The sequence below is a fragment of the Crocuta crocuta genome, unplaced genomic scaffold (assembly GCF_008692635.1).
Source record: "Crocuta crocuta isolate KB4526 unplaced genomic scaffold, BGI_CrCroc_1.0 scaffold78, whole genome shotgun sequence".
Lineage (NCBI taxonomy): Eukaryota > Metazoa > Chordata > Mammalia > Carnivora > Hyaenidae > Crocuta > Crocuta crocuta.
The window spans coordinates 3,514,230-3,586,318 of NW_027532617.1; positions in this window are offsets into that span (position 1 = coordinate 3,514,230).

The following is a 72,089-nucleotide window of genomic DNA, read 5'->3' on the forward strand; positions in this document are numbered from 1 at the left end:
TATATACACATTCATACTTTCAGATTTTTCCCCTTTGAGATTGTTTGTAAAACTCCTAGAGGTACCTATTTTCAGACATCTAATCTGTCTTTAATTAAGATATGTATGCTTCCTGCTTATGCAATCCTGCATAATCACTGTCCGTACGTCTCCCTAAGGGTGAGGCAAATTCTAGGGATAATAAATGTATGTGGTATAATAAATTATAATCTTTCTCAGAGACACAAAGTTAATCTTATTACTCTAAGGATGGGTTGGGATATTCAGTTTCACGAACTTTATTATTTTCTCATTGATCATTAGGGCTTAAAATGCACAATTTCTCATGGAAAAGGCTGACCTGCCACCCATCCAGAGGCTTTCTTGCACACTGGTTGCTGTTCTAAAGAGTATTTTAATCACTCTGTAGAACACATTTTGAGGGTAATTACTTTAAGATGCTAAAATTCCACAGCACAGAAATTCAGCCAGATCATGATACAAACTGAGAAAAACTGTGCAGCTTAGAGGAGGCCAAAAGTATTTGTTCAGAATATTCCCTGACCTCATCCAAACTATTCCAGGAGGTACCCTGGATACTGTGTGTGTGTGTGTGTGTGTGTGTGTGTGTGTGTGTGTGTGTCTTTTAATATGTAAATATACATATATGCGTGTAACATTTTCTTTATCCAGTCATCCACTGAAGGACATTTAGGTTGTTTCCAAATCTTAGCTATTGTGAGTAATGCTACATCAAACATGGGAGTGCAGATAACTCTTGAAGATGGAGATCTCAACTCCTTCAGATATATACCCTGGAGTGGGATTACTAGATCATATGTAGTTCAATTTTTAATATTTTTGAGGAACCGCCATACTGTTTTTCATAATGGCTATACCAATTTACATCCCTCCTTCCAATGGTCCATAAGAATTCCCTTTTCTCTACATCCACACCATCACTTGTTTTCTTGTCTTTTTAATAATAGCCATCCTTACTGGTGTGAGCAATATCTCACTGTGGTTTTCATTTGTATTTTTCTGATGATTATTGGCCATCTGTATATCTTCTTTGGGAAAATCTCTATTCAGGTACTTGGCTTGGTTTTCAATTGGATTATTTATTTTTTGTTTTGTTTTGTTGCTATTGAGTTGTATGAGTTCCTTATATATTTTGGATATTAACCTCTTCCCAGATACATGGTTTGTGAATATTTTTCCCCGTTCTGTAGGTTACCTTTTCAATTTATTGTTTCCTTTGCTGTGTAAAAGTTCTTTGGTTTAATGTGCCCCCCCCTTTTTTATTTTCATTTTTGTAGCCTGTGCTTTTAGTGTCTTATCGAAGAAATGATAGCCAAGACCAACCTCAGGGATCTTTTTTCCTTCTAGAAGTTTTACAATTTTAGGTCTTATGCTTAAGTCTTTGATATATTTGGAAGGGTTTTTTTTTCTGAGTGGTATATAAGACAATGTTCAAGTTTCATTCTTTCACATGTGTATATTCAGTTTTCCCAGCACCTTTTGGGAAACATTACACAACCTATTTCTATTCCAGATACAGTACAAAGTTGTAGGAATCAGAACTGTTTGGCAGAGACATAAAAACAGGTTCATAGACCCATGAAGCAGATAGAGAGCCCAGAGATAAATCCATGCATACACAATCAACTAATTTTTGACAAGGGCTAAAGAACACACACTGTGGAAAGGACCGCTTCTTTAATAAACACTAGTGGAGAATCTAGTATCACCTTCTTCATGAAGCCTTTCTAAATCATCACAATTCACATGTATTTATGCAATCAGTCATGAGTGGCATGAAAGAACATTGTTTACCCGGCACTAATTGTTTGTCAGGGAATAAGATACACATATAAATAAAAGTTACAGACCTTGTCCCATAGTCTAGTGAGCAAAACAGACAGGTAGAGAAGTCTACATGTAACACAGTAGAGAAAATAAAGTGCTCTTGATGGAAGAAAGCATAGAATGCTTTAGGAACACAGAGACATATCCAACCCAGTCTAGTGAGAAAGGAGAAAAAGTAGTAGTCGGGATTCTAGAAGGAATATCTGAATCCAGTTGTAAAAGATGAGTAAGTCAATCAGGCAAAGAAGAGTGTAGTCTTCTAGGCAGGGGACACCAAGAAAACATACATTCACTGTACTCCTGACTTGCATAGCTCTCTAATTTGTGTTTCTAAAGATTCCTTGGTGACTGAGTCAAAGCCAGAAGCAGAGAACCACATGGAGGCTATTTGCAGTAATCTGTGTGAAAGAAGATTATGGCCTACACCATGGTCACAGTGGAAATAAAAAGACTAGGAGGGATTTGTGATATATTTTAGAAGAAGAAATAGCATAAATAGGTGATGGGTTATTTGCTGGGAAGTGAAGGAAACATCGGAACAAAAAAACTATTCTCAGCAACCAGATGAACAGTGGTTTTTTACTGAGAAAAGACATTTTGGTGAACAACATGTTAGGCATGAGGGAGATAATTAATAACATAGTATTTTCATATATGTCATATCTCTAATAAGTAAACCAGAATCCTAAGAGTCCTAAATATGGTATATTGTTAAAAGAGTAACTCTTTTAGGGTTTAGGGAATAGTACTAAAAAATTTAATTGCATTTAGGTTATGTAACTTTAGTATCAGTTATGTAGTTAAGTATAGAGGGAATTCATGGTCATAAATAATTCAGGAGTACAGACACAATTTCAACCAGGGTATATGGTTTTGCCTAAAACATGGCCTTATGACATTGGAATGGTGAAGGCAGAGGTTGAGAGAAGGGAATGAGGACATCCATGCCTCTGCTTCCAGAAAGAGCCATAAGCCTGCTTGAAACCCATTGAATGGCTTTTCTTTGCTCTTAATGGAAGCTGCAAATTTCTCTCAAACCTCACACTGCACCCCAGCCATATTGATCCTTTTTCTGTTCCTTGAACACGCCCCTCTTCATGACTTTGCAAATGCTATTTCCCCTGCCTTGAGCGTTCCTCATCCAGCTCTTGGCTGATTTGGCTCAGTCAAGAAGTAGATTTCAACACAGATGCTAACTCTTCAGATCAGATTTTCTTCAGCATTCTAGCCAACCTTGGCAAGTTGTTTCTGCATATCGTGGTGCTATCACAGTCTACGTGTTCATTTTTCATTGTTCGCAGAATGTAAACTCCATGAAGGTAAACTTTGGCTATCTTCTTCACTGTAATTCAAGGCCAGGTATAAAAGGTGATGAATAAGCATTTATTATTTGTCTGAAAAATAAATAATAAATATTACAAAGCAAATCAGAGGTACAGTTAATATATCCTTTAATGACTTCTTCTGCCTAGAGAGCTCTTCCCATTCTTCTTCGCATTGTTTCTCTCATTGTGAAACAATTTACATTGTTTCTCACAATTGAATTCAGATATTACTTCTAAAAATCTCCAACTGGTCACTTTTTCCCCCCTCTTGTTAGACCAGATTATGTGCCCCTTTGTGTCCCAGGAGCATTCCATGTTCTCTCTTTCAAAACCCCTTGATTTATTTTATTGTGTTGCATTCTGTGGATTTGTCAGGATTAAATAATCTGTATATAAACACACTGTGAAATATATCATCTTAAAATAATTTTAAATCCCTCTTTTAACACCACATTTACTTCAGTGGTTACCCTAGTGTTTCCTTTCCTTTATAATAGAGTTTATTTTTGAATGCTTTTATTTATTTTTGAGAGACAGAGCACAAACAGGGATGGGGCAGAGAGAGAGGGAGACACAGACTCAGAAGCAGGCTTCAGGCTCTGAGCTGTCAGCACAGAGCCCAAATCAGGTCTCAATTCATGAACTGTGAGATCGTGACCTGAGCCACAGTCAGATGCTTAATCCACTGAGCCACCCAGGTGCCCCTATTTTTAAAAAAATTTTAATGTCTCTTTATTTTTAATAAAGAGAGAGAGAAAGAAAGTGTGAGCAGGGAAGGGGCAGAGAGAGAGAGACAGAGGATCTGAAGCAGGCTCTGCACTGACAGCAAAGAGCCTGATATGAGCTTGAACTAAAAAGTTATGAGATCATGACCTGAACTGAAGTTGGATGCTCAATGGGAAGAGTAACCCAGGTGCCCCAACAGTAGAGATTTTTTTTTAAGTTTATTTATTTATTTTGAGAGAGAGAAAGAGAGGGGGTGTGAGCAGGGGAGGAGCAGAGAGAGATGAAGAGAGAGAACCCCAAGCAGGCTCCACACTCTCAGGGCAGACCCAACGCAGGACTCCATCTCAAGAACCATTAGATTATGACCTGAGCCAAAATCAATAGTCAGTTGTTTAACCGACTGAGCCACCCCGACACCCCTACAATAGAGTTTTTTTTAATGGTTGCCTGTACTTCCTGTCTACCTTCTCTCTTCGTATTTATTCTTTTCATCTATATCAATCAAGTTTTTCTCAAAAATAAATTAAATTAAAAAGAAAATAACTCCCCAGACACTGCTCTTGTCAAGGCCACTAATTAGACCCCTGCATTTCTAATCCTAGAATCAATTTTCAGACTTCACGTTTATCAATATATCAGTAGCATTTTCAACCAGGGATTACCTCATTCTTAAAACACTTGAAGGCTCATGGCCTCCAAACCACACTACTCATTAATTCCCCTACTTCATAAATGCCAGTTTCTTTTTGTCTTTCTTAAGTCTAAATGTTGAAGACCTTATTCACTCCCTAATGAGAAAATTATTTCCAAATTCATATCTTTAACCTTAGTCTCTAATGCCATTAATTTTCTAATTAATGTTACTAATCCTTAATTTCCACTTAACTTACCCCAAACTGAAGTCTTTCTGCTCCTACAAACCTGCTCCATCTCCCATCTTCTTTATCTGAGTAAATAGAATCCCCTCTCTTCCTGTTGTTCAGGCCAAAGTCGTTGGAGTTATATTAAACTGTTCTCTTTTTCTCACCATAGCATTCAATCCATCAACCAACCCCTTAGATTATATCTATAATTAGACTTCTTTTCTCCACTCCATCAGTGTCATTCTCGATGATGCAACCTTCATCAATAGCCTGGAGCACTGCACTACAATAACCCCCTAAATTACACTGTCAGCTTCTTTGCCTGTTTGGAGTCTATTTTCCACTCAGCAACCATAATGGAATAATCCTCATAAAGAGAAGTCTGATCAATTTCTCCTCAACTCAGAAGCCTGTAAAACATTTGATATCTGTCATAAAATACCCCCTGATTAAAAAAATATGTTCCAGAGCCAGACATGTGGATCTAAATCAGGGCTATCCCATTGTCTTCCCCTACAATTTTGGTTACTTAACTCTTCTTTGTCTCAAATTTCCCATGTGTAAAATGATAATAATGCACCAAATTTGTAACATTACTGAGAGGATTAACTGACTTAAAACTAGCAACGCTCTTGGGATGATGTTGGTGCAAAGTGCTGTGTAAGTGTTGTTATTGTTGTCTGGTGGCCCTACCTGATGTGCCCCCCCAACCCCCGCCACCATATGATCTTCTCTCATTCTCTCTCTTGTTCCTTTGCTCCAGTCTTGATGATCTCTTGCCATTTGCCAAGCATGCCAGCAAAATCCACTTGCAAATCTCTCCACCTATAAGATTTTTTACTCATGTATTTACATGGCAAACTATTGTAAATTCCTTGGCTTTCTGCTCAGATATTTTGTGAAAGGCTCCTTTGCTAATTCTCTTACATAGAAGAGCATACCTTGTCACATTCCATCTTCATGTGCCACTTTTTATATTGTATAGTATCTTTTCACAAAGCATGTTTTCCATTATTTGTCTGCACATTATCTAACTTCTGTGTTGGAGTTAACTTTCATGAAGACAGAAACTCTGTTTGTTTAGTGCTCTATGCCACAAGCCTAGAAATATGTGTGGCACATAAGAAGGGATCAACAAATATTTGTTAAACTTGTCCTTCAATAACCATAAGCATTTATAATTCATGATGAGGTGTCCAGGTGACAATTAACATGTAAAAAGACACCTTATTAACAGGTTATAAAAACAAAGTGTAAACATAATTAACCAGCATTTATTTATTTTTTCAGATTTCACAAAATAACTAATTTGGCCATAAACTGGTGAATTAGGTACTTTTCTTTAAAGAACTTAATTTCCTGGATCCTTATTGTGATTAGTACCTATTCAGGTTAGAGTCCTACAATAAGTATAATTATAGCAATTTTGAGAAAAATCACAATTATAATGGCCATATATCCGTAAGTAAGTTATTATTTAAAATATACATTATGTTTAGGAGACTCCACATAAGAAGTTAGAAGTGTGGTTCTAAAGTACACCTTCCCTGCCAGCTAGAAAAAGCCATCAACTAGAATATCGCTGTTAACAAATCACATCATTCTCCATTTTAGTTTGTGGGTTGTTTGTAGAGAAGAAATAGAATATATTTAGTATTATAGCTCTTTAGAAAGAACATTTACCACTAAGAATCTTAAAAGACTTTTTAAAATCACAAACCTACGGTCCCATTGCAATTAGGCGGTGTCCCACTCTAAACTTCATGCAGCAAAGAACAATTTTGACGAGGCAGTTTTAATTCAGTGATGCCACAAGACCTCCTCTGAACTTGTCTTGCATCTTGCCCTCTTCCTACCATCATGTGGACAGAATGGAAGAAGGGGACAGAATTTTTTTTCAAGTTTTTTAAGTTTTATTTATTTATTTTTAGATGAAGAGCATGTGCACATGAGCACGGGAAGGGCAGAGAGAGAGGGAGAGAATTCTAAGCAAGCTCCGCACTTATCAGGTGCAGAGCCTGACATGGGGCCTGAACTCAAAAACTATGAGATTAGGACCTGAGCTGAGATCAAAAGTTGGATGCTTAATTGACAGAGCCACCCAGGTGCCCCAGAAGTGGACAGAATTCTCAAGAAATCTTGTTAAGAAACTTGTTATCTCAGGATAAACCGAACAATCAATAAAATTAGCATTGTGCTTCAAACTTCCAAGTCATGTACATTTTTCTTTTCAGCACTCCTCATTCCTGTCAGATACTGTTTGACATGACACTGGCAGGACTTTAAAGACAACAGGAAAAATAAAGAGAAAACTAAGGAAGCAGCTTTAGTGGAGGCTCAGTTCAGGAAATACGCACCATTTTAGGTGGTTTAAGCAGCATGGACTTTAACACAAAAGAATAGTGCTCATAAATGCTTTGGAAGGACTAGCTAAAGATTCTGGGAAGCACACCAAGAACTTTATAGAACTTGTGCTCCAGTGAAGTTACTACCTCTGACACAGTCAGTACCAGGGCAGTCAGGAAGCCACCACTGGACATATTAAGGTTAAGAATAAACCATAGTGGATAAAATCAGCTCATTAGTGGATAGAATCCAAATTAGTGTGCTGTTGAATGTGTGACAACCAGCTGGGGTTGTTCCCCATCTCCTTCTGGTTTAACATATTTGCCAGTAACTGTGGTAGATCATTCCTTCCATGGCCTATTATAAGCACCAAGGTGAAATTACTAAACGTGAAGTTGTGAATAGATGAGTAATAGTGACACACCATTGTAGTCTTTCCATAATAGATACAATAGTGGTAAATAAGTTCAAGAGCATAGCATAGAGTAAGATGCAATAATTAGAGAGTGATGAGTTTTAAGTATATATTACTTTGATTTTTAATATAATGCATTTAATTGTAAATTTATATATTTTTAAAATTTTTTTAAGTTTATTTCTTTAATTTTGAGAGAGAGAGAGAGAGAGAGATAATATCCCAAACTGGCTCCATGCTGTCAGCACAGAGACTGACGTGGGGCTCAACCACAAGCCAGGAGATTATGACCTGAGCTGAAACTAAAAGTCAGACACTTAACCGACTAAGACACCCAGGTGCCCTGTAAAGGTATATAACTTAAATTTTAATAATCATTTTGTTTAAAAACCAGATTTACAGAGAAGGGACTAGTTTTGGTATGTGTTTGGGGCAAAAATTGGTAAGGCAAAAAAATACTTTCCCTGATAGAGATTACAGTGTAGTAGGGGCACTAAAACACAAAGAAGGAAGGAAGGAAGGAGGGAGGGAGGGAGGGAGGGAAGGAAGGAAGGAAGGAAGGAAGGAAGGAAGGAAGGAAGGAAGGAAGGAAGGAAGGAAGGAAAATATATGTAAAAACAAAGCATAATTTGATATTGTAAAACAAGCACACTGAATCAAGAATTCAGACAAAGGATCATCCACATTTCAGTTTGCAAATGAAGAAAGCCCTCAAGGAAGATATGGCTTTTGATGTGGACCTTAAAGGATTATAAGAATTTGCGAAATTGAAGAGTATGAGCCATGATTCCTGATTTAAAACCACATAAAAAGGTGTAAGCAAAAAAGTAAATATATTACAAAGTTATTGAGAACTGAGGTAATTAATAGTTGGCTGAAAGACCCAGCTCAGAAAACAGGGAAGAAAAAGGGCAGTTTAGAAAACTGGCAAGATCCTTTCTAGGCAGCAAGAAAAATCTAGCCAGAAACCACCTGCTATACGATTAATCCATCACCATATAACAACAACAACAAAAATGTGACTTATAAATGCTTTTTAATATCTCTATCAATCACCAGAGTCAGTATCCTAGGCAGGAATAATCTAGAAGCATCCATTCAGCTAGCCTAGGTCATGGACTAGCAGCCTGGAGTCAGGAATTCAGAAGTAAAGGAGTGAGCAAAAGGAGAAATCTGCTTTATGATATCATAAGTAAGAGAGTGAATATTGCCTCTAGTGCTTTTGGATACCAAATTTTAGAAATTTGTATTATGGAATAGTGTGCTATGTATGTGTACTAAAATATTGATTTTTTTTTAGTTTAAACTGAGTTTTCAGTATTTTTTAAAACATGAACCTTAAATAATTTACATTTTGGATCCTAACCAGAGAGATATAGTTGGCATTGATATTTTGAATAAAAAAATACTCATTGGAAAGTCATCCTTGATTGCCTCCATAATGCTCAGCAGAAGCAGAAAATTGCTATTGACAATGTACAGTTTCTCTAAAAGAATGATGCTTAATCCAAGCCCAAAGATTTTCTGAGCAAGTAGAAGATAAAAGTAAAATACTGAAAATTATGCCCATACCTCTGCACTGTAATCTCCAGGTTTCCATGATTAAACTGAAGGACAAAGATGAACTGGAAATATTATCTCTGAAGTGAACTATAGCTCACTATCCATAAGAAAGTGGTTTTTTAAAAATATACCTTTAAGGTTCTAAAACAACAGTTTATTTTCTTGTTAAATAGAGTAAAAGTCTAGTTAGCTAACAACTATCTCTTTACCATTTTCTTGACTAGAGTAGAATCAGAAAGCCTGTGGATCAACTGAAAAGTATTATACAAAGACATTCTACAGATTCAACATGATGGATACTGACACATTTTGCTACTTGTACCTTTTTAAAATGCTCAAATCATATAATTTCAAATGATATTTTTATTCATAGTTTAAACTCTTCAGTTGATTTAAGTTTTCCATGTATACAGTTTTATTGTAAGGATATTGGCCAGAATATATAAATTTTGTTAACCTAATTTTGTTTAGTACATTTTTGTTTTTCATATGCATGAAATTTTTAGTTTATTGATTTAAAATTCTGAGCCTTTTAAAAATAATAATTCTCAGGACATCTGGACAGCTCAACGGGTTAACTGTCAAACTCTTAATTTTGTCTCAAGGTCATGAGATCAAGCCTCAGGTCAGGCACTACACTGGGCATAGAGCCTGCTTGCAATTCTCTCTCTTTCCCTCTACTGCCCATTGTCTCTCTCAATCTCTCTCTCTCTTTTTTTCTCAAAAGAATAAAATTATAAAATAAAAAAAAATTATTACAAATAAATACCCAAATATTACTAATGTCATTTCATTGCAGTCTTGTCAACAACCATGTTATGATAGCATTTCCCACAATGGAAGAATTTCCCAAATAAAAATGGCTGTATGAAGTAGAATAGGAGAAAAATTCCCTGAGATATAACAAGAGCAAGATCAGAGGAAAAGAAACATACTGGGGAATGGTGAGTTATTTAGCAGGGAGTTCAATTGTAGATAGTAAACCTTATTTTCTTTGTCATATCTGTATGTTAGCCATGGAAAGCCATATTCTGGAAAAATCTGAAGTATATTATAGACATTTTTTACTGGAATTCAGATGACTTATTTGATAAAAAAAAGAAAAGAAAAAAAGCTTAGGAATGGGGCAGATGTCATTTCTGAATACTCTAGCTAACTAGATCACATGTTTTCATCTTTATTGAAAGCAAGTGGACAGACACAACATGGGCCATCCAACCAAGCTCTGTACAGACTAATTGCATCAGAGTCCCGTTAAGAAAGCAGTTTATGATCCACATCATGAAATGTTTAATTATGCTGAAACCTTTCCAGGAAAGTGAAAGTTATCAGAGGATCATACAAGGTAAAAGGGTATGTTTCAAATACAAAACAAAGCAAGTGATTAAATGTATTAATTCTTCAGGCAAGTGGAAGGAAATGATTTAATGACCACTCAGGAATGAATAAGAAAATATTTTTTAACGTGATCTCATGCCAAGTCATCAGTTTTCCATAAGAAGGCTAACTAGTAATCCAAAATAATAATATCTTAATAACAATAATAATACTCAGAAGGTTGCTATTCACTGAATAGTAATTTTATTACAGTCTCAATTTAGCATTACAATATGCAGTCTGCTAGCAACACATAAAGGCCATTGTCTGTAGATGAAATACACAATCACCTTGTGGAGGAAAACTCCTTTCAGGTGAAAATTCTACTCATTTTTACAGATCATAATGTGCATATAGTAATTCCTTCATGGAGGCTTTTTAACAGTCCATTGCAACAGCATAAAGTCATTTTTCTCAAGCAATCAAGCACATTCAGCTAAATGAGACAGAGAATGTTGTTCAACTCAGAATTTGAGCTGGAAAAGAATTAGTAATCTTACTTCACATAAAATTACCAACTTTTAAGACCATTTATAGCTAAAACCTTGGTTTTAAATCCAAATGAAGGGCCATGGCTCCTTGATACCATTCTTTACCTTGATACAATACTTTAAGTTTCCTGAATGAGAGGAGAGAATATGGTCCAATGATATTTGAAACTACTTAGAGGATTCCTATTCAATAGGGAAGTGGCAACAGCTGAAGACTGACAGTGCTAGAGCAGCAGCATCTGATTTCAGAGACAGAATTAATCCATTTGAAGAGCAAAACTAGGAAGAAGTGATATTTGTCTGTCACATTAGAACCGTTTATCTTCTTTAAAAAACTACTTGAGTAACTTTGCAACATTTAACCATACTTGCTGCCAACATTTCCCATCAGCAAAATAGCACCTCATTTACATAATAAGAATGACATCAAGAAATGAGTGAAATATTACCTTAGAAAACAGGTGACTTGGAATCAGATCTCCCTTTTAGTACCTACAATTACGTGACCAAATCTCACCAAATATTTGCAGGTCTCAGTGACTTCATATACCAACTAGAAGTAATAATACTCCTGTCCCTGAGTATAGATTGGACTGGAAATTATAATAACTTCTGTACCTGAATATAAATTGAACTGAGTGTCAGAGTTCTTGGAGTTCTTTCACTGATGAGATTCTTGATTCTGTGATTCATTATGTCCATGCTCCCATAGAAATGAAAGAAAATTAAATTATTTTTCACCCTCTTACCTGCAACACCAATGAATTTAATACTATCATTTTAATTATAATAAAACTACCATTTTGAGCATTCACAGTATGCCAAGCACTGTGTTAGGCAGCATCAATTAATTTAATCCTTGGTACATTGCTGAGAGATTGCTGTTAATTTCCCCATTTCACAGATGATGAACTGAACATTAAAAGGATTCAGAAATGTGTTGGAGGTTACATATGTTCTGAGTAATAAACTGATTTAAATCTGGGTGTCTCAGGTGCCAAAGTTCTACCTTTCCTCTTTGTGGTAGTTTCTCATGCTTATTACCACAGAAAGACTTGAGCTGCTGCAACAAGACAATATACATTTTGGCTTCAATGAGTTATGAGGATTCCACTTTTGCCCTCATCTTACAACAGATTATCTGCTTAGAAAAATTAAAACAGGCTGGTGTGGTGCTTTTAACATTTCCAAAACAATGCCACATGTATGTTACTATCCTGGAAACTATTTTTTGCCAGATATCACAACTGTCCCATTTGTCATAACAAAATTACAAGGACAATAGAGAAAGGAGAAATGACTTTTCCAGAGTCAGGGTATGATGACGGTATGGTAGAACAAGATCTGCACAGTGCCAGTTACCTTCCAGGTGTCTTCCCAGTGCTTCATCAATTTTTATTCCATGGCCTTCTGCAGATCTTGGCCTTTGCTGAGTATCCCACTCAGTGATAACAGCAACAGCAAGCCTTCAAGTGATAGTATGTGGCACATAAGTTCACCAAAAACCATATTCCAGTGCATTGTACTAGCCAATGAAGACACCTCCAAATTCGTGATAGACATCCAGAAGAAAAGTAAGTGGAGTTGAATATCATATAGAAGCTGGGAGTGATAAAGCATCTGATAATGTGTGTGTGTGTGTGTGTGTGTGTGTGTGCGCGCTCGTATCTGGTAACATTTCTAAGCAGGAATCCAACTCATTTTGCAAGCTGAAAATTAATGTATCTGAAATAAAAACAAAAATAAAAAGATGGGAAAGCAACCTGTTCAAAGAGATGTTGCAGACAAGAAGACAGTGCCTGGGTAATGGCAACCAGCTGAGTCTCCATGAGGCTGCTGATGAGGTTGAGGGTCCAGGTGTCCTGTGCAGAGACAGCATAGCCTGAGAGAGGAAATCCATTGCACTCACTACATAGCTCAGCATTTGATTATCTTCTTGCCCCTTTAAATAATGCACCTAACCTGTAATTTTCTCTGGTTTCAAACATTGGGTTAAAATATGGCATGATGGCCAAGATGATCACTCACTGTCATGTATAAGAACATTAAGTCCTCATAAAATCTAGTGAATTATTATTAGTAAAAAATCTAAGAGTTAATGATAATACCAACATCTATGGAGACCTACTATTTGCCAGGGATCATATTTAATGTTTTAGGTGATTACTGCCTGAAAACAGTATTTTGTAGGAAAATAAAATGAGTTATATGGGCATTAGGTCTTTGCCTACAGTCACACAGCTGATACTGAGAAGAACCAGGATATGAACTATAAGCTGGGCTCTAGAGTCTGAACTCCACTACTACGCTAAAAGCAGCTTCTTCTCACAGAGCATTTCCTATGTGTCAGGAACTAGGCCAACCACATTATAGTAGTTTATCCTTGTATTTATTAGCATTCCTGTTTTCCCACTGAGGAAAGAGACTTCAAGAAATGACATGAATTATTCATTTATCTCAGCTGATTAGTAGTGGAGCCCAGATAAAATCTATTTTTGTTTTGCTTTTGTTTACTTGTCCATTGCCGTATCCATCTAAACACACATGCACTCTGCCATATTGTCTCTTGTTGGAGGGTAGCACTACAAAGTAACAGAGAAGAAAATATCTATTCTTTCTCCTTCTTTGTTCACCTAGAAGCTAGGCTCAAAATGAATAGGGATTAACTCAAGATCATACAACTATTCACTGCAAAGCAGTGACAAAGTCTTTCAGTTTATCCAGACATCATCCAAATAGATGATCTTTCCTTTCTTAAAGTATCCTCTCTTACCTTTTCTCATTAGGTTATGTCTATTATGAAACATTCAACTTAGAATTCTATTGTACTACCAATGGTTATTATTATTTGGTGTTTAAAGAGAAAATTTCTCTCTGAGGAGCAATTTTCACCTATATTATTTTTTAACCACCTGAAAACAATTAAAAATCTGTGAAGGGATCTTCCACAAATGGAAGGCAGTGTTCATTTTTTTTCTCACACCTAAATTCTGTTTCTACATCTAATTTTAAAAGCTAGACTGTCAACTTAATTACCCATCTAATCAAACCAATAGATTCTTGGAAAATGTTTGGACAGACTTATATATAATGAGGCTCATCCCAAAGATTGAATGCCCCAGCAAGCTTTGTTTCATATGAGAATATCTAATATTTGTAGGGCATATTTAGGCATATTTATAGTATCTTTAGTTGAAAGCACTGGAAGGTAAAAATCTACCCCTCAAGTATACTCTTACTTCCATAGAGTAGTTTTGTTTGCAAAACCACAGGACAAGTTTGTGGCAGAGTCAAATTATCTGTGTTTTTAATGTTCTTTAACCATCAGGGAATTAAACCTGCACAAGGTTGGATGGCAGGTAGGGGTTCCTGACCCAAGGATGCTGTGGAAATGGTTAATAGCGAAGTGTTCCTAGAATAAGGGATAAAGACGGCCAAAATACATACTGCTTGATTTATACAATAAAAGAGATCAAGGATGGATAATATGGAGACTGTGGATAGCTGCCTCAATAATGATGTCTTGCACAGTTTCTTGATGTGAGTCAGTTCATAGACTGGGAATGCACCAACTGAAAAAGAGGCTAGCTATCCAGAAGAAATCACCACTTCTGCAATTATATCCAGTAATGTTTTCCCCATGCCTTCTCAAAAGGGATATTTAGCTATTTAGTCAGATGTTCATACTATGGGATAAAATGAATACTCCAATAATCCCAAGACTATTAGACACAGGGAATCAAGAGCCAGAAAGCACCATCACAGCTTGTGTTAGAGAAGGGATATATGCAGGCAGGTAATAAATGAAATTCTGGCTCCAAACCAGCTCACAGTGGGTCAGCAGGGTTCTCAAATTCATCTGTTCATCATTTTCCCAATCAGTGAATAAATAATTTGAACTGATATAATTGTAGTTAGCAAAGTCCTCATATTCATTCCTTGACAGATGGAGGCCACTTGGAAGCTCTGAAAATTTATCATTCCTTCAAGATAGTACATTACAAGCAACACTGCATTCTCATGGGAATAACAGTCATTGATGTCACCTTAAAATAATTAAAAGATACAAGAGTGGTGGTCTCCATCATATTACCATATAATCCACCAGTTTAGCACCAGATGACAGTGGATGACTACAAATTTTTCCAAGTGGTAGTCCCATTGAATTTGCTGTACTGGACACACTATATCTGTTAAGAGAAAATTAGCACAGCATCTAACAAGTGGCACTGAGACATTGACTTGGCGATTACATTCTTTTCTATCAGGCTCTGTTCTGCATAGGAGAGGATATGAACCACATCCATGGGTTCCCATAACCAATGATATCCTTTTTTGGTTTAGCCATTGAGAATCTCTATGAAAGGTCAGAAGGATGATTGGATGCCTGCCGGTAAAGTCACCTTGAGCAGGTTGTATTCTTTGATTAAAGATTACTGATCTAGGCAACTCTGTGTCACCAGGTTCCTATATCTCCCACCTTGTTTCATTCCTTTATGCTTAAAGATGTTAATAGCCTGACTACCACTAAGCTCCAGGTTGTAGTTATCCTGTAATCCTACACATTTGTAATAGCTTTGTAATAAACAATGATTTTTAATTATTTTAAATGTTCCCTCCGTTTCCTTTGGGACTCTATTTGATATAATGGGCTATCACATCCCCCTGAGATATTCAGAAGGAAAAGACAGAGAAATTCAGAAATAGAAAGATAAAAATTAAACAGAATGATTTGTTACTTAATTTTATTCTCAATGACTCATGGACATATTTTAAGAATTTCACCAACATCTAATGAATGATTTGATAAGCCATTGCATTAAGATGATGATTCTCAATATGTGGACTCCACATTCGTGGCATCAATAATACTTGGAAACTTGTTAGAAATGCAATTTCTTGGGATCCATCCCAGACCTACTAAATCAGAGACCTACTAAATATAAAAAATCATTTTAGGTGTTTCTGATGTCCTCTAGGTGATTCTGATGCATGCTACAGTTTGAGAACCGTTATATTAAGATGGATCATAACCCCACGTTTCTAATACATTACACAGAGAAATAATAATTTAGATATAACCAAACACATTGGAGACTCTTATTAGGTAGATATATTAAATCAAGATGTGAATAGATAATGAAATATTTACATGATTATATCTATAGCTTTTCCCCCTGCCTTTTTTTAAATTAGAAAGTACCTAGAAAGTTTAACTCTCCTGTGTCTAGTTTCTCATAATTTTCAGTTCTAGAAACATATAAGCCATAAAGAGGTGTCTAGGGAGCAAATATAATTACTTAGGTTAGAATTTTTTTAATAAATGCTTTCTGCAACACTGCCATGCCACGAACTATTTTTTTGATATAGAAATACAATTTTATTTTTGAATATTGATCTTCTCTGTAGTGATCATGCTAAATTCACTTATTAATTCTAAAACTATTAATTATTTTGGATTTTCTTTGTAAATGATAACAATGTCTATAAATAGACTTTTTTTTATTTTTAATGTTTATTCTTTGAGAGAAAGTGAGAGAGTGAGCGAGCAGAGTGAGGCAATAGAGAGAGGGAGATACAGAATCCAAAGCAGGCTCCAGGCTCTGAGCTGTCAGCACAGAGCCCGACACAGTGCTTGAACTCACAAACTACAAGGTCATGACCTGAGCCAGTCAGACACTTAACCAACTGAGCCATCCAGGCACCCCAAGACTTTTATTTTTTATCTCAGAGTAAAGGCCTTTGGTATTTTACTATTAAACAAGATATATGCTGTAGGCTTTTTAAAATTTTTTTTTAGTGTTTATTTATTTTTGACAGAGAGACAGAGTGCAAGCCAGGGAGACACAGAATCTGAAATAAGAGAGGGAGACACAGAATCCAAAGCAGACTCCAGGCTGTGAGCTGTCAGCAGAAAACCCGATGTGGGACTCAGACCCACAGACTGTGAGATCATGACCTGAGTGGAAGTCAGATGCTTAACCCACTGACCTACCCAGGTGCCCCAATGCTGTAGGCTTTTTATAAACACTTTTTTTTTGTCATAAACTGTTAATAATAAGTATTGGGAATTTGGAAGTGATGGACCTCAGGTCAAATAATTTGAGTAAACTTTTAATTCAACAGCATTAAATATACTTATTTATAGTAAGTACCCCAAGTTATAAATATGCAGTTATGCATGAAAATTTTCCATGAAACCATAGAGCATGTTACATCTACTAGAGTGTCATAGATACATATTTTGAGAAATCTCAGCCCAAGAAATGACATAATTAGTAAAACAGCTATATCACAGGAAACCAAATGCAGATATAAACCAAAAATTAGAGAATTGAAGTTACATGGACCATGGTGATGAGGGTTCCTGATTGTCAGAATGGGAGATGAGAATTATTCTCTACAATGGTAAAATTTTACCGCAGGATTTGGGAAAGCAGAGGAATAATAGGATCACCATGAAGGAGGGAGAGCAGAGGGTAGCTTTGTCATCTCATGACAACTTGGTAGTGTGGCCGAGGTGTAAGGAATAAGCTTAAAACAGGTACAACTAAACTAAAATTTTATGAGCTAAAGGCAGTATTTCACTTTAAGTAAAAGTAAAGAGAGACAGTGATTAACCCATTATTTTATGTGGTCTCAATTGAGGAGTCCAACAGAACTGACCATTAAGGGCATGTCTGAAAATTCAAGTATACTGTGGAGTATAATTGAAAATATATGGATAAGATCCCTCTCCCATTCTCTTTCTCTCCATTTACAGTGGGCAAGAGGAAACTCGGTGTCCCCAACATGTTCCAAAATAAAATTTCTTTCCCTGGCTTTCACACCACCATTGGCTGCATGAAGGCGAAGCCCCAGAACTCTTTGTTCTTCTGTCATGACTTCCACCTTTTCCTCCTTCATAAAATGTGGCCTCTTGCCACCATTAACTCTGCCTGGAAAATTTCGTTAGAACATTAATCCCTGTAACAGTCAGCAAAGGAAGCCTAGAGCATCCCTCTTCCCCAGACTAATCATAAGGTGTCATGGGCAGTGAAACAACTCACCTTAGGGTAAGCACTGCCTTTCATCCTTCCCTGATTTATTTTCTGTTCAGCACTTAATCCCATCTAATATAATTTATATTTTACCTACTTAGTGATCTCTCTGTCTCTGTCTCTCTCTCTTTCTCCTCTACAATAAAGTCTCCTTGAGGGCAAGGAATTGTGGTTTTTTCCAATTTTTTCTGTATCTCTTAAGTTTAAACAGTTTCTAACACATAAGGACCACACATATTTAATGAATAAGCAAATGAATGATCTTCTACCCTCCATATTATTAACTAACATGAAGCTTGACTGAAGAGGATTCATGGATTCTTCTAAGTATTATTGCTCTATATTTCCTCTGTATTCTAAAAATACTATATGAAAATTCTGTATGTCTTACACTTATTTGTCTTTTACAAATAATGTTTCCAGAAAAGAAAAAAAAAAAAAAACTCCTTGGGTAGAAGGATGGTGTTAATCTCTGTATCTCCAGGATCTTTGACAGAGTCTGTCATATATTTCTTAAACTGGTGAATGAGTTTATAAAAATAAATGAGGAAAATGACATCTGAGTTAATAGAAAAAAGTTTCCTTCCATTTTTAATAGTAATATAATGATCTGGAAAACAAAAACAACATTACTTGCCATTAAAGAAATCTAGTATCTTTAAAGTCTCTACTCCTTTGTCAGTGTTCCCAGATCTTCTTTATAACCAGCTATTCATGAAAGCGGTACAGGCCACTTCCACTTTTGTGAACTTGTGGTATCAAAAAGGGGGAGGGCATGGGGGGAATGATCAAAATGGGTGAAGGGGTGTGGGAGGTAGAGCCTTCAGTAATGGAATTAATAAGTCATGGGTAGAACAGGTACAGCATAAGGAAAAGAGTCAGTGGTAATGTAATAGCGTTGTATGCTGACAGATTGTAGTTAGACTTGAGTTGAGTCTAGTATGAAATACAAACTTTATGAATCACCATGTTGTATATCTGAAAATAATTTAACATTGTGTATTAACTCTACTTAAATTAAAAAATAATTAGAAAGGAGAATATGCCACACAGGGTATAAAAATTTTAGATATTTATACTCAGTGCATTAATATATTTAAAATAAAATACAATAGAATATATAGAATGTATAAAAATATGAAGACAAAAATATAATATACACATGGACAAGAAAAAGAAGATAACTTGAAAAACACATTTGTTTTCAGGATGATCCACTCAAAAATGTTTCTTCTTGGAGAAATGCATAGTGAGTTTAACAAATACAGGTGAAATTTTAAATAAAAAATTTAATAAATTAAAAACTATGTTACAGATACCATGGTAAATTTTACATATAATAAATAAATTCTTTAAGTTAACATGTACAATATAAATTAACCAGGCTTTGCACAAGAAAATTAGAGAATTTGTGAAAATATGAATTCACAGTAAATATAAAGTGTTATTCCAGACTAACACATACATATGAGTATATACAATGAAAACATTATGTTATTTGGTAAGTATATATCTCTGGCTCAATATGTAATTCCCTTGGAAAGAGCATTAATAATCCACATTTTAGGCCTGTTATTGTCATTGTCATGGTTTAATGTCCTGACCATAAGGCAAGAATAAGCCACAAGACATGCAGAATCAAGGTAGAAGTAATATTAATATTCCTAAGATTTATGGCCCTGCCAGATAGGAATTATTTGGGAGTAATTCAGAATGAAATAAGGAGTTAAAAAAAAAAAAGAAAGAAACTTGAATCCATTCTGTAAGTAAAGTAATCTAGGATAGTTTGAGACTCAAGAAGGATTTGTGAGGTATCTATTAATGAACATAAATCCAAGGAATCTAAGCTAACAACCCTAGTATTTAGAGAGTATGGAGCTGGACTTGATGCATAGGAATTATAAATGAGGTCTCTATGTGCTTCTTACTGTCCTGAGCAAAGCCATCCAGATGTCAGGTCTCCTCCCAAATATCTGGATGATGTATAACCCCAGCTAAATTGGGCATATAATCCAAAATCCCTTGGGAGAATAAACTTAAATTGCCTGAAGTGATATTAATGTGTCCTTGATGGGAAAATACATTTCCTTCATGGGCAAATCCATTTAATTTTTACTAAATTATAAAAATTTTAAAGTTCTTGTGTTAAGCTTAAGAACAATTTGTGAGTCTGTATGTACACATACGTAAAGTTGTATACTATTATTAATAGAAAATTACACATTAAAATGCCTAATAGTATAACTTTATGATGATAATTAAAATATTTAAGTAAATGATGAAACTTTATTTTAATGTGAAAGGTTAAAAAATTACTAAATTTGATAACAGTATTGAGTATAAAAATTAGTACACTTATTACTTTTTTTTGAGAGAGAGTATGTGCAGAGAAGGGGCAGAGGGAGAGAACCTTCAGCAGGCTCCATGCCTTGCACAAATCCCATTTCGGGGCTCCATTTCACAATCATGAGATCACAACCGGAGCCAAAAACAAAAGTCAAACACTTAATTGACAGAGGCACCCAGACGCCCCAGCACACTTAGGACTTTAATCTTTGGATTTATAAGACTCATTTAAGTATTTGGAGAGGTTTTATTTGCTAAGTAGTTGAAGTACTAAAAGAACATTGATTAAAGGTGATTGTTAAAATTTGATAGCTTCATTAAATAGAATGATAACACTTATAAGTGCAAACTAAAAGCTTAAGGGTTAATACGTTCTAAAATTTTTTTTAATGTTTTATTTATTTCTGAGAGAGAGAGAGAGACAGCGTGAACAGGAGAGGGTCAGAGAGAGAGGGAGACACAGAATCTGAAACAGGCTCCGGGCTCTGAGCTAGCTGTCAGCACAGAGCCCGATGTGGGGCTCAAACCCACAAACCGTGAGATCATGACCTGAGCCGAAGTCGGACGGTTAACTGACTGAGCCACCCAGGCGCCCCATTCTAGAATTTTAATATAAGGCAAGTATTAATTTCAAATGCTAGAATAGCTACAAATTTTATTTTCTGTGCACAAAAGCCACCCTCAAGGACACCAAAAATATTTCCCAATGACAGTAAGAAATGTGAAATTTGACAACCTTTGTAATATGTTCTTACAGCCCTAAGATGCTTACAAATTTTTCTCATTCTGAGTACCAGGTTCCTGACCAGTAATTAGTCAAGTTCCGCAAAGTAAAATTACCTACATTTTGCTACTTATAACTTGAAGAACATTTGGCTCTATAATCCAAAATTTGTGATATACTTTTTAATGCATTGCTTTNTTTATATTTTATAAAATATTAAATATTTTCTAATAATTATAAAAATACAATTATTGCCTAGCTTCATTCTCAAAGAGGAGCAGTGTTACCAGGGTAAGTAGTTGTTCCTTGAGGAGATACCTAGGTATGTAGTGACATCAGCAAGATAGCCAAATAAGACCTCTTTTGTTTGTGTCCCATTCTCAACACTATGTGATACTACTAATCATCTTAAAAATACAAATACAAATCACAGTGATCTACCACATCACACTCACTGGAATGGCTATTTTTAAAAAGACAAAAGACCTAGACAAAAACTAGGTGAGGATGCCTAGTTAAGGGAAATCTTGTGCAGCTTTGGTTGGTAATGTAAATTGTTACAGCCTCTTGGAAATAGTACGAAGGCTTTCCCAAAAAATTGAAAATAGAACCATCCTATGATCCAGCAATCAGTTGCACTTTTGGGTGTTTATCAAAGGAAATGAAATCACTATCTCAAAGATATATCTGCATTTACATGTTCATTGCAGCATCATTCACAATAGGCAAGACATGGGAACAACTTAAGTTTCCACAGGTAAATAAATGAATAAGATATGGCATATGTAAACAATGGGATATTATTTTGCCAAAATAAGGAAGCACAGCCATTTGCAACAACATGGATATCCTTGAGTGTATTATGCTAAGTGAAATAAGTCAGACAAGACAAATACTGTGTGATGTCACTTATATGTGGAATCTTACAAAAAAAAAAAAGCTGAGCTCATAGAAACAGGGTAGAATGGCGATTTTCAACAGCTGGAGGGTAGGGGAAATGGGGAGATATTGGTCAAAGCGTAGAGCTCTCAAATAATAAGGTGTTTAAGTTCTGGAGATCTAATGTATACTATGTTGTTTTAAGTTAATACCTAGGAGTGCCTGGGTGGCTCAGCTGGTTAAGCGCCATCTTTAGCTCAGGTCACGATCTCACTATTTGTGAGTTCGAGCTCCCATCAGGCCCTGTGCCGACAGCATAAAGCCTGGATCCTGCTTTGGATTTAGCGTGTCTCTCTCTCTCTGCCCATCCCCCACTCGCACTCTGTGTGTGTGTGTGTCTCTCTCTCTCAAAAACAAATACACATAAAAAAATTGCCTTCTTAAGTTAATAATACTATATTATATATGTAAAAGTTGCCAAGAGACTTGATTTTAAATGTTTTCACTACAAAAAAGGCGTAGTTGATATGCCCGGGTGGCTAAGTCATTTAAGTGTTCGATTCTTGGTTTCAGCTCAGGTCATGATCTTATGGTTTGTGGGTTTGAACCCCATGTCAGGCTCTGCACCTACAGCTCAGAGCCTACTTAGGATCCATTCTCTCCCTGTCTCTGCCCCTCTCCACTCATGCTTTCTCTCTCTCTCAAATAAAAACTGTAAAATTTTTTTAAAATAATTTATATAAAAACAAGAAAGGAGTAGTTATGTGAGGTGATAGATGTATTACCTAATCCTTTGTGGTAATCACTTCATAGTATATACATGAATCAATTCATCACCTGTACAACTTAAATTAATGCAATGTTATATGTCAATATCTCAGTAAAACCGGGGGGCGGTGGGGAACGCCTGGGTAGCTCAGTCAGTTAAGCATCTGATTTCGGCTCAGGTCATGATGTCATGGTTCGTGGGTTTGAGTCCCATATCGGGCTCTGTGTTGACAGCCAGCTCAGAGACTGGAGCCTGTTTCAGATTCTGTATCTCCCTCTCTCTCTGACCCTCCCCTGCTCACGCTATCTCTGTCTCAGTCTCTCTCTCTTTCTCTCAGAAATAAATAAAAAACACTAAAACAAAACAAAACTGTGTGAGTGGATAGAAAACACCTAGATCGATTGCTACTTAGTTATACAAGGTGATTATTATCCTGTCTTGTCTCCTACAAGATGTGGAAGGTCTAGTAGCAAAAGAAATCAATGAAATGTCATGAATGACAAACATCAGACATTTGGAGTTTTAGAGAAAAAATAGGGAAAAAAAATAGAGGGAGTCTGTGTCAAACAAGCCATCAGGCAGGGCTATAAGGAATGTAGCTGTGAAAAAAGTTTGTGAAAGGGGTGGACAGAGGACAATCGCAGGTATGGCCAAGGGGCCAAAGGATTGAGTTACATGATAATTCAGCTTTAAATTATGACCTGTTCTATGTTGTGCTAAAATTTACCTTGGTTATTTTTTACTATTTAGCAAAACACTTTTGTCCAAATTAGTATAACCAGTGGCTCTGGGGTCTGAAGAAAGGGGATATTTTTCAATCTTGGGGATATAAAGAACAAAGAGAAAATGCACAGTCCTAGAATGTAAAATTGAGAATTCAGCAGAAGCAAGAAATTTGATCAAGGTGTGCTTCCTACACCCACACAAGACACTGGAGAAGTGCCTGGACTTTCCATACGAGGTAGAGTGAACTCAAGGTAGTTTGTATTTAAAAACCAGATGGAGAACAGATAATTGGAAGACTTAACATTCTGGTGAAAAACATATGGATTACTTATATATATAATGAAATGTAAAAGATATACAGTAGACTCTGTCCTCAATGAGAAATTGGTGAGACCACTTACTTAGTGCATCAGAGTGAATACTTGCACTGGCACACACTGCAATCTTCTCTTAGCTTAGTCCTGGCTCTTTATAAACTCTCTGCTGATAGCCCATGAAATTGTGCTGGGGCCAGATACCTGTCTTGAAAAATTGCCCAGAAAATACTTCTGCTCATTTTTCTCAAACAATGCTCCTGTGTTTGTATCCATGGCTCTATCCTTGGTTTGAAAATTGGCTCGTACTCTGTTCTTTAGGTAACCCTTAGCTCTCCCTGTTTCCTTCATTTTAATGTTATCTTTTGTTTTAATACAGACTTTCCTCTCTTAGCAGAGCCTTCATCAAAGCTCTGCACCTTTCCTTCCAGCCACTGAAGGATAGGGATAAAGACATTATTTCCATGTTTCATGAGAATTTCTTTGTGTCTTTTTTGTTTTGCCTTCTCCTCAGATACCCATTAAGACATAGTGCTTTATAATTTTTTTTACAGACAACATATTTGTAACAATATGAGCTCAAGGCAGAACTTTTTAAATTGAAGGATTAAATTCTCTTAATTACATGAAAGTATTTGTCATGAATCATCAAGGTTTACAGAAAACATTTTTTTCTAAAGTTTATTTATTTATTTTGAGAGAGGCAGAGAGGGAGGAGTGGGGAGAGAGAGAGAGAGAAAGAGAGAGAGAGAGCCAGTGAGTGGGGGATGGAGTAGAGAGAGAGAATCTCAAGGGGGCTCTGCACTGTCAGGGCAGAGCCCAGTGCAGGGCTCAAACCCTTGAACCATGAGATCATAACCTGAGCCAAAATCAAGACTCAGGTGCTTAATGACTGAGCCACCCAGGTGCCCCCAGAAAACATTTTCAAATGCCTTCCATCTATTGGCCTCTAGCTAGAAAGCAACAGGTTAAAGGAGTCAGTCATTCTAAGACCATAGCCAAGTTTTCCAACCTCAACTTGTCTTCCCCCAGCTCACTATAATTAGTATTCATCTTCCAGCAGAGATACTCAGAGAAAAATGTGAGACAAATCAGCAGGATTTCTTATTAACAATTAAAGCAAAAATAGAAATTGTCATTAAATAAAAACTCCTACAGAATTGTATGGACTAGCAGCTAACCCTTTAGTTTAAAAAAATAAATCTGAAGTGTGAATAAAAGTAATCATTAGTTGGTATCATTGCTTCTTTTGCATAAGGAGCACCTAGCTGTGGAAAGAGGTGGAGATGACCTAGTAGGTTGAGTTGCTATTGAGAAAGAATTGCAGATGGAGAGAAGAGCCCCTCCCACTTCCTTCTCCGTGAACATAAGCCAGCAGTATTTCTCTGGTGGAATGAAGCCTCTTGTTTAATTACAATAACAGCCCTGATACGAGTTTAGCCTCTACTCTTCTTTCAGGAAGCACTTGCTTGAGCTATTTCAAATAATTAAACAAATTATTTGGTGGTTTAAATCAGTTCAAGAGAGTGTATTTTTCTGAAGAATGAGCTTAAACCAGCTGCATGAGAAACATTGTCAGGCACAAAAAAACCCCAAAGAGAATGAGACTCTTAGTTACTAGCTCTAATCAAAGCAAATTTCTAGATCAAAGCCTTATAGTTGTATAATGATTAAATACCTGTGAATATTGCCTTCATTATTTATCATTGGTGTTGGACCCTCTCATGTCCTTGTGATAGAGTCCCAAGGTCCTTTTCCCCGACCTACAAGAAATTATGAGGATAGGGGCGCCTGGGTGGCTCAGTTGGTTGGGTGTCCAACTTTGCCTCGGGTCTTGGTCTCATGGTTCGTGGGTTCGAACCCTGCGTCGGGCTGTGTGCCGACAGCCAGCTCAGAGCCTGGAGCCTATTAAGGATTCTGTGTCTCCCTCTGTCTCTGGCCCTCCCCTGCTCATGCTCGCTCTCTTGTGCTCTCTCTCTCTCAGAAATGGATAGAACATTAAAAAATTTTTAGAAAGAAATTATGAGGATAAATAAAATAATATTTATGTCTTTGCCTTTTCATCTACCTTGCCCTATTTCCAGTTCCCATAAGTAAGAGCTTTATAGGTATTATATAATCTTCAGTTGGTCCTAGGAGAAGCGGGTAATGCACGTATATCTATTACATGTCAGATAAAATCCTAAGCACTTTTGCACAATTGTCTTTTTAAAATATTTCAACTTTGCTGCAAGATGTCATTATGCCATTTTGCAGTTTATAAAACTGAGACTTCACATCAGGTAAAAATTACTTGCCAAAGGTCAAATGGCTGATATAGACAAGAATTAAGGTTTAGAAACTGGTATTTCCTTGGAAAGCTTGATAAAGAACTGAATTGGAATTTTCTTGGGGAGAGAAAAAGATAATGTTTTTCTTGTGCATTGACATACACAGAATGCAATCAGTAAATGGTTGCACAGTAAATCTCAAGTTTTTACTCCTTTCATTCCCTTAGCCACCCCTTCTTGACCACCTAATCTGTCTTCTGCCATCCAATAGCAATTCTGCATAGAGTAAGTCACAGAATTCAGCATAAAAGTTTGTAAAAGTACTAACTGGCATATTTTAAGAAATACTCATTTAAACTCTGAGCAGACAGGGGCAGGTCAGATACAATAGTAATACAGTTTTTTCCTAATTTTTAAAAGTGTTTTATTTATTTTGAGAGAGAGAGAAAGAGAGTAAGCATGAGCAGGGGAGAAGCAGAAGGAGAGGGAGCGAAAGAAGCCCAAGCAGGTTCCAAGCTATCAGTGAGGAGCCCGATGCTAGGCTCAATTCCATGAACCCGGACATCATGACCTAGTTGAAATCAAGAGTCAGACACTTAACTGACTGAGCCATCCAGGTGCCCCACTAGCAATATAATTTTAAAAATAGTTATCTAGTCTAATGAGATCTTTGTCCACTGTCCTTATTTACAGTGACTTCTTGTAGGTTTCTACTGTTGAGTAGTAGAGTTGAATACCTGCAGAGGTATCTCACTAGGATTAGGTACTACTCAAAACAATGACATTGTATAAACTCTTGAAAAAATACATTGCTAGAGCTGAAGTAATATAATCATTGGAAGATATTATTTTCTCTTTTCCTCTCTGTACAAGAAGGAATTAATCATATTATCCCATGGAATAAAACAGAAACAAATCCAATTGGAGCTCAGCAGGAAGTGCACAAAAATGTAGATGTCCTTCTACGCTTGTACTGTCCTGCCATATAGATGTGTGTGATTTCTGTTACTTAATTGAAAACACAGGGCCAGCTCTAATGATGCCAAATTATAGAGCAGTATAATACCCTTTCCACAATAGCTTTTGGTAATAATTTCCAATTAATAATTCACCCTATCTGTGTGTGTTATATGATTTTTCTCTCATGGTATTATTTTGGGTTTGACAACAAGGGGAGGTATTGGAGAGGGATTCAGAATGTACATTTTGGTGAGGGTATTTTGCACATTTCTAAATTTTGTGTTAATTGCACGAAGAGTTTAAAAACTCAGTAGCCTCGTTATGAATATATAAGTAATCCGTAGATGTTACTGGCACTGAAAGTGAATAACTTTCCACTGAAAGGAGATAAGTGAACTTTTTGGAATACTTTCATTTTCTTAAGAATGTGCATTTCACAAAGCCTTCGGGCCACACTGATTATACCTAGACAATAAGGCTCCCCCACCTCTGAGGTGACACCAATCGTGTTTCTGCTCAGTACAAAAGAGAAAATTGACTGTATCTTTTCCAAAGCAATTGGCAATAGGGCTGTAGTTTTCTTTTCTTTTTTTTTCTCTTTTAAAATAGCCAAAACCAGAGGAACAGCCTGACCAGTTAACCCGCCTGCACAATTGCAGGGCAATGATGATCACACGTCTTTGGGGCTGGCTCTGCCTCTCCCCAACTCCATTCAGCAAAGGTACCATCTTCTAAGTGAAATGACACTCACGCAACTGCAGTCATTATAAGACAAATGCAGTTCTCAGGAATTGGAAACACTTCACTGTCAGCTTCCTGGCTCAGGATGTTCCCAGGCTTATGATTATCTCCCAGCTGCAAACCTTGGAGGAGGATGCTCTGTAGTTAATGCTCAGCTAGGATTTCTTTTGTAGGGCACCCAGACGAGATCCTGGGTGCATTTCAACTCTACTGCTGCATCAGTCTGACCAAATGAACAAAGGAAAGAGGAGATGTCTGTGACTTAGACCATTTTCTCCTCTAAGCTTTTTGAAAGTTCTTCTGTAGGTAGCCTTGCAATCTTGAATGATTTAACTCCACACCTTAAAGACTTGTGGACAGGGTTCAGCCTGTCATGTGGACATTTGTGACAAAATGGGTGTCTCCCTCCTTGCTTTTTACTGTGATTGTAAACAGCACTACACTAGGAATCAGGAGACTTGGGCTGTATTCCAACTCCACCACAAATTATTTAACTTCTCTCTATGTCACTTGCTCTGTCTCCAAAATGAGCTGTTTAGTTTCAATGGTCTCTAAGGTGCCCTCACCTTTCAAGTTTTCTTAATTTTTATGCACTTATTCACTTCAAGCTAATGATAGCTTGAGGTGCAAACCACCATCACAGTAGTTGACATCATATTGTAAACTATCCTTCCCCCCATACAGACACACCGTATTTAAGGACAATGAGCACTAACACGATTGAAAATCTGCTAATATGTCAAAGCACTATTGTTTTTTATCTCATTTAATCCTTGTTTTAATTAATTATTTTTAAATTTACATATAAGTTCCTTAGCATATAGTATGATAATGTTTTCAGGAGTAGATTCCACTGATTCCTCTCCTATATATAATACCCGGTGCTCATCCCAACAAGTGTCTTCCTTAATGACCCTTGCCATTCAGCCCATGAAGATGATATTAGTGGGGACTCTTTCATACATGGCTTTTATAATCTAGAGGTATGATCCTTTATCCCTCCTTTCTTGAGGATGTTTATCAAGAAAGGATGCTGTATTTTGTCAACTGCTTTCTCTGCATCTATTGGGAGGATCATGTGGTTCTTATTCTTTCTTTTATTGATATGATGAATCACATTGATTGTTTTGGGGATATTGAACAAGCCCTGCATCCCAGGTATAAATCCCACTTGGTCATAGTGAATCATGCTTTTAATGTACTGTTGGATCCACTTACCTAGTATCTTGTTGAGGATTTTTGCATCCATGTTCATCAGGGAAATTGGTCTACAGTTCTCCTTTTTAGTGTGTTTTGGTCTGGATTTGGAATGAATGTAATACTGGCTTCATAGAATGAGTTTTGAAGTTTTCTTTCCATTTCCATTTTTTGGAACAGCTTCAAGAGAATAGGTGTTAACTCTTCTTTAAGTGTTTGGTAGAATTATCCTGGAAAACCATCTCGTCCTGGACTCTTGTTTTTTGGGAGGTTTTTGATTACTAATTCATTTACTGGTTATGGGTCTGTTCAAGTTTTCTATTTCTTCCTGTTTCAGTTTTGGTAGTGTATATGCTTCCAGAGTTTGTCTGTTTCTTCCAGAGTGCCCAGCTTATTGGCATATAATTGGCTATAATATTCTCTTATTATTGTTTGTACTACTGTAGTGTTGATTGTAATTTTTCATTCTTTATTTCTTTATTTTCATTTTTTATTTTGATCAAACTGGCCAGGGGTTTATCAATTTTGTTAATTCTTTCAAAGAGCAGCTCCTGGTTTCATTGATCTACTGTACTGTTTTGTGTGTGTGGTTTTTTTGTGTTCGTTGTTTTCAATAACATTGATTTCTGCTCTAGTCTTTATTATTTTACGTCTTCTGGTTTAAGGTTTTATTTGCTGTTCCTTTTCCACCTCTTTACGGTATAAGGTTAGGTTGTGTATCTGAGACATTTCTTCCTTCTATAGGAAGGCATGGATGGCTGTATACTTTCCTCTTAAGACCGTCTTTCTTGCTTCCCAGAGGTTTGGGGCTGTGGTGTTATCATTTTCATTGGCTTCCATGTACTTTTTAATTTCCTCTTTAACTTCTTGGTTAGCCCATTCATTTTTTAGTAGGATCTTCTGTATTCTCCAAGTATTTGTTGTCTTTCCAGATACTTTCTTGTGGTTATTTCAAGTTTCATAGCACTTGGGTCTGAAAATGTGCACAATATGATCTCAAGATTTTTGTACTTGTTGAGGGCTGATTTGTGCCCCAATATGTGACCTATTCTGGAGAATTTTCATGTGCACACGAGAAGCATGTATATTCCACTGTTTTAGGATGAAATGTTCTGAATATATCTGTTTTGTCCACCTGGTCAAGTATGTCATTCAAAGCCATTGTGTCCTTGTTGATTTTCTATTTATATGATCTGTCCATTGCTGTGAGTGGGATGTTGAAGTCTCCTACTATTATGGTATTATTATCTATGAGTTTCTTCATGTTTCTGATTAATTGCTTTATATATTTGCGTGTTTCCACATTTAGAGCATAACTGTTTACAATTATTAGGTCTTCTTGGTGGATAGACCCCTTAATTGTGATATAATACCCTTCTTCATCTCTTGTTACAGTCTTTATTTTAAAATCTAGATTGTCTGATATAAGTATGGCTAGTCCTGCTTTCTTTTGGTGACCATTAGCATGATAGATAGTTTTCCATCTCCTCTTTTTCAATCTGAAGGTGTCTTTAGGTCTGAAATGGGTCTCTTATAATAGCATATAGATGGATCTTGTTTTCTGATCCATTACTTTAACCTGTGTCTTTTGATTGGAGCATTTAATCCACTGACATTTAGACTGAGTACTGAAAGATATGAATTTATTGCCATTGTGTTGCCTGTAGATGTGTAGTTTCTGGTGGTGTTCTCTGGTCCTTTCTAGTCTTTGTTGCTTTTGGGTTTTTTGTTTTGTTATGTCTTTTCTCCCCTCAGAGAGTCCCCCTCAAAATTTCTTGCAGGGCTGTTTCAGTGGTCACAAACTCCTTTAGTTTTCATTTGTCTGAGAAACTTTTTATCTCTCCTTCTACTTTGAATGACAGCCTTACTGGATAAAAAATTCTTGGCTGCATATTTTTCTGATTCAGCACATTGAATATATTCTGCCACTCCATTCTGGCCTGCCAAGTCTGGGGATAGGTCTTTGCAAATCTGATCTTTCTTCCTTTTTTTCCCTTGCTGCTTTCACGATTCTTTCCTTGACTGAGTATTTTGTGAATTTGACTATGATATGCCTTGGTGATTGCCAGTTTTTGTTGAATCTAATGAAATTTCTCTGTGCTTCCTGGATTTTAATGTCTGTGTCTTTCCCCAGGTTGGGAAAATTTTCCACTATGATTTGCTCATATAAATCTTCTACCCCTTTTTCTCTCTTTTCATCTTATAGGACCCCTATGATTCAGATGTTATTCTTCTTTAATGTGTCGTTGAGTTCTCTAATTCTTACATTGTGCTCTTTAGCCTAGTTTCCCTTTTTTTTCTGCTTAATTATTCTTCATAAGTTTGTCCTCTATATCTCTGATTCACTGGTCTGTTTCACCCATTCTTGCTGCCATGGCATCCATTTGAGGTTGCAGCTCAGTTATAGCATTTTTAATTTCATCCTGACTAGATTTTACTTCTTTTGTCTGCAGAAAGGGGTTCTAAGTTTTTTTTCAACTCCAGCTAGTAGTCTTAATATCATGAATTCTGCTTCAGACATCTTACTTGTATCTGTGTTGATTAGATCCTTGGCGGTCATTTCTTCCTGTTCTTTCTTTTAAAGTGAATTCCTTCATTTCATCTTTTTTGAGGAAGAATAAGAATTAATAAAATAAATGTTAAAAAATAAAAACAGAAAATCAAATAAAAGATGATTGCTTCTAGGTGTGTTTTGGTCTGGTTGTTGAAAGAAGCTTGATAGAATAGAGAAAAAAGGGAAGGAAAAGAAAAGAAAAAAAAAGGAAAGAAAAGAAAAAGTGAAGAAAAAGAAAAAAGAAAACATTTGAAGATTTAAAAATGAGTACAAAAAATAGCATAAAATGAAATGAAAGTAAAATAGAATAATTTTTTCAAAAAAAGTAAGAAATATAGCAGAAAAAAATTAAAGAAAAATCTTTTCTTAAAAAGGGAAAATAAAAATAAATTTTTTCTCTTCTGTATTCAAGAATAAGAAAAGAAAAGAAAAAGAGTAGCTGGTCCAGTGAACAGAATGGAATATGATTGAAATTACATCCAGTTTCCCCTAGAAGTCATACTATGAACACTTTATAGTCTGTAAACTAAGCCTGTGGAGAGATTTGCGTTCCTCTAGAGCACCTTCTGCACAGTTGGATGGGGACTGGTGTAACAGCTCTTCTCTCCAATAGCGGGCTGCTTAGCTTACTGGGTTGGATGGTTGTAGCATATGTATGGTGTATGGACGTGCAGGGGACAGGTGAAAATGGTATCCTATAGCTACCCAGTGTTTAGTATCAGAACTCTGATCTCCCTGAACAGCAGTCAAGCACCCCTCCCTGATCTCTGGCCTCCATCCACTCCCTGCTTCCACCCTGTCCTTGACCAGGTTGTCAGACCGCCATGCTGCATCTCCCTCCCGAGTTTATCTCAGATGGGGTTGTGTTTCCAAACCATTCACTTCGGAGGGTCCTGCGACTTTGACTCCCTATGACTTTGACTCGCTCAGGTCCTCTGGGGGAGGATCTTGTGGAGCACTGGCTGGGTGTCATTGGGAATGCCTATGGACCATGCTGCTGCAGATGCCCAGAGACTGCAGCTGCGGGGAGGCCTCACGGCCTTTACCAAATATCTTCCCAGCAGGTGAACTGCCTCTCCCCATGTGGCCTGAGGACCCTCGAACCTTACTCTCTGCTACTGGGTTTTCGCCCTTCCCACCAGAGCTCCACCAGGTATTGAGCTGTGGAGTTTTAGACTCTGCACTCCCCTGTTTATAGAGACTTAATGGTATCAAAACCCTCTCCTTTCTCCCTTTCTTATTAAATCCCTTATGGGTGTTTCCACTCTTTTTCTTTCTCTCCAGCTGTTTTTGGGGAAGTGCTTTTCCTGTATTCTCCTCCTGTCTCTGTCCTCTCTCCACAAGCAAAAACAGCTCCCTACCCTCCACAGCTTCTCTTTCCCCCCGTTTACCTCTCCATACTATGTACCTACTGAGCTCTGTGGTTCAAGTTATGCAGATTGTTGATATCTCATTTAGTCCTTAGGCAGGTGTTTAGAATTTATATCATTCTGTATATCTTCCAAGTAAAAAAACTGATAATTTGATAGATTAAAAAAAAAAAAAACTTGAGAAACTGTTTGGGAACTGTGAATCCATGTTTATTCCACATTTTTATGGTGTCTTCTGCTATGTATCTATTTATGTCATTCACTGATAAAAGTTCTTCTCTTACTTTTTTGAAGATTATTCCTCAATAATTTATAGAATGACCTCTTATATGCCAGGCTGTATATTAGGTACTGATAATATAGAACCTGTCATTACAGAACTTCTGTTCAGGTGGAGAGGGAAGATATACACAATAAAAATAATGAGTAAGCATCTAGCTACCATGCATTAGACTGTGATAAACAACAAATAGAAGAGTAAGTCATGGTAGAAGGACTGACAATAATAAAGTGGTGATGAAAGCAAGGAGGGTGTGCTTGTTTGAATCGAGTGGAAGGAAAAATTTCATTATGAAGGTGACATCTGAGGAAAGGACTCACAGAGGTGAGGAAATACTCTCTGCAGATAACTTGAGGATCAGCACTATAAGCAGAGGGAACAGTGAATATAAAGTTCCTGAGGAATAAGTGTCCCTGTAGTGTATGAGGAGCAACCAGGAGGAATGGTGACAGGAATGTGGGGGAGAGATACAAGTAGAAGATAATATCAGAGAGATAATGAGGTAATGGGTGATGATAGAAAACAGACTGTATGGAGTCCTACATGCCATTAGAAATTCTTTGCCTTTAGGAGCACCTGGTGGCTCCGTTGGTTAAGCGTCTGACTTTGGTTCATGTCATGATCTTGTGGCTCATGAATTCAAGCCCCACATCAGGCTCTGTGCTGACAGCTCAGAGCCTAGAGCCTGCTTTGGATTCTTTGTCTCCCTCTCTCTCTGTCCCTCCCCTGCTCTCTCTCTCTCTCTCTCTCTCAAAAATAAACATAAATTAATTTTTAAAAAGAAATTCCTTGTCTTTAATTTCAAGTGAGGTATAAAGCCATTGGACATTTCTGAGGAGAGGAATATCCTATTTAACTCACATTGTGAAATATCATTCCACATGCTATGTTAAGTGTATAATATAGAAGAATAATGGAGGAAGCAGGATGGCAATTAGGGGCTAATGGTGATATGATCTAGGCAAGAGATGATATTTGCTTGCACCAGGCCCCAGTGATGGCATGGGGATAGTAAGAAGTGGTAAAAGTCTAGATATTTGAAGGTAGGGCCCGCAGGACTTCCTAATGAATTTGGTGAAGGGTAAAATAAAGAGAAGACTTTTAAAGGGGCCCATGGTTTTTAACCTGAGATGCTGCAAGTTTGTATTCACCATTTACTGAGATGCAGAAGACTTTTGAAGAAAATGTGGGGAGAAACATTAGGGATTTTGGACATTGAATTATTTGGATGCTTAATTAGATTGTAAGCTTGGCTTTTCATTAAACACCCATGGAAACATTAAGTGGTTGAGTGTATGAGATCAGAATTTAGAGGTCTGAAATAGAGATACATAATCTTAAATAATTAGCATCTATATGGGACTTCAGTTTTTTGAGAAGATAAGGTATTTCTATGGATATAAAAGTAAATACAGAAAAAGCCCCAAGAATGCCACGAAGTAACACTGATGTATTCTAGTATTTAGGCAATGGGGACTAAGGGAGAACCATCAAAAGATTATGAAAAGTACTGGCTGAAAGGTATGTAGAAATCTAGGATCTGTAGTTTTCTAGAAGCTAAGCAGGAAGAAACCCTTTCAAGAATGAGAAGCGATTCTGCCAGACATCAGTGATAGATTAAATAATATTCCATCTGGAAATTTACTATTCCATTTTGCAGTGTAAAGATCTTGATAACCAGGATCTAGGTAGAGACCCCCAGACCCCCACCCCACCTTAATAGATTGAATTTAGGAGAACATTCAAGGAAAGAAATTGAGACTGCAAGTCTAGACAATTCTTCTGAGGATGTTCACTTTAAAGAAACAACAGGATCAAGGTTGATAAGCACTGTCAATTCACTCAATAAATATTTATTGAATGCCTTCTTTGTGTCGGTTACCGCTGAAAGGTACAGGATGTATAGCAGTGAACCTTCAGAACAGGTCTTTGTTTACCAAGAAAAAAGTTCTGTGCAGAGAATCGAAACAGGCTTTGTATAAAAGGAAGAGTGACCAATGGCTACTAGAGATTGCATGCTCAAAAATGCATTTTGAGAGGTCCCCAAGACTGTCTTTAGGTTAAATAATTCTCTAGAAAGACCTACCGAATTCAGAAAAGCCCTTATATCTATGACTGCAGTTTATTACAAAAGGATACAAACTAAAATGGGCCAAGGGATGATTCACATAGGGCAGAGTCAGAAGATACATTGTTAAAGACACTCTTATGAGAATATTCCAAGAGATTAGAGGTTGCCTAGGAGGAGCAGGTCAAGGGCCAAATCTTCCCTTAGAAAATGTTCTCTCATCCTGGATTATAGAATTTTAAAATTTTCATATAAATGTCCATATCTCAAATACCTATTGTAATATTTAAAAGAATCTGATATTGTCCTACTTAAACAACTCTCTCAGCTTCCAGAAGCTCAACTAGAATTTCTGAATATTTTAGCAGTTTAATCTGATTTTTCTTTCTATTCCTTTGGCTAAAAAACTATTTGGTGGTTGACATTATTTGATTTCAAGAAGCCTCTGGGCTGAATCAACTGTGTCCAAATTGGTAAACAAATTATTTTTAATTACTGAGCAGCTTGAAATAATTTAACAATTTTCATTCAGAAGATAAAAAAGATGGAATAGATTTTGTGACAGCTGAAAACTAGGATCATATCAGATGATCTTAGAAAAAATAATCTTTAACAGACACGAGAATATTGAATTTCAGACCCATTGTTTCACATCATGGAAGCAAATATTTCAAGTTGTAACAAATGAGAGATTTTTAAAAATAAACATCTATTTATGACCCCAAAAGAGATAACTAAAATGCACAAAATAAACAACCTTCAAGATATAAACTGTTTTGTCACAATGTTTTAGGGAACTCCTAAAAATACTTCACCATAGAAATCCACATGTATTTTCCTGCGTATATTCTGAAGTTTTTGAATTTGCCACATTACTTTCATCGATAACCAAGAAACAAAATGTGATGGTTGCATAATTTTCACACATGCAATTTCACCTCTGACACAGAACACTTATTTTATTTACAAGCACATGCTCAGAAATCAAATATGAAGGGAAGAAGTAATACTGATTATTTAACCTGAAAAAAGGTGTTTGAGGAGGAAATATCAGTTCAGTAGTTTTATCACTTTTGGAGTCTCTCTGTCAGTTTGAGAGAAGGAAAGAATTGGGGGACAGAGATTGGGTTTGAGGTGATTGATATGGTACCTTCTACTGTGCTATATTTTCAAGTGTTCTTCATTAAAGCAGTTTGCCCTTTATTTCTAAATCTATCCTTCATCAGATCACTAAATCAGTAAAAGAAGGATAAACATTAATTTTTTGTTTACTATCTTCTAGATAGTGCTAAGTATATATTTTAATATCTAATTGTTTTTTTTAAAAAACTTATAACAATGGTATTATTATGCCTATCTTATAGAGAAAGAAATGAGTGCTAGGGACACTGGAAAACTCGCCTAAAGATAGAGGGTTAGTAAGGAACAGGAGTGAAGCCTGAACCTGGATCCATCCCAGAATACATTTGAAAGTGTGTGAAGATGTTTTATAGAGACTCAAAGAGTAGAGAGCCAAAGAGTTAGATAAATAAAGGTCATGGATGAGTCCACAGAATAAACACTTAACGTTTTTGCTCATTAAAAAATAATCATTGAGCCTCCAAAAAATGCTTACTGAGCATTAGAACTCCTTGGTGCTGGCCTAGAGAAAAGAGAATAATCCTCAGGGTGTCTACTTGCCTCAGTTAAGTATCAACTTCAGCTCAGGTCATGATCTCCCAGCTCATGAGTTCTAGCCCTGTGTCAAGCTCCAGCTCAGAGCCTGGAACCTACTTCGGATTCTATGTCTCCCTCTCCCCCATCCCTTCCCCGTTTATGCTCAATCGCGGGTTCTCTCTCTCTCTCTCTCTCAAAAATAAATAAACATTTAAAAAATTTTTAAGAAAATAATCCTCAATGGAACACAGGCCAGGCAGGAATAAAACTTTCTCCAATCCATGATTATAATCCACTCTGATGTGTGAATGAGGGCGGGTTGTGGAACATAAGAGAGAGAGAATGCTATTCTATTTGGGACCTCAAGAGGATCACATGAGAGTCGTGTTTAAAGCATGAATTCTTCAGAGCGCCTGCGTGGCTCAGTTGGTTAAGCATCGACTTTGGCTCAGGTCATGATATCACGGTTTGTGGGCTCAAGCCCCGCGACGGGGCTCTGTGGTGACAGCTAGCTCAGAGCCTGGAGCCTGTTTCAGATTCTGGATCTCCCTCTCTCTCTCTCTGACCCTCCCCTGCTCACGCTGACTGTCTCTCTCTCTCTCTCTCTCTCTCTCAGAAATAAATTTAAAAATTTACCAAAAAAAAGCATGAATTCTTCAAGGAGGTGAACTGTGGAAGGGTACTCCAGGTGAAAATGGCATAGAGGCATGAAAGATCGCAGGCTGGCTAAAGAAGTAGGAATTTACTGGTTTGTCCATAGGTGACACGTTCAGATGGATTTAAGAGCCCATAAGACTGAGAACAGATTAGAATCAGACTGTCTATTTTAAGAAATCTGGAGTTTATTGAATAGTCAGAGGATAGCCATTTAGTGGAAATGTATGAATAGATATCTGTGTATCAGAGTTTTTAAAATGCTTGTTTTGGTGCCTTAAGGATTGGAACAGTTTTGGGGGTAGATGGCTTTTATTTAGAAAAATACCTTGATGAGTCACTTTGAATGTGAAAGATGTAAGATGTTCTTTTTTCTCCTGCTTTCTTTCACTGGGATACAGTTTGGAAAGGGGCAATAAAGCAAGATGATTAAGCAGGACTCCATAATAAAGTTATAGGAATATCATGTACAGAAAAAAAAAGGCAAGAAAGAAAAAGGCTAGGCAGCATCACAAGTGGGCACAGAGAAAGAAATCACCGTTCAGTTTTGTAACCTTGAGAATGGTCGAAATATTCTTAATAACACCAGAATCTAACATTCAGTATTATGATACTCCACTATTACTTTTGCCTTAGGCTCTGGTAAAAATTTACATATATGCTTCATGTATATGTACTTGACAAAAAGTGTTGAAAAGAGACTATATTCCGTATCACAGTGGCATTTGTCAAAGAAAATAATGGAGAGGGAAAATTTGAATTCTAAATGAGTTAGAGTCCATTGGTGTTTACTTATTTTTGAGACAGAGAGACACAGAGTATGAGTGGGGGAGCAGAGAGAGAGGAGACATGGAATTCAAAACAGGAGCCCAAAGTGGGGCTTGAACTCACCACGGAATCATGACCTGAGCCAAAGTCAAAAGACACTTAATTGACTAAGCCACCCAGGTGCCTCAAGTTAGAGTTCATTAGGTATATGCGAGAGGAGTTAAGATGTCAGAGAAGTGGGGGGATCTGGGGCTTTTCTTGTCCCTCAAACACAGCTGTATTGAGGTCAGATTGCTTGGAACACCCAGGAAGTTGATCTGTGAAGTTCCAGAAGGATCTCCACAGTTGGAAGGAGGCAGTGTGGCAAGTATGAGGCTTACTTCAAAAAACAAAGCAAAGCACACCTAGTTAAAGGTCCAAACACTCCACTACAAGGAACTCTGCAGAGGACTGACCAGTGGGAAAGAGCAGCCAGAACACAACAGCAGAGTGTACACAGTATACACCAGAAATACTTAACACCAGGCCCGGGACAGTGTATGGCCCTTTTTAATATAGCAATACTCTCAGGTAGGTGCAGGACACATAACAAGTTATTAAAACATACAAAAGACAGAAACTTAGCCAAAATGACAGGATGGATGGAACTCTCCACAAAAGAAAGGTCAAGAAAAAATCATAGCCAGGGACTTGTGCAAAACAGACATAAGCAATATATCTGAGCAAGAATTGAATCTACTAGCTATACAAGGTAAGAGACAGAAGAAACTATGAGAATGGATTTCCACACAGATTTGCAGAGACTATGTGGAAATGCCACTTACTGAGACAGAGAAGAGTAGAGAGAAATAAGTAGGATTCAAATGAGAGATCTGTTGCAGTGCCTGGTTGGCTCAATCATTTGAGCCTCCAGCTTTGGCTCAGGTCATGGATCTCATGGTTCGTGAATTTGAGCCCTACATCGGGCTCTGCACTGACAGCTCAAAGCCTGGGGCCTGCTTCAGATTCTGTTTCTCCCTCTCTCCCAACTCACACTCTGTCTCTCTCTCAAAAATAAAGCAACATTAAAAAAAAAAAAACCAAGAGATCTGTTTTGTTGTGTTGAATTAAAATGTATTTTAAAGAAGTAAATGGGAATATTGCCACCACTCTGTTGTTAATCACCTAAGAAAACAGTATATCTGAAGAGTAGTGGTGGACATTGGATAGAGAGAGCCCTCATGCACTACAACATTTAGAGGTCTAACAGAAAAGGAGAGGCAAGGAAAAGAGACTAAAATGGAATAGCCAGTAAGGAAGGGAAAGAGTAAATTAAGCATGATGTGACCAAAACAAAAAAAAAAAGCAAGAGTATTTCAAGAACATGGGAGTCTGTTCGTGCCAAACACTGCTGAGAATTTGGCTGAGATGAGAGCAGGTAAGAAATCTTTAAATTGGAGGTTTTGACGTCAATGACAGTATTGACAGTAGTATTTTTAGTGGAAGCTAAGTATGCTGAGCATATGTTGAGATTTTGCTGTGAAATTCCAGGGGAGTGGGGGAGAGTAGAAGTTTCAGAAGGAATATTTATATTATGAAAGTACGTATATTGTTCAGTATGAGACATATGAGAAAGTGTATATTCCTAGAAACATTCTAGAATGGATAAAGTATAGAGAGTATGTAATTACAGGAAATGTGCCTTAAAAATATAAAAGAAGGTATCCTCCAATTGTTTTGCAAAGGCCTTCTTATCATTGTAACATCTACTCTTCTCCAGACATTGAGTGTCCTAGGCACTAAAGGTTTGCAGTGGGCTCAATAGTACTTTGGTTGACATTCCTTGGAAACAAAGCAGTCCTTTTATTTTTGTTTTTGTTTTAGTTTTAGTTTTTTAAATATACTTTTTATTTCAGAATAGTTTATTTTTTGTATTAAGGGTTGAAATATTTTATTTTTTTATTTTCTAAATTTACTTCCTAGTTAGTTAGCATATAGTGGAACAAGGGTTTCAGGAGTAGATTTCTTAATGCCCCTAATCCATTTAGCCATCTCCCTTCCCACAACCCCTTCAGTAACCCTCTGTTTGTTCTCCATATTTAAGAGTCTCTTATGTTTTGTCCTGCTCACTGTTTTTATATTATTTTTGCTTCCCTTCCCTGATGTTCATCTGTTTTTTATCTTAAAATCCTCATATGAGTGAAGTCATATGATATTTGTCTTTCTTTGACTGGCTAATTTTGCTTAGCATAATACCCTCTAGTTCCATCCATGTAGTTACAAATGGCAAGATTTCATTCTTTGTGATTGCTGAGTCATACTCCATTATGTGTGTGTATACACACACACACACAACAAATCTTTATCCATTCATCCATCAATAGACATTTGGGCTGTTTCCATACTTTGCCTATTGTTGCTATAAACATTGGAGTGCATGTGCCTCTTCAAAACAGCACACCTGTACCCCTTAGATAAATACCTGGTAGTGCAATTGCTGGGATGTAGGGCAATTCTATTTCTGATTTTTTGAGGAACCTCCATACTATTTTCCAGAGTGGCTTCACCAGTTTGCATTCCCACCAGCAGTGCAAAAGTGATCCTCTTTCTTCGCATCCTTGCCAACATCTGTTGCTGCCTGAGTTGTTAATGTTAGCCATTCTGACTGTTGTGAGGTGGTATCTCATTGTGGTTTTCATTTGTATTTCCCTAATGATGAGTGATGTTGAGCATTTTTTCATGTGTCTGTTCGACATCTGGATGTCTTCTTTGGAGAAGTGTCTGTCCATGTCTTTTATCCATTTCTTCACTGGATTATTTGTATTTTGGTGGTGTTGAGTTTGATAAATTCTTTATAGACTTTGGATATTAACACTTTATCAGATACATCATTTGCAGATATCTTCTCCCATTCTGTTGGTTGCCTTTTAGTTTTGCTGATTGTTTCCTTCATTATCAGAAGATTTTTGGTTTGATGAGGTCCTAATAGTTCATTTTTGCTTTTGTTTCCCTTGCGTCTGGAGATATGTTGAGTAAGAAGTTGCTGTGGCCAAGGTCACAAATGTTGTTGCCTGTTTATTCTTCTAGAATTTGGATGACTTCCTTTCTTACATTTAAGTCTTTCATCAATTTCGTCTATTTTGAGTGAATTTTTGTGTATGTTGTAAGAAAGTGGTCAAGGTTCATTTTTCTGCATGTCACTGTCCATTTTACCAAGCACCACGTGCTGAAGAGTCTGTCTTTATTCCATTGAATGTTCTTTCCAGCTTGTCAAAGATTAGTTGGCTGTACATTTGTGGGTCCATTTCCGGGTTCTTTATTTTGTTCCATTGATCTGAGTGTCTGTTTTTGTGCCAGTACCACACTATCTTGATGTTTACAGCTTTGTAATAGAGCTTGAAGTTCAGGATTGTGATGCCTCCAGCTTTAGTTTCCTTTTTCAGGATGGCTTTGGCTATTTGGGATCTTTTCTGTCTCCATACAGATTTTAAGATTGTTTGTTCTAGCTCTGGGAAGAATGCTGGTGTTATTGTGATACAGATTGCATTGAATATGTAGATTGCTTTCAGTACTTTCAACATTTTAACAATATTTGTTCTTTCTATCCAGAAGCATGGAATATTTTTCCTTATTTTTTTTGTCTTCAGTTTCTTTCATAAGCCTTGTACAGTTTTCATTGTATAGATTTTTCACCTCTTTGTTTAGATTTATTCCTAGATATTTCATGGTTTTCGGTGCAATTGTAAATGGAATCGATTCCTTGGTTTTTCCTTCTATTGCTTCATTATTGGTGTATAGGAATTCAACCGATTTCTGTGCATTGATTTTATATCCTGAAACTTTGCTGAATTCATGGATCAGCAGTTTTTTGGTGGAATCTTTTGGGTTTTCCATATAGAGTATCATGTCATCTGCAGAGTGAAAGTTTGACCTCCTCCTGGCCAATTTGGACGCCTTTTAATTCTTTGTGTTGTCTGATTGCTGAGGCTAAGACTTCCAATACTATGTTGAATAACTCTCTATGATGTGAGAGTGGACATCCCTGTCTTGTTCCTGAACTTAGGGGTAAAGCTCTCAGCTTTTCCCCATTGAGGATGATATTAGCATTGGGTCTCTCATATATGACTTTTATGATCTCAAGGTATGATCCTTCTTGAGGGTATTTATTAAGAAAGGATGCTGTATTTTGTCAAATGCTTTCTCTCCATTTGTTGAAAGGATCCTGTGGTTCTGATCCTTTCTTTTATTGATGTGATGATGAATCACACTGTTTTGCAGATATTAAACAAGCCCTGCATCCTAGGTATGACTTCTACTTGGTCTTGGTGAATATTTTTTTAATGTATTATTTGATCCTTTTGGCTTATATCTTGTTGAGGATTTTGCATCTATGTTTATCAGGGAAATTGGTCTGCAGTTCTCCTTTATAGTGGTGTTTTTGTCTGGTTTTGGAATGAAGTTAATCCTGGCTTCATAAAGAGTTCAGAGTTTTCTTTCCATTTCTATTTTTTGAAACAGCTTTAAGAAAATAAGTGTTAACTCCTCTTTAAATGTTTGGTAGAATTCCCCTGGAAAGCCATCTGGCCCTGGACTCTTGTTTTGGAAGATTTTTGATTACTACTTTGATTTCTTACTGGTTATGGGTCTGCTCAAATTTTCTAATGTTTCCTGTTTCAGTTTTAGTAGTTTATATTTCTAGGAATTTGTCCATTTCTTCCAGAGTGCCCAACATATTGACATATAATTGCTCATAATATTCTCTTATTATTGTTTTTATTTATGCTGTGTTGGTTTTGATTGCTCCTTGTCCATTCTTGATTTTATTTATTTAGGTCCTTTCCTTTCTCTTTTGGATCATGTTGACTAAGTGTTTATCAATTTTGTTAATTCTTTCAAAGAACCAGCTCCTGGTTTCATTAATCTACTCTCCTGGTTTTGTTTGTTTGTTTCTATAGCATTGTTTTCTGCTCTAATCTTAATATTTCCTGTCTTCTGTTTGTTTTAGTTTTTATTTGTTGTTCTTTTTCCAACTCTTTAAGGTATAAGGTTAAGTTGTGTATCTGAGACATTTCTTCCTTCTATAGGAAGGCCTGGATTGCTCTATACTTCCCTCTTAAAACTGCCTTGGCTGCTTCTCAGAGGTTTGGGGCTGTGGTGTTATCATTTTCATTGGCTTCCATGTACTTTTTAATTTCCTCTTTAACTTCTTGATTAGCCCATTCATTCTTTAGTAGGATCTTCTGTAGTCTCCAAGTATTTGTCGTCTTTCCAGATGTTTTTTTGTGGTTATTTCGAGTTTCATAGCACTCTAGTCTGAAAATATGCACAATATGATCTCGATGTTTTTGTATTTGTTGAGGGCTGATTTGTGTCCCTGTATGTGATATATTCTGCAGAACGTTCCATGTGCGCTGGAGAAGAATGTGTATTCTGCTGCCTTAAGATGAAATGTTCTGAATATATCTGTTATGTCCATGTGGTCGAGTGTGTCATTCAAAGCCATTGTGTCCTTGTTGATTTTCTGTTTAGATGATCTGCCAATTGCTATAAGTGGGGTGTTGAAGTCCTCTACTATTATAGTTTTATTATCAATGAGTTTCTTTATGTTTCTGATTAATTGATTTATATATTTGGGGGTTTCCACATTTGAAGCATAAATGTTTACAATTGTTAGATCTTCTTGGATAGACACCTTAAGTATGATATAATGCCCTTCTTCACCTCTTGTTATGGTCTTTATTTTAAAGTCTAGATTGTCTGACATAAGTATGGCTAGTCTGGCTTTATTTTGATGACCATTAGCATGATAGATGGTTCCCTATCCCCTTATTTTAATCTGAAGGTATCTTTAGTTCTAAAGTGGATCTCTTGTAAACAGTATATAGATGCACTTGTTTTCTTATCCATTTGTTAACCTGTGTCTTTTGATTGGAGCATTTAGTATATTGACATTTAGAATGAGTACTGAAAGATATGAATTTATTGCCATTATGTTGCCTGTAGAGTTAGAATTTCTGGTGGTGTTCTCTGGTTCTTTCTAGTCTTTGTTGCTTTTGTTTTTTGGGTTTTTTTTTTTTTCCTTTTGTCTTTTCTTCCCTCAGAGAGTCCCCCTTAAAATTTCCTGCAGGGTTTAGTGGTCATGAACTCCTTTAGTTTTTGTTTGTCTGGGAAACTTTTAATCTCTCCTTCTATTTTGAATGACAGACTCACTGGATAAAGAATTCTTGGCTGCGTATTTTTTTATTCATCACTTTGAATATATTCTGCCACTGCTTTCTGACCTGCCAAGTCTGGGGATAGGTCTCTGAGAACATGATCTGTGTTCCCTTGTAGGTTAAGGACTTTTTTCCCTTGCTGCTTTCATGATTCTTTCTTCCTGAGTATTTTGTGATTTTAACTATGATATGCCTTGTTGACTGTCGGGGTTTTTTTTTAAATCTAGTAGGAATCTTCTGTGCTTCCTGGATTTTGATGTCTGTGTGGACATCAGTGGATTTTCCACTGTAATTTACTCACATAACCCTTCTACTCCTTTTTCTGCCTCTTCATCTTCTGGGACCCCTATGATTCGGATGTTATCCCTTTTTAATGAGTCACTGAGTTCCCTTATTCTTAAATTGTGCTCTTTTGCCTTCATCTCCCTCTTTTTTCATGCTTCATTATTCTCCATAATTTTCTCCTCTATATTGCTGATTCGCTGCTCTACCTTATCCATCCTTGCCGCTGTGGCCTCCATTCAAGATTGCAGCTCAGTTATAGCATTTTTTTTATTTCATCCTTCCTAGCTTTTGCTTTTTTTATGTCTGCAAAAAGAGATTCTAATCTATTTTTAACCCCAGCTAGTATTCTTATTATTGTGATTCTGAATTCTGCTTCAGATATCTTGCTTGTATCTGTGTTAAGTCCCTAGCTGTTGTTTCTTCCTGCTCTTTCTTTTGGTGTGAATTACTTCATTTCATCATTTTGAAGGAAGAAAATGAATTAATAAGGTAAAAAAATTAAAATTGAAAAGTTAAAAACAGCACACACACAAAAATCAAATACATGATGCTAGATCCTTGGTGTGTTTTGGTCTGGTTGTTGAAAGGAGCTTTGATAGATTAGGGAAAAAAGGGAAAGTTAAGACAAGGAAAAAAAGGAAAATATTTGAAAATTTGAAAACAGTGAATACAAAGAAGTAGAATAAAATGAAATGATGGAAGTAAAATAGAATTTGAAAATTTTACAAAAAAGTAAAAAATATAGTAGAAAAGATTAAAGAAAAATATTTTTGATAAAAAATTGAAAATAAAAATAAAATTTTTCTCTTTCGGTATTCAATAAAAAGAAAAGAAATGAAAAAAGAAAAAAAGCTGACTAAATGGAACAGTGGACAGACTGAAATATGATTGAATTTTTTTACATCATTTTGGGGCACCTGCGTGGCTCAGTCAGTGAAGCATCCAGTTTCAGCTCAGGTCATGAGCTCATGGTCCATGAGTTTGAGCCCTGTTTCAGACTATGTGCTGGAAGCTCAGAGCCTGGAGCCTGCTTTGGATTCTGTCTCTCTCTCTCTCTCTCTCTCTGCCTTTCCCCAGCTCACATACTGTCTGCCTATCTCTCTCTCTCAAAAATTAGTTAACATTAAAAAATAATTTTAAAAAAGAAATTACATCGTTTTTCCCTAGAAGTTAAACTATGGAGGACTTTATAGTCCATAAACTAAGCAGCCAGGGAGACTTGTGGTTTTCCTGAAGAGCCACGTTGGCCCAGTTGGGCAGGACTTAGTGTAATGGCTCTGTTCTCCACTAGATGGTGCTGCTTAGCTTACTGGAGTTGATTATTGTGGCACTTGTAGGTGTGTATGTGCATGTTTGGGCGGGTTGAAAATGGCACTACCCATTTACTCAGTCTCTAGTTTTGGAACTCAGTTCTCCCAGATCAGCAGTTGCGCACCTGTCCTTTGTCTCCAGCTTCCCCTGTCGCTTTTATACTGTCCACTCCCCGCTTTTATACTGTCCATGACCAAGCTCTCAGGCTGCCAGTGGCACATCCCTCCAGAGTTGTATCTCATATGTGGCTGTGTGTTTCCCAACCTCTTACTTCTGAGGGACTTCAGCCTTGACCCTCTCAGACCCTCTGAGGGAGGGTCTCACCAAGCAAAGGCCAGTACCGGCCACAGCCAGGAACATTTGTGGGATGATGCTGCTGCCAATGCCCAGAGACTGCAGCCGGGTGCCAGCCCACCCCAGAAAAAGTTCATGTGATTGTGTAACGGTAACATTTCAGCGATTATAGAAAATCACAACACATATCTGGAACCAGGCTTCTCCCTTAACATCCTTGATCCAGCACCAGAGAATGTGGTTGTTCTCAGGACTGTGCTGAGACATTTGCCTTTGGTGTGACTGCACAGCCCCAGCAAGGGAACCGCCTCTCCCCGTGTGACCTGAGTATCCCCCCTGGACCTCACTCGCCACTCCTAGGGATTCACCCTTCCCACCAGAGCATTGCCAGGCATTGACCTATGGAGTTTCAGACTCTGTCTGAACTCCCCTAGTTAATAAATTCTATTAAGATTGAATTTAAACCCTCTCCTTTCTCTTTTCTCCCTTTTTTGTTCAGTCCCTGCAGCTATTTCCAATTTTACAGTTTCTCTCCAATTGCTTTGGGGTGACGGTGCTTTTCCCTACTCTCCCCTCATCTCCATCCTCTCTCTGCAAAGAAAAACAGCTCCCTGCCCTCCGTGGCTTCACTTCCCCAGTTCACCTCTCTGCACCATGGGCCTGCTGAATTCCGTGCTTCAAGTTATGCAGATTATTGTGTTAATCCTCAAATCAGTTTTCTAGTTGTTCAGGATGGTTTCGTGTTGATCTGGCTGTATTTCATGGATTCAAGATGCAAAGAAAACTTCCATGCTGTTGTGCCATCTTGGCCCCTCCCAAAATAGTTTTAAATTTCCAGAAAACTTGAAAAGATACTGCTATTTCCTTGTATCTATCCTATAGTACCCCTTTTATTAACATCCAGTATAGTATAGTATAGTACCTTTGTCACAGTTAACAAATAAATATTGACATATTAACTAAAGCCTCTACTTTTATTCAGATTTACTTGGTTTTTACCCTATGTTACTTTTCTCTTCCAGAAACATCACGCCTATTTAAGCCACTCTTGCCTATTGCAGCATCTCAGAATAGCCTTGTTTTTTATTTTTTTATGTTTTTTATTTATTTTTGAGAGTCAGAGAGAGCACGAGCAGGGGAGGGTCAGAGAGAGAGGGAGACACAGAATCCAAAGACAGCCTCCAGGCTCTGAGCTATCTGACAGCACAGAGCCCAACGCAGGGCTCAAACCCACGAATGGTGAGATCATGACCTGAGCCTAAGTTGGACACTTAACCGACTAAGCCATCCAGGTGCCCCAACCTTGTTTTTTTTTTTTATACCTTTGAGCTATACTGGTCAGATATTGTGTAGAATATCCCTCAATCAGGTTTTTCTAATGTTATTCTCATTATTAGACTGAGATTATGCCTTTTTGGAATGACCACAGAGATAAAGTGCCAATCATATTACATCATATCAAGAGAACATTCCATTAATATGATCTATTATTGTTAATGTGGATCTTAATCACATGCCTGAGGTAAGGTTTGGCAAGACTCTCAATTATGTTCCTCTTTTTCCACCTTTGTACACTATAATCTTTGGAAAGAAGTTCATATGCACAGCACACACTTACAGGGTAAGGAGCAGTATCTCACCTTCTCAAATTAGAGTAGCTACATAAATTACTTAGAATTCTTCTGCAAGTAGGGTACCTGGGTGGCTCAGTCAGTTATGCGTCCTACTTTGGCGCAGGTCATGATATCTGAGTTTGAGCCTGGCCTCACGCTCTGTGCTGACAGCTCAAAGCCTGGAGCCTGTTTCAGAATCTTGGGTCTCCCTCCCTCTCACCCCTCCCCTGCTCATGCTCTGTCTCTCACTCTCCTTCAAAACTAAATAAACATTAAAAAAAATTAAAAATAGAATTCCTCTACAAGGGATTAGTCCCCTCCATTTATTTCTTTACTTATTTATTTATTCAAGTATTTATTTATCTCGATATAGACTTACTGATATTTATATTATACATTGAGTTATAATTCAGTACAAAACCATTTATTTTGTTCAGCTTTTAACTATTGGGAACTCTGTCAGTTGGCTCCTGTGTCTCTTTGACATATCCCCATCATGGGGTGTTTGTTTATGAGCACTTTCTTATTTTTTGGCGCTGTAAAATGCTCTAGGCACATCTTGTAAATTTCCTGTTCCAGTCCTACAGTCAGCTGTAGGTTGAATTTGAGAATAGTATAATAAACCAAGATCTGGGCACTAGGTATGCTCATTGTTAAAGGGGTGTTTTCTTCTAGACAGTGTCAGCTGTCAGAACAGGAAAATATATGTGTGTACACCACACCATGCATATATGCATGCCTGTGTATATTTTTAAATTTCAGATTCCATTTGTTCATTTTGGGTATACAATAAAGCTGTTGATTCTTATATATTATTTGTGTTTCCTGTGACTGTCCTATACAGGATTTTGTTGCTATTGTTGTAGATTCTTTGAGCTTTTCTACATAGATAGTCATATCAGCTGTGAATACAGTTTTGCACTTAATTTATTTGTACTGTACTAGCTAGAACTTTCAGTATGATGTTGAATAGGAATGAGGAGAGAAAACATCCTTGCCATGGTTCAACTGACCAGAAATTTACCAATTTTATTGGTCTTTTTAAAGAACAAGCTTTTGGCTTTGATCTTCTGTTTTCCTGTTTTCAGTTTCATCAATTTCTGCTCTATTTTTTATTATTCTGCTTGCTTCAAATATAAATTTTTCTTTTTATCCCCTCTGGTTTCCTAGATGTGTAAACTGAAGTTATTAATTTTATATATTTGCTTGTTCTGAAATCTGAAATTAATATACTGGTTGAACTTTTCTCCATTTCTTTATTTTTTACTTATTACTGTCTTACTTTCAAAGAAGGATTTTTGTATTCTACATATAGTTGGGTTTGTACTTTTATACACTCTAAGAATTTCTGACTTTTAACGTAGTTAGACCATTTACTTTGGAATAGATATTGATATAATTGGTTACTATCAACTATGTTTGTAACAATTTTCTATCTGTTGCCAGAGGTTTGTTTCTCTTGTATTAACTAAACATTTTATAGGATTCTATTTTACCCTCTTTCTTAGCATGTCAATTATACCTAAAAAATAATTACAGATTGCCCTAGAGTTTACAATATATTTTCTTTTATTAATTTATCTCCATCTTCTATTAGCATTCTTCTGCCTCACATGAAATTCAGGGACATTATAACAGAGGATTTTCAATTGCTTCCTCATGTTCCTTGCCATGTTGTTGTTATTTATTACATAATCTGTCTGCTATAATTATCTAGTATATTGTAACACTTATTCCTTTAACCAAAGTTATCTTTTAGATCAGTTAAGAATAAAATAAATAAAATATGTTATCTACACTAATCCCTTCTCTGGTGCTCCTCTATGGTTTTTTAAATCCAACTTTTAGTATCATTTTTCTTTTGTCTGTAGAAAATATTTTAACATTTGTTGCAGAGCAAATGTACTGGCCATAGATTACCTCAGTTTTTATTTGTCTTAGGAAGTTATTTCTCCTTTGCTTTTGAAGGATAATGTTGCTCTCTCTAGAATTCTATGCTGTTAGGTGATTTCTTCCAACCATTTAAATATCTCACTCTTTTTGCATTCATGGATTCTGACAAAAAGTCCTGTGTGATCCTTATTATTCTGTAGGTGAGGTATTTTTTTTCCTCAAGAATTCTTTCAAGAGTTTCTCTTTGTCTTTGGTTTTCTGAAGGTTGAATATGATATGCCCAGGTGTAACTTTTTTCTATGTAAGTTTTACTTGGTATTCTCTGAGCTTCCAGCATCTATGGTTTGGTGTCTGACATTAATTTTGGAAGATTCTCAGCCACTATTACCTAAAATATCTCTTCTCTCTGATCTCTTCTTCTTCTCTTTCTCATATCCCAATTGCTTTTGAAATTGTCCCATAGATCATATAATATCTTTCAGTGTATGTGTGCATATATTTGTATATACTTATATATATTTATATTATTTATTTTTTTATTTTTATTACATATATATTTCCTCTATTAATATTTCAGTTTTGGAAGTTTCTACTTACTTTCAACACACCCATCGTTTCCTGTGTCCTTCCCAGTCTACTGAGGAGTTCATCAAATATATTCCTTATTTCTCTTGCAATGTTTTTGATTTCTAGCGTTTCCTTTAAATTCTTAGAATTTCTGCCTCCCTACTTACATTACCTGCCTTGTTCTTACATGTTTATTTTCTCTGTGAAAGCTCTTAACATATTAATCATACTTCATTCTCTTATTTAATTCCAAACCTGTGTAGTGTCTAAGTCTAGTTCTGATGCTTGCTTTGTCTCTTCAGGCTGTATTTCTCTTGCCCTTTGACATGTTTGCACTGTTTTTTTGTTTTTTGGGGTTTTTTTTTGAAAGCTATTGTATTAGATAATAAGAACTAGGGTAAATAGGCCTCTAGTGTTGGGATATATGTTAACCTAGCTAGTCTTTGGACCCTGTTTAATTCTTTTTTTTTTCTTTTCTTTTTTTTTTTTTTTTTTACAAATAGTTTATTGTCAAAGACCCTGTTTAATTCTTGACATGACTATTGGTGTCAGAGGCTTTTACCCTGGTCTCCTTGTTTTTGTCTCCCCTCTTGACTTGGGGTTTTCTGTGAATTCCTCCTCAGAGAGTGTTTGTACCTTGCAGACTTTGTTGCAGTGATCCACTGTTATGACACTGCACCTCTGTGGGAATGGTGGTAAAGTGTGGAGGAGGGGATCATTCTACTGTCTTATGATTAAATATCAGTCTTTCAGCAGACCTGTGTCTCTGGCCCATGAGCTTCACAGTTTCTTTCTGTATAGTTGTAGTTTCCCATCCTCTTCCCTTCCTTTACCATAGCCTCCCTGTGTTAGGAGGCTAGTCCAGGTTACAGTGAGATGAACGTACTTCATCCACTGTAACGGGGCTCCAATAAAGTCTTTCCCACTGGAGAGTAGGTCTTTATTATAGAAAAGGTTCTAGACATTTTTTGTAAGAATGTTTCTTTTCTTCCCCTGCCAAAGCCACAAAGGGATCTTTCTCAGATCTTTATCATGACAACCTGGTATGGATCCTGGAAGCATAGCCCATTAAGGTAAAAGGACCCCCTTTTAACTGCTGACTCTCACACTGATCCATACTCAACCACAAAATTACCATTAAAGTGTTCCTATCAGTTTATGGCTCTAGGAGCTTCTGCTGCAGGTAATAATATTTGGCCCGGACTCTGAATTCAGCTCTCTCTCAGGATTTCAGAGTGGCACTTTGTATTGCAAATTTAGTTCTCTGCTGCATCCAAGAAAAATTATTGATTTTTAGTTTGTCCAGTTCTTTCTTATTGTTAGGATAAGAATAATAATTTCCAAGCTCCTTAAGTATCAGAGCTGAAATCAGAAGTCAGTTGCTTTGTGTTTAATTTATCAACTCATGCCTGTCCTGTTTTCTATGTCATCCAGATCTTTTCAGATGAATAACCTGAGACTTATCTCAGTGCTTGAATGATAATGTTGTTAAGTGTTAGTATTCTGTGGAGTGGTTTAAATTTTAATGTGGCACACAAGCATATGTAATGAGAAAACAGATTTGTTATCAGAAGACCTAGGTTAAAACCTGGCTGGAGCCCTTGATGCCCATGTGACTTTGGGTATGTGTTAGGATTATTAAATGGATCAAATAAGGTATATGCTCACTCAATACTAGTTTTTATTAATGTTATTCAGATGTATTTCTTTTTTTTATTTCTTTATTTTTTTTAACATTTATTCATTTTTGAAAGATAGACAAAGACAGAGTACAGGCTGGGGTGGGGCAGAGAGAAAAGGAGATACAGAATCTGAAGCAGGCACCAGGCTCTGAGCTGTTAGCACAGAGCCCCATGAGGGGCTTGAACTCACAAACTGTGAGATCATGACCTGACCCAAAGTCAGATGCTTAACTGACCAGGCTTAAAATTAAGCCTGACCCAAAGTCACCCAGGCTTAAAATTAAGTACTTGATTTCTATAAAAGAGAATTCTAGACTCTTTAGCAGGCAGGTCAAAGAAGTATTTTCAAGCTGATAGTCATACAAAGATTCTTTTAAATTTTTACTGAGTAAGTTACTCCTATTCACAGTATACTTAAGAGTAGTTAAGAGTTGTCCAATACTGAAGACTCAGGGCCTATGTGTGTCTGAATCATTTGGTTGTTTAGTTTTGTTTTTCTTGTGATAGTTGATACCTTAAAGACCAGTTCTTATTTTTCATCCACTCACTCTAATTTTTGTGTCTATTCATTAATTACATGTATTTATTGAGCTTTAACATGTTTCAGGCATATTATGGGTATTGGAGATAAAGAATAAATAAGTTAAAGCTTCTCTACTCAAGGTGTTTAAAGTGTCTTTGGGAAAACAGCTATATAAAGCAATGATTATAACCAATTGAGGAAAAGTTTTGTTAACAGTAGGGGTGGGACAAAAAATAAGCCAGATCATTAGAGAATGCTCTAAAGTTTAGACCTGATCATATATGTAGCATTAAACAAAAAGATTATTTTTTAAAAGGGAAGTGCTTGATCAGATTTTATTTACTGTATTTCTGTAGCTTAGGAAAGGATTCCGAATAAAAAGAAAGATACTGTAATAATTTACACATGAGATTCAAAACGACTGAACTAATATGGTAAAGATGATATAAATAAGATGAATTTGGGAGTTCTTCAGGAAATTGAATTGATAGATGACTAGATAGAAAGGATTATGCTAGATCTCTCCCTCCTTTAATTGACTGAATGGTTAAAATTGAAAGCAGTAAATAGGAATCAAGCATACTCTCTATGAGGGTATAAACTATAAAAATGACTTTTTTGGTCACTAAATACAGTGTAGTGGAAAAAGAAAATTGATCTGTATAAACAAAATTGTATATATAAACAGAGGACAAAAAAGGAAGCATAGTTTAATGGAGAATTCTTAAACTTTTATTATTTTGTCCAATCCCCCAATGCAGTTACAATAAATTCTAATTGATTCTAATTTTGAATGGGAGTTTGTGGGTTTTGAAGGCCAGAAGAATAAAAGGGGGATTTTTTGAACGTCAAAGATGTCTTATGGAAGTACAGTATTCATATGAAATCTCATTGGCAAAAGAAAATCTGGCAAAATTTTAAGCGTTAACAACTAGAGAGAAAAATCAATAATGATTGTAATCATAATGCTTAACATGAACAAGACACTATTCAGAGCGCTTTACAAATATTGCATAATTTAATCTTTGCCACAATCCTATTAAGTAGGTAGTGTTATTTTTCTTATTTGGCAGAGAATGAGACACAGGGAGTTTAAGGAACCTGCCCAGCTTCACACAACTGATAGGTAAGTAGCAGAACTGAGTTTTAAGTTCAGGCAATTTATTTCGATTGTGACTATATTACCTCATGGATTATGACACTATAAATATATTTTTTAATATTTATTTATTTTTGGGAGAGCACAGCAAGGAAGGGCAGAGGGAGGGGGACAGAGGATCCAAAGTGTGACAGCAGTGAGCTCAATACGGGACTCCAGCTCATGTACTGTGAGATCGTGACCTGAGCCGAAGTTGGACGCTCAACCGTCTGAGGGATCCATGCGCCCCAAAATTTTTCTGAATGATCTGAACATCAGAGCATTAATATCAGCTTTTGAGAGAATTAAAGCCTTTAAATATATCTTTCAAGTTGACAGGTGTTATGGCCATGATGAGAAAGTCAATGTGAAGACACAGATGATATTTTCTATTGTTATACTTTTTAAGAAGAATTACACAAGAATACAAATATTACTTAATTCATTTTTGTTCTAATTATGATAGATGGATTCTGAGTGTTTACTATGGATCATAAAATATTCTAAGTGCTTAATGTATTAACTCTTGTCACTTTGATGACAGACTTGAAAGACAATACAATTGTTACCCTTACTTTACAGAGGCACAAAGAAGTTGTCTCACAGGCAGTGTAAGGAGCTGAGATTTGAATCCCAGCTGCCTGACTCCACTTCCCTATACTTCTTGTTTGCTTTCATTGTAAGTTTATAGAAAATATACCATTCTTTCTGATCTTAATTATTCTCTATCATGAAGACTGTTTATAATATACATTCACTGCTGTTTCAGATGGATGAAGTTTTCTCCATCTCTCTGTTTGAGACTTGTCAGTATTATTATAATACATTAAAGGTAAAGCATTAGAAAAATTCTATTTGATTTGCCATGTAGACAGTGATTTGAATTAGTGATTTTTTTCATTACTTCAGTTTAAGTCTTCATAATGTATAAGTCTTCATAATATTTTTAGCTCCTTATGATTTGTTTATTTATGGTCTTGTGATATTCTTACTTTGGGAATTAGACCTTTGGGCTAGAACTGGAAAAATTATAGTTGACAACAGAATTAAATATATTATTCGGTAATAATTTTATAGAAAATAAATGGATTGCTCTTACTACTTAACCATGATTTGAGCCTATTGTCTCAAATATTTACACGTTGAAGATTAGTAAGCATTATCTAAAGTTGACTAAAAGCTGAGGTCTTTACGTTAATTTATTTATTTAAGTAATCTCTGCACCCAGTGTGGGACTCAAACTCACAACCCTGAAATCAAGAGCGGCGTGCTCTAATGACTGATCCAGCCAGGCGCCCCAAAGCTGAAGTATTTAGACACCATGTATAGGTTTCAAATATATTTATTTCTATTTTTTTTTTTTTTTGAGAGAGAGAGAGAGAGACAGTGTGATCAGGAGAGGGTCAGAGAGAGAGGGAGGTACAGAATTCGAAGACAGGCTCCAAGCTCTGAGCTAGCTTTCAGTACAGAGCCCGATGTGGGGCTCGAACCCACGAACCTGAGATCATGACCTGAGCTTAAGTCGGACACTCAACCGACTGAGCCACCCAGGCGCCCCGTATTTCTGTTTTCACTCATGCATAGATATTACCTCTTTATGATGCATTGACAAATATATACTTTATGTATATATGTGTGTACATATTTAATATCATCTAATGTGCTACAGCATTACATATATATTTCAAAGTTTTAATTTCTATTTAACATATTTTATTCTATTACATATATATATTTCAAAGTTTTAATTTCTTTTTAATTTCTACTTCTCCAAGTTCTATGCTGTAATGTCATTGTGTATATAAATGATGTTAAAAGACTTCCCTTTTTCTATGCATACCTGGTAGCTAAATGTTTGATTTATTTTGGTAGGTATCTTGGTCTTCCTAAAATAAAAAATTCTTGGAAACTACATTGCAGTATAAGAAAGCTTAAAGAAAATGAGAAAATTTTGAATAAGAAATATTTATCTTCCTGGGGCACCTGGGTGACTCAGTCAGTTAAGCATCTGACATCAGCTCAGGTCATGATCTCACAGTTTGTGCATTCAAGCCCCTCATTGGGCTCTCTGCTGACAGCTCAGAGTATGGTGCCTGCTTCAGACTCTGTGTCTCCATCTCTCTCTGTCCCTACCCTGTTTGTGCTCTGTCCCTCTCTATCTCTCAAGAAAAAATAAATGTTAAAAAAAAAAACTTAGAGATTTATCTTCCTGGACATTCTTTTCAGAAATCAAAAATAGAGAGCACTTGGGTGGCTCAGTCAGTTGAATATCTGACTCCTGATTTTGGCTCAGATCATGATCCCAGGGTGGTGGGATTGAGCCCAGCATTGGACTCTGTGCTGAGCAAGGAGCCTCTTTAGCATTCTCTCTCTTTGTATCTCCCTCTCTCCCTTTGCCTCTCCCCAGATCTTTCTCTCTCTCAAAATAAATGAGCATTTTTTTTTAAAAAAGAGTAAATTGTATTGAAAATTAAACATGCAAAAGTCTGAAAAATAAACAGAGCATCAGTGAACTTTGGGTCAACTTCAAGCAGTATAAAATAAGTGTAATTTGAATCCAGAAGTAGGGAGGGGTATGAATAGAAAAGATATTTTAAGAAATGTGTCTTGAATTTTTCAAAGTTTGATGAAACTATAAAACCACAGAAGTTCAATGAGCCCCAATAATAGGGAAAAAAATATAAAGAAAACCAAATCAAGGCAGTTAATTGAGTTGATTAAGCCAACTTAATTAAATCAAATTGATTTAACCTGAAAACCAATCTGACAAGAAAGACAAATTGCACAGGTTAACAAAGATAATGAAAGTAGACATTTTTATGGAGGCATCAAAAGCCAGAAAGGAGTGTCAACTTTGAAGCTTGAAAAGAAAAAAAAAATCAATCTAATATTTTATATTCATCAAACGTATCTTTTCAAAATGAAGGTGGAAAAAAGCTTCTCTTTTCATTAAAGTGCCTCTGAAAAAGTCCTATTTCAGCTTTTCTCCTTGCTTTTTAAAAATATCTTTATTGCAATGTAATTCACATAGCATAAAACCCACCCATTTAAAGTGTACAATTAAATGATTTTAGTATATTTACAGAGTTGTACAAACATCATCACAGTGTAAATTGAGAGCATTTTCTTACCACAAGAGAGAAACTCTAATTCCATCACTCCCCAGCGCCCCCCTAACCCTGCCCTAGACAGCCCCACAGCTGATTTCTTTCTCTCTATATTTGCCCGCAGTAGACACTTCATAGAAAGGGAATCATAAAACACGTGGTCTTTTGTAACTGGCCTCTTTCACTTAGCATAATGGTTTCAATACAGCATGCATTACTACTTCATTCCTTTTTATTGGAAAATAGTACATCATTGTATGGGTGTAACACATTATATTTATTCATTTATCAGTTGATGGACATTTGGCTCATTTCCACTCTGGCTGTTATGAGTAGTGCTATATGAATATCTCTGTGTGAGATTTTGTGTAGATACATGTTGTCATTTCTGTTAAGTGTTATGTCTAAAAGTGAAATTACTGTGTCACATTACAACACAATTTTTAACATTTGAGGAAATGCCAAAATGTTTCCAAAGTGGCTATACCATTTTACATTCCCATGAGCAATGTAAAAGGGTTCCAGTTTTTCTATATCTTTGGCAACATTTGTTGTTCTTTTATCTTTTTTATTATAGGCATTCCAGTGGTTACAAAGCGGTAGCTTACTGTGGTTTAGATTTGCATTTACCTAATGGCTAATAATGTTAATCATTTTTTATATAGTGTTTGGCCATTTATGTGTTCTTTGGAGAAATATATATACAAATCCTACACCCATTTTATAATTGTGACATTATCTCTATTACTGAGCAATAAGTATTCTTTATGTATTCTGAAACTGGTTCTTTATCACATATACAATTTGCGAATATTTTCTTGTGGGTTCTGTTGCCATTTTCTTGATTATATATTCTTAGCACAAAAGTTTTAATTTGAAAACTCTGATTTGTCTATTTCTGATTTATGCTTTTGATGCCATGTCTACAATATCATTACCTGATGCAAGATATGGAGATGTTCTCCTATGTTTTCTTCTAAATCTTTTAGAGTTTCCACTTATAAATTTCGGTATTTTACCCACTTTTTATCTTTTATATATAGGGTGAAGGCATGAAGGGTCCACTTCATCCTTTTCCCTTTAGATATCTAGTTGTCCTAGAACCATTTGTTGAAAAGACTATTCTTTCTCCATATAATTTTCTTGACATCCCTGTAAAAAATCAATTTACCATAAATGTAAGGGTTTATTTATGCAATGTCCATTCTATTCAATTGATTGATCTATATGTTTATCTTTATACCAGTGCATCTTGATTACTGTAGCTTTTTGGTGGCTTGTGAAATCAGAAAATAGAAGTCCTCTTTTTTAAAAATATATATATATATATATAANATTATATTTTTATGAACACATCATCAGGTCACAGTCAGTGAGTTGGAGCCTCACATCAGGCTCCATGCTGACATCTCAGAGCCTGGAGCCTGCTTCGGATTCTGTGTCTCTCTCTCATTCTGCCCCACCCCTGCTTGCACTCTGTCTCTCTCTGTGTCTCTCAAAAATGAATAAACATTAACAATTAAAAAAAAATTTACGTAAAAGAAAAACCCACAGTAGTTTGGATGTTGATAGACAGTGAATCTATAAGTCAATTTGGGGAATATTTTCATCTTAATAATATTAAGTATTCAACCCATGAATAGATGTCATTCCATTTATTTATGCCTTCATCAAGTTTTCTTAACAATGTTTTATTGGTTTTGGTGTACAAATAATGCACTTCTTTGTTAAATTTATACCTAAATATGTTTGCTCCTTGAGGATTTTGCAAATGGATTTTTTTTCTAAATTTTGTTTTGGAAAGATCATTGCTAGCATAGAAAAATACAATTGATATTTGTGTTTTGATCCTGTATGCTGCAAATTTATTAAACTCTTTTAATAGTTTTTAGTGATTTCTATATGATTTTGATTTCCTACATATAAGATCATGTCATCTGTGAATAGAGATATTTACTTTTTGCTTTTCAATCTGGCGATGTCTTTTTCTTTTTCTTCTCTAATTGTCCTTACACTCTTCAACACAATGTTTAGTAGAAGTGGTCAGAGGATAGCCTAGTCTTGTTCATGGTCTTATGGTAAAGTCATTCACCATAGAGAATATTGTGAACTGTAGGATTTTCACACATACTCTGTGTCATTTTGGGGAAATTTCCTTCTCCTCATAGTTTGAGAACTGTTTTTATCATGAAAGGAAATTGTATTTTGTTCCTTACAGTTTTGGTCATATCTAAGAAATCATGATCAAATCCATTATCATAAAGCTTTCCCCTCATGTTTGCTTCATTTCTTTCATTTGTAGTAATATTTAAGTCTTTTCTTTTTTTCTTGGTTAATCTACTTAAAGTTTTGTCAGTTCTGTTTATCCTTTTCAAAAACCATCTCTTAGTTTCATTAATTGTTCCTACTGCTTTTCTAGTCTCAATGTCATTTATTTCTACTCTGATTTTTGTTATTTCTTTCCTTCCACTAATTTTGGACCTATTTTTTTCCTTTTCTAGTTTTGAGGTACAAAGTTAGGTTGTTTGAAGTCTTTCTTTTTTCATAATGTAATTATTTTTCACTATAAACCTCTTAAAAATGCTTTTGGTGAATCCCGTAAGTTTTAATATGTTATGTTTCAATGTTCACTTGTCTCAAAATAGTTTTTTATTTCCATTTTGATTTATTCTTTGACCCACTCATTCAAGAGTGTGTTTTCTTTTTAATTGGAGTATAGTTGACATATAATATTAAATTAGTTTCAGGTGTGCAACATAATGATTTAACAATTATATACATTACAATGTTGATTATGATAAGTATATTTCAGTATTATTGACTGTGTTCCTTATACTGTATTTCTTATACTTTCCATTCCCATGACTTATTTTATCACTAGAAGTTTGTTCCTTTTAATCCCCTTCACTCATTTTGCCCATCTCCCCACCACCTTCTCTTTGGTAAGAAAAAGAACAACAGTTTGTTCTCTATAATAATGAATCTGTTTCTCTTTTTTTGTTGTTGTTTATTTGTTCATTTGTTTTGTTTTTTAGATTTTAGATTTAGATTTGTTCTTTAGAATTACATTGTTTAGATTTGCTCATTTGTTTTGTGATAAATGAGGAATTGATTCATTTATCACTATGTACTGACCTTGCCTCTCGTGCCTGATTTTGACTGAAAGTCTAGATTCTACCTGTAAGTGAAAGTCTATGGTATATGTCTTTACCTGTCTGCCTTATTTTACTTAGCGTAATACCCTCTGGCTCTGTCCATGTTGTCATAAATAGCGAGATCTTTATTTTTGTGGCTGAGTAATATTCCACAGTGTATATATACCACATCTTCTTTATCCACTCATCAATCAGTAGACACTATCCATTTCCATATCTTAGCTTTTGTAAATAATGGTGCAATAAACATAGGGGTGCCTATATATTATTTTTTAATTACTATTTTATTTCTTCAGGTAAATACCAAGAGGTAGAACTACTGGATCATATAGTACTTCTATTTTTAGCTTTTGGAGGAACGTCCATATGGTTTTCCATAGTGGTTGCACCATTTTGTATTTTTACCAGCAGTGTATCTGGGTTCCCATTTCTCCACATCTTTGTCAACACTTGTTATTTTTTTACCTTTTTGATACTAGCCAGTTCAACAGATGTGAGGTAATACCTCATTGTGGTTTTGATTTGCATTTCCCTCATGATTGGTTATGCTGACCATCTATTCACATATCTGTTAGCCATCTGTATGTCTTGTTTGGGAAAATGTCAATCCAGGTTCTCTTTCAATTTTTAATTGGATTACTTTTTTGGTGTCAAATATGAGTTTTTAATATATTTTGGATATTACCCCTTTTTTGGATATATCATTTGCAAACTATTTTTCGCATTCAGTGGGTTGCCTTTTCATCTTATTGATATTTTCCTTTGCAGTGCAAAAGTGTTTTAGTTCAGTATAGTCCCAATATTTTATTTTTGCTTTTGTTTCCTTTACCAGAGGAGATAGATCCAGAAAAATATTCTTAAGGTTGATGTCCAAGAGATTACCACCTATGTTTTCTTTTAGGAGTTTTATGCTTTCAGGTTTTACATGTAGGCCTTTTTCCATTTGGAGGTTATTTCTGTGTATTATTAAGAAAGTAGTATGTTTTAATTCCTTTGGATGTAACTGTCCAGGTTTCCCAATATAATTTATTATTAAAGACTGTCTCTTCTGGATTATATAATTTTGCCTCCTTTGTCAGAGATTAATTGACCACATATGCATTTTTTTCCTGGCTCTCAATTATGTTCCATTGATCATTGTGTCTTCATTTTTGTGTGTGCTGTGTGTTGTTTAATTTCCATATATTTGTGAATTTTTCAATTTTCATTCTTTCATTGATTTGCATTTTATACTGTGGTGAGGAAAGATACTTCATATGATTTTAATCTTCTTAAATTTATTAAGACTAGCTTGTGGTCCAACATGTGATCAATCCTGGAGAATTTTCTATTTATACTTGAGAAGAATGTGTATTCTGGTGCTATTGAAATCAACATCTGTATATGTTGGTGTGTCCTTTTTGTATATAGTGTTATTTAAGTTCTGTGTTTCCTCATTAATTTTCTGTCTGACTTATCTAATGTTGAAAGTGGCATATTTAAGTCTACTATTATTGTATTGTTATTCCTCCCTTCAGTTCTATTAATATTTGCTTTACTATTTTGGTGCATCAGTGTTGGGTTACATATATATTTTCAGTTCTCATATCCTCTTGAGGAATTGACTCATATATCACTATGTATTGGCCTTAGTTTTCTCTTCTGCCCTATTTTGACTGAAAGTCTGTTTTATCTGATATATGGATAGCTATTCCTACTCTCTTTTGGTTACCACTTACATGGGACATCTTTTTTCCATCCCTTCACTTTTAGTCTATATCTGTCTTTATGGCTGAAGTGACTTTCTTGTAGCCAGTATATTGCTGAATCTTGTTCTTATCCATTAACCACTCTGTGTCTTGATTGGAAAATGTAATTCATTTGCATTTGAAGTATTAGTAGATAAGAATTTACTATTTACATTTTATTAATTGTTTTCTATTTATGGTTCCTTTGTTCCTTCAGTCCTTACTATCTTCCTTTATGATTTATTTTTAAAATTTCTTACATGTTTATTTTTGAAAGAGAACATGTGAGCAGGAGAGGGGCAGAGAGAGAAGAAGACAGAAGATCAGAAGCAGGCTCTGTGCTGACAGCAGAGAGCCTGATGTGGGGCTTGAACTCAAGAACTGTGAGATTATGACTTGAGCCAAAGTTGGACACTTAACTGACTGAACCACTCAGGTGCCTTTATTGCCAGAGTCCAGCTCCAGCCAGTCCAGGGGTCCCTGAAGGCTGGATGGTATCAGCGAGAGAGGGATGAGAGAGTCACAGATTCTTTCTGGTCACCAGGCAGGCATCTCTGCACTGACTGAGACTTAGCTTTATTTATGGTTAAGTGTATGGGGAACAGTACAGAAGAGGTATTTGCCTTAGACAATGATTTTTGATGACAAATTTCTTTGATATGTAAAAATTTCCCAGAACATAGATTTGTAGAAGAGTCATGCATAACCTTTATCAATAGTGATTGATGTAGATAATTTAGATGCTTATCATATGGGAAAGAAAGGTATTTTTAGCATTCAAATACAAACAAGACAATGTTTTTAGCATAGCAAGGGCAAAAGTTAGTTCTTTGTGAGCAGGGGTCAATAGCCTGTTTGCTTAAGGGGAAAAAAACAGTATTCTCAGGAAACACAATGTTTGCTCCCATAATCACAAAAGAAGAAATTCCTACAAGTTCCTTTACAAGGTGCAATCAGCATATTAGGGCCAGAATAAATCACTCCCGATAAATCAACAAGGTTGGTGCTCAAGGGGTTGGTGCTCAAACAGAAGCAACTGAGTAGGGGTGAATATCGGTCATCATCTGACAGCAGGAGGCCTTGCAAACCTGCCTTAACCTCACAAGGAGTTTTCTCAGCTAGTGAGTTCAGAATGGCCCCCAATACTTTATGATTTATTTTTTGTAGGGGTACATTTTTTAATTTTTCTCTTTATCTTTTGTGTATCTCCAATAGATTGTGTGTGTGTTTGTGTGTGTGTGTGTGTGTGTGTGGTTACAATGATGTTTATATATGTCCTTATGATATAACAGTCTATTTTAAGCTGATAACAACTTACCTTCAATTGCACATGAAAACTATATACTTTTACTACTCCTTGCCCACACTTTATGCTATGAGTATAATAATGTACGTATTTTTATATTGTGCATCCATTAACAAATTATTATATCTATAATTATATTTAATACTATTCTCTTTTATCTTTTATGCCAGAGCTAAAGATGTTTTACATGCCACCATTAGAGCATTAGAGTAGTCTGAATTTGACTATACATTTTCCTTTACCAGTGAGTCCAATAAGGCTGTAGCATCACCCACATGGGATGGCATCATTTGCAGGTCTGTCCTTGGGATTCTTGGACACAGCCTATCTTTTGAAAAATGTCCCTCCTTCATCTTATACTCCACTGGAGTTTCAGCTTCCTGTCTGGATCCCAGAGTTACCACAAAGGTATATTATTCCATAACTGGCTGCCAAAATATTGTTGCTGGGGGGAATATGAGTGGGTTACCTCTTATCCTGTCATCTTGCTGACATCACTCCTCCATGATCACTTAAACTATAGTAGTCAGAGTACTCAATTAAGAAGAAGAGAGCATCAGCTATTGGATTTTTTAAGTAGAAAACTGTTGTATATATTCCCTTCAAGAAGCCCAGTTTAATTGCAAACACCTTCAATATATCAAAATTAGAGGAATAGAAAAAAATATACCAGAAAAACACTAATCAAAATGAAAGTAGATTTCAGATCAAAAAATATTACCAGAGACATAGAGGGTCAGTTCACAATGATAAAGTGGTCAATTCATTAAGTAGACATACCAACCTTAAACATGTACATACCTAATAGAAGAGCTATCAAATAAATTAATCCAAAAAGACAGGATTACAAGAAGAAATAGACAAATCCACAGTGACACAATAGAGCGTGGACATACCTACAGTCAAAAATAATATAAATATAAAGAGAAATAAAAATATCCAGAAGTCCACATAGGGTATTTCAATAACCCTCATACAGTAATTCATGGTAGTAGGGTATCAACTAAGGATGTAGAATAGTTAAGAAATGTTATCAATCAAATTGACCTACTTGATATTTTTAGAATTTCCCCATCAACAAATACAAAATAGCCATTTTTTTTTTCAGATGCCCTGGAGCATTTACTAAAATAAATTATATTCTGAGCCATAAAATAAGTATAAATTAACTTAAAAGATTTAGCATCATACAAATTATATCACTGATCAAAAAGGAAATTATTTCTTTGACCTAACTTAGGTAAAGTTGAGTTTCTGTCACTTGCATCCAAACAGTTCTGGAATAATAAAATGCCACACAAGGTGTCTCTATCAGAGCTAAGACTGGAATAAAGGCTTATCATTTCCCAAAAGCTTTCATCTCACTGTGAGTACAAATGTTTAATAATGTTAATTTAGTTTTCTTACATTTAATCTTCCTACTTCAACTGTTTTTTTTCTTTTTTCCCATTTTTTGAATATTTATAGCTTTTAACAATATTATTTTCAAAATTCAATGTGGAGAGAATTAGGAGAATGCTTTTCTCAATGTTGCGATGGTGGAAGTCATATTACTGTCATTTTTAACTAATTGCATAATGTTCCCTCTATCTCACATCCTGAGAAAAGAAAGCAGGTAATATGTAACTTAATTGCTCCCAATTTGTAGAATAGTGAACTTCGTACTCCAAAGAATTGAATTAAAGCTATGGATCATCCACAGAAATAGTCAGCACATACACAGAGCAACACACCATTTTGCAGAATTTCATGGATCCTAAGTTAAGAATCTCTCATATAAAGTCAAAGGCCACATTCTAATTCAAAATGACTTTATCCTACATTATTGTATTTTATATTTTATTTATTTTGACAAAATGTAATACCCAAATTACTAAGAATTGAGAAATACTTTTATATTTTTAGTGTTTACATAGCACCTATATAAATTTTCCACATTCTAAAAGTGTAGTCCACAGCGTTTTTATCTATTCACCTATAGATCTTACAAGGTACGTAAATAGATTCTCTGCTATAACTCAGTGGCTCTACCAGAGGTCACTGTACTACAGTGAACCACTGAATCACTGGTATAACCCTGTTTCAAATTCTCCTTGTGTTTCTAAAATATTGAGTTACAAACTATAGCAGCCTTGTTAACTGCCATGCTTATCTTTATAAAATGAAACCAAACACCTTGCATGGGCACCATGAAAAAGAAAAGCCAGACAGGATTAGCTGAACATTGTGAACAACTAGGCATGCAAGTAATGATCGCCACTGTGTTGACCATGCTTCAATATAAAAGAGAAAAATGACAATAATAGCAGTGTTTTCCCATTTTCACACATTTTCATTAAGATTTGCTCATTTGACTTCCACAACAGCCCTATGAAGAATAGAGGGTTAATATTATTATTCTTGTTTTATTAAAAAAGTAACAGTGTTCCAAGAGAACCAATTAATTTCCACTGTAGTTATGCAGCTGTGGTTTACTTATATGAGTCCTAGTCATAAACAGTAAACTTCGAAATGAAAAACATTTATAAATCAGAATTTTATTTGCTGTTACACAGATGACATAAAGAATGGTTCAAAAAGAGCCCAAGCAGAATTTAGAACATAGAGATCCTCAGGTTATTCTTAAAACAATAAATAAAGCAGAATGCTCTAGGTAGAAAAGCATATAGACACAATTTTTTTTAACAAATAAACTGTCTCCTCAAAGTTATCCATCTTTTTACTATCACTTGCAGCACTGGAGTCTTGACACATCTGAGAAATCATAAAATAAACCCACAAGTATAAAATTTAATGAGAAATCAAATAACATAAACCAATCTCATAAAAAAGAAATGAGGAAATGAAATAAAAAACAGCTAAGAAAAAAATCTGACTTTAACACTCCTGATGGTTTGCCAGTTCACAGCCTGCTACAAAAAAAAATCGCTATTATTAATGGACAGAGGAGCAAAATATTTGGAGGATGGGAGGAGAGATTGCCACAGTTATTATTTTTGCTGAGTTGATTATATAATTTATGACAAGAGGCATGTAGAAATACCAGCACAGTAATGTAAAGATTGACTAGATTTTCAATTATTTTTGTGTAATACATTTCATTACTGAAAGTAAAATATAGTAATGCAATGTAGTAATGATACAGATTCTGACTAAAAGGATGTTTCATATGATATATAAGAAAAACCTCCGGGATAGGAGTCCGATGACTTGGGTTTGCCTCTCAGCTTTTCAGCATGATCTCAGAAAAGTTGTTGCACCTTTCTGCCCCTATCTTTCCTTATCTAAATGAAGAAGCTTGCACTAACAAATTAAACATGCCAGTAGTAAAAATTAGTAGGCAAAATATGAAAAGTTCATTAAGGAAAGTACATCCGGGAAATGCAGTACAAGTTTTAATTGTACGTGAGAGTAAGGAGATAATGATGAGATCATGATAGTGATGAATATTCAGATAATATTTCTTGAGAAATTACCATACTCTCTTCTGTTAGGTGCTGGGTAGTATCATCAGATACTCTGGAAAAGGAAGATTTCAAATTATCTGTATATGGAATTTACAGAATTTACACTGAATTTCCAGTGCAGAAACAAATATCGTTATGTCATTTTAAAGTATGGCGCTGACTGTATGAGTTCTAGAAATTTTTAGTTTCTGTCCTTATTATAAAAGTAATAATTATCCCTTTTCAAAACTTAAAAAAATATATAAATATTCTAAAAAGAAAAAGTATTTGAGATACTGATAGCCTTCGTTAACATATTTCCAAAAAGTTATTAATGTGATTATAAACACATCCATTTAAAAGTCAAATAATATCAAAAACCTTCCAACGAATAGCAATCATCAGCCCCAAATATAACATCCTATCAACCCAGTTTTGGTCTTTTGAGACAATCACCTTTAATGCATTTAGCTATTTTGGGAGGCACCTGGGTGGCTCCTTTAAGCGTCCCACTTCAGCTCGGGTCATTTGCTGTCCATGAGTTTAAGCCCTGCATCCAGCTATGTGCTGACAGCTCAGAGCTTGGAACCTGCTTTGGATTCTGTGTCTCCCTCTCTCTCTGCCCCTCCCCTGCTCCACGCTCACTCGTGCTCTCTCTCTCTCTCTCTCTCTCAAAAATAAATAAATGTTAAAAAATGTAATACATTTAGCTATTTTTTTCTGAAATGTATTTCCATTTTCCTGATAATAAGATATATGGTATTTATTGATTTATCAGTATATATATATAATCTATATATATATAAAATCTATCTATATAGAGAGAGAGATTTTATTTTATATAAGAATTTAAGTCTTTTATACTCACCTTCCCCTTCCTTTTTCTTACCTGTACACTGGTGTTTTGGTTTTCTTTTGCCATAAAAAATTATCACAAACTTAGTGTCTTAGAAAGCACAAATCTATCATTTCACCTCTCTGTAGATCAAACATCTGACAGATGAGCTAGTTTCTTTGCTCTGGGTCCCAACAGGTCAAATCAAGAAGTTGGTCAGCCTGGACTGCTATCTGGAGGCTCTTGAGGAGAAACCATTTCCAGGCTCTTTGAGGTGGTTTATAAACTCAGCTCATTCATCTGTCATCTGAGGTCATCATTTCTTTCTTGGATAGCAGCTGGGACTATTCTTAACTTCTAAATGCTTCTCCCCAGTCCTTGCACATGGTCCCCTACATCTCAGAACCAGAAAAACAAAGGTGTGAACATCAGGAGGTATCATGGGTTACCATGGAAGCTGCCTGCCACAGGCTACCATCCAGCCCCGAGTGATTCAAAGTCCTTCCACATGCAAAAGATTTGCACTTTCCCAAAGTTCTTTATAGACTGACTTCTTTACAGCATTTGCTCAAAGTCTGTGATCTTTTCATAGACATCAGCTCCACATTCAGATGAGGCTTCTGGCTGTAATTCATTTAAGTACAGTTCTTAGGATACAGTTTCTCTCCACCTGTGGGTCTGTGAAACTAAAGGAAAAAATTATCTTTCTAGCACACCCAGTATATTTAATGAGACAAGCAGAGGATAACAGCTATAGTTTTTTTTGTTGTTTTTTTTTTCTGTTTCGAAAATAGAGAAAAAATAAAAGTTGAAAAGGAATCACTGGTCCATAGCAGTTCTGGCATCCAGCCAGGTAAACTCCAGCCATCGTTCCTTGATTAGGTTTCAAAGTTTGGGAATAATCCTTCCTGGCTTTCAGGTCTGTTTGAGCTCTTGGTTGTGTCCTCTGAGCCATACTTCCTTTTATAATGAAAGACGGTATGTGTTTGCAGAATTTTACCAGCCTAATCACTTTCAGTAGAAGGTGAGGGCTTCAACAGTCTTTCCTCATTTTGTATCTTTTCTGTCCCTTCCAGTCCAAGCTGGCAGGTTTTGCTGAAGTAAATTTCTGAAAAATTTTGTAGGTATCCCATGGACTTCACTGAGGTTTACTCCATTAGACAAAAGCCACACCTACAATTTTTTCAGGTAGCATCTCTCTTTTTTACTTCTACTGGGCTGGCTGAAAGGACAATGCCTTTAAGCTTGCTAGAGGTGCTGTAGTTTGAGAAGATTTGTGAGATAAACCGTCAATCTTATAAAAGAGCCCTTTATGTTACTGTTTTGACCTTTTTTCCCCCATCTTTCTGATGTTTTAGCAAAATATTGTACAGTTACCATCTTGGCTTTTCCTCTAGAGCATGCTTTCCCAACCAAATCTCTTCATGTTAGCATCTTTTTCCATCTGGAAAGACAGAAATTTCAAAACTATTGACTCCCATTTTCCTTTTTTGTTTAATAGTCTTCCCTCTAATTATTTCTCTCCTTTCCTATTTTACTATAAGCATTAAAAAGAAGCAAGGATCCCCTTCAATAATGTTCTTGGAAGTCCCCTTAGCTATGTGACCAAGTTTATCACTTAAATGTCCTGATTTACATACAACTGCAGGAGATAATTTTGCTTAGCTCTCTGCCACCATATAACAAGGATTTCCCCCACTCCTTAAATTTCTAATAATTTTTCCCTCACTTCCTGGTGAGCCCTTCACTGCAGCTTCCTCTAAGTCTAGATTCTGTTAAAAGCAGGCTAGGCTTTCTATCATACTCCTCCAAATTCTTGCAGCCTTACTTTATTGCTATGTTCCAAAATTATGCACATTTCTAGGTCTTTGTACCATAGCACCTCACTTCTGATACCAAAATCTATTTTAAGTTTTATCCTGGTTCATAGCAAATTATCACAAACTTAGGAACTTAAAGCAACATACATTTATTATTTTACAATCTCCATGGGTTCCAGGCATATCTCAGCTGGATCGTCTGCCTGAAATTTCATTAAGACTACTATCAACATACCAGTCAAATGTACCTTTAACTTTTGGGCACTGATTGCTCAGAATATTTTTTTAAAATGTTTAATGTTTATTTAATTTTGAGAGACAGAGTGCAAGTGGGGAAGGGGCAGAGAGAGGGAGACACAGAATCTGAAACAGGCATATAATATGGTTGGTACAGGTTATCTTTTCATGAGTCACAGTTCATTTTGGAAGTTGTGGTTTCTGTCTCATTTTTTAAATGTATCAACATGATATTCTCTGGGATAACAAGGTAGGATAAGAACGTGCTAGAAACCAGCATGATAGTTCTGGCTAGAGGCTAAAGCTAAATGCTTAACTTTCCTATATGAATTTGACTTACATTTTTTATTTCTCTTTGAGATAAGAATCAAAGATAAATGTATATTCTAAATCGTTATTAATATACAGTGTGTCAGGGACAGAATTGACTTTTCTCTAATGAAGTTATACCACACCCAGAACCACAGATAGAATTGAACTAGCACCTGCATGTGGGGTTTTTTTGTCTATTATTTTCCATACTCTTTTTGTTTTTTCACTGACCAAACAGGCAAATTAAATGTAAATATGATGAGAATCACCACATTTCTCACCATACTGGCTATAGCCTCAGCAATTTTTCGAAGGGAAGTAGTTTTGCTTTTAGTTTACTATCTTGGCAGGACACTCATATAGAACATATATACCCTTCTCGCCATAATAATAATTTCATTCTCTTCCCATCCTCACCATAATGTTTAGTGACAAATGCAAAGATTCTGCCAGTAACTATGTTTGTTCATTTATTCCCCACTTTCTGGAACCGCCTAAATAACCACAGGATGTATCCATAATCCAGCTAAACTTCAGTTAGACTGACTTAGGTCAACCCTTCACTTCTCACTTGACCAGACCCACTCATGGCTGGTGGCCTTTGGGGTCTTTGAAGGTTAGCACAAAGCAGTGTCAATATTAAGTTCTTTCACCAGTGTACAACCAGTGTCCCCTTGGGTAAGTCTTGGTGAAAATTAATGGCTTAATCATGTGGCTGTATTGTAGTGTCCTCCCATAAAGGAACTCTGCCTCCTTCTCTAAGCAGCAACAGATTTGTGAACACGCATAAGCCTAAACATAAGACGAAAGTATTCCTACAATATTGGCTACATTTGATTTCTGAACAGAAGATTTAGAATTCTCACCCATATGTGTTAGACAGAACCATATATATATAGCTGCCCATTCATTTTATTTTAAGGATTCTGGATCCATTAGTAATTGTTATAAATCTCTGTGTTAAAATAGTCTAGTTCCTGTGGAATCCTTGTAGCTTATTTTATAACTTACTTCTGCCTTGTCTATGGTATTTAAGTAATCCCATTAAGCTCTATTATTTACTATTTTTCCCATTGAAATCATGGAATTCAGTTCCATCAAAGGATCATTTTTACTTTCTTTTTCATTTTGTTTCTGACCTACATATGAAAACCACCAGAGATCTCTTTTAGTGATATCGATACTCCCTGACCAATATATATCTGAATTTTTTAATGAAGAGCATGGCCTCTCTTACTGACAGAAAGTGTGGTTTAGGAGTAGTTGAGCAGATTTATTATAATAGACCCATTTCAGTATGCTTATTTCTGAGTTTGCAGATACCTTTCTCTACAGCATGACAATAAACTTCAGGCATCATGGCCTCATTATCTAAAAGTCCCCATTGCACCCAGGCTTCAATTACCCAACCAAGTTAACTATTAATGCTAACCCCAAGTGCTGAAGCTACCAATTAAATACAAATGTTGCGGGCGAAATGACACAAAGGACAAGACACACACAAAAGACAGACACACAACTCCGGCCGGAGGAACAATTCTACGCAAGCCCCTCTTGCGGTTTATTTTATACCCGGTAACTGGATACAAACTGAAATCTACAAGATGCATTCCTTTACCAATTAAGGGCAAGTAGCCAAACACATTTCAAGGACAGGGGGGAGCAAAGGGAGGAAGCGACCACAACATGTTTACTAAGAGGCCTGCTCACAATTCCAGCCTCCTCCTTATTTCTAAGGAGGGCATGTTCCCTCGTTTGCGAGCGGACCATTAAACTTGGATATTGTGTGCAGGCCTCCTGGCAGAGCATCCTGTTTGCAGGCATGCTTTGCCCAGGCAGGGAGCCCCGTGTGCAGGCACATCCCCGCGTCCCTAACCACGCTTTCTTGTGGTCACTGTCAGGCTCCCACAGCAAATCCTAGGTGGGCGTACTCCTGTTGATGATGGGCCCAGAGGTAATGTGATGTACTGGGTTGGAGCCTGGGGAGAAATGCTTACTTCCACATGTGGTGTACCCACTACAGTACTTTTAAGTATATAAGACCATTCCTTCACAGGGGGGAGATGTTGTCTGCAATGATGAAAGACACTCAAGGAAACACTGAGGTTCAAAGTTTTTAATCTATTTCATGAATTGACACATGTAACAATACCATGTCTCAAGTTCCTTCTGCTTCTTCAACATTGCTCATATGTTTGTGTAAGAGACCTGGTAGAATTAAGCATTTAATTGGTATTTCAAAGTCTGTAGTCCTTCCAATCAGTTCCTGGACTTGGTCATCATGAGAGAGAACATATTCCTTTAAAGTTACCATTGAGACATTCTAATTTTTAATTTTTTAATTTTATTTAAGAGGGAGGAGAGGTACAGAGAG